At 41.8% G+C, this 61,545-nt stretch overlaps 1 protein-coding gene across 1 annotated transcript; it reads left to right on the top strand.

Moving 5' to 3' along the window:
- The first annotated feature begins 8,434 nt into the window (after positions 1-8,434).
- On the top strand, positions 8,435-42,345 carry LOC139376560 (probable E3 ubiquitin-protein ligase HECTD2). Its single transcript, XM_071119295.1, has 21 exons — positions 8,435-9,173; positions 10,703-10,820; positions 11,759-11,903; positions 12,143-12,245; positions 12,757-12,846; positions 12,934-12,998; positions 13,164-13,209; positions 14,370-14,479; positions 14,796-14,944; positions 16,337-16,460; positions 17,834-17,930; positions 19,854-19,961; positions 20,233-20,365; positions 20,809-20,897; positions 25,847-26,005; positions 29,317-29,391; positions 29,517-29,604; positions 29,755-29,861; positions 35,320-35,435; positions 40,587-40,730; positions 40,902-42,345. Exons 1-21 carry the CDS (start codon positions 9,081-9,083, stop codon positions 41,020-41,022), a joined length of 2,280 nt encoding a protein of 759 aa, XP_070975396.1. The 5' UTR covers positions 8,435-9,080; the 3' UTR covers positions 41,023-42,345.
- Positions 42,346-61,545: the final 19,200 nt, after the last annotated feature.

Below are 61,545 nucleotides of genomic sequence, written 5' to 3'. Positions count from 1 at the left end.
GTAAATAATACATATCCCAACATGGTATCTCGATTTTGGGACATGTAAATGATAATGTTATAAATTTTGTATTAGAAAGTGTATTGCGCAAAAATATTCAAGGAAAATTTAAATCTGCAGTGTACATTGTTAACATGATGAACAAAAATTATATTTATTGTTACGAGTGGCCAAAAATTATGATATGAAAGCCACGCCCCTAATAGGCCACACCTCCTGAAAATAACCAATGGATTACATTAATTAAGACCCAGCTGCTGTATTAATCCAACTGATCGTTAAAAGAAACACATGCAGGTTAAATTAATCCATGTTTGGGTAATCCAAACAACCCAACTTGTAACCCAGCATGTGTTCTGTCCAATATTTACCTGGCGCTGGGTTACCAAATTACCCAAATTGTGTTGTTTTTAGCCCAGCATTCGTTTGTGTGTAGCATTAATTGAGAGTGAAGGCTGTGCATTGTAGTCCCCACCTATTCCCACAGTGCTGAAGACAACAGTTCAATTGTGATGATACTTTTTTCAAATATAATGAAGGGGTCATCATTTGTCCTTCACTTTAATGCGCTGGGCTGTAATATTAGTGGGAAGTCCACGTAAAATCCATTATAGAAATTTAAAAAATGTGCTTGTGCCCTTTCACTCTTCATACTATTGTCACTAACAGGATTGAGGCCAGTCTGTGAAACTTTGTCTCAATCACCCTTTGTTCAGGAACAAGGCAGAAAAACGGAAAGGGCATAAATGAAGGAATTGGGTCCGGGCCATACCACTGGTCAAAGAGTTCTGTTCTGCCTCCCTTTCAGCTGCTCTCAGCGGTGTGAGAGCCAGCCAAGGAAAATAAAAGCTTTGTGCCTGGGCCCTCACCACACACACACACACACACACACACACACACACACACACACACACACACACACACACACACACACACACACACACACACACACACACATACACACACATGAATGTGTACACACACAGACACACACGGAAGGACAGACACACACACTCTTTAATTTCACAAATTTATGTGCGGTTTCCCATCCTAAGTCAGACATAGTAAAAGCCTTCGAAAGTAAGCCATCCACATGAGGGTGTGTAAGGGTGTGCTGAACTCAAAAAGTAATTGATTACGTCAAATAGCTGATAATCGGATTGCCTTGTAGTTAAGGCTGTAGGCAATCACTCTTTCCAATTATGAGCTGAACCTATGAAAATATTATCATTAACCTAAGAATCCAGTGCTAAGTCACCTGACTACTGCAACTGTAAATCAGCAAAACCTTCAGAGTGAATTCAGACGAATAGATCTCATTACGAAACCATGATGGCATCCCAGCCGGGAGGGCTAAAATTAGCATTCAGCCAGCATCGCTTAGTCACAGAATGTCATTTCTTTCAAAGCCATCCACGCTCAGCCATGACATCACTCACTGTTTGGGAACAACTCCCAAAATGTAGCCTATTGAAGAGGGCGGTACCTTAAAACTTGGTTAGACCTGCTATACTTCAGCCTAGAAGACCTGGTACAACACGCCACCACCAGAGAGGATGCTAGTGACAGATATACATGTACCGTCCGATATGGTGACAACATTCCCCACAGGGTCAGCCTGTAAAGTTGATCCTTCCCATTATTAACACTGGTGGCGCATAAGTGACACTGTGACTATTATGTGTCATGTTAATGGTATGTGAAATCAGGTGACTTGGATCAATGTACCCCATGCACAGGTTCAGTAGACATGTTCCCATTTTTTTTTGCTTTAAGTAATGGATACAGTACAGATATAACTACAGGCTGGCTAAAGCTAGACCATATTGATCAAATGTACCAGAAGTACAGTAGTTAGTGTGGTACCCCTCTGTACTGTAAGGGAAACAGCACAGAGAGTACAGCACAGAGTTCAAATAAAACAGACAATTATGTTGAAACATAGAGCTGCCAAATGCAGGTGGAGATTACCACACACCTCTTGGAGGCGAAGAGAATGATTCATACATCATGTGATGTTCCAAAGCCGTTGCTAAGCATCAAGGATGTGCATCAAGGATGTGGGATAGAAAGCAGGACAGAGAGGCACTCAAACCAAGCTGAAGAAGTGATACCTTTCAATTACTTTCTGGTATCCCTATAATAACTAATCATAGACAGCTCACCTATCAGAGTTGAACTTGATATGCATATCCATATCCTGTATTGTGTTTTACAGTAGCTATGGTTATGTAACGTCAGGTCAGGTCCTAACTGGAAAACTATGACCCAGATTTTTTCCTGGTCCGTCCACACTTTTGTAAAAACCTCTCGCCATAGTTACAGTAAACACTGTTCAAATCAATTTTGCCTTCAAGACTTTCATGCACAATTCAAACCACAGATTCATATTAACACAGGAAATTATAATCTGCGATAAACAGACTTCTTGTTGCTATGAGACTACACATCCAGCTTCAGTTCTCCATTTTTGGACATGACAAGTTATTTATAAACTCAAATCAAATCAAAATTGTATTGGTCACATACAGATGTTTAGCAGATGTTATTGCGGGTGTAGCGAAATGTTTGTATTTCTAGCTCCAACAGTGCAGTAATATCTAACAATTAATATCTAATAATTTCACAACAATACACACAATACACACAAATCTAAAGTAAAGGAATGGAATTATGAATATATAAATATTTGAACGAGCAATGTCGAAGCGGCATCAACTAAAATACAGTAGAATATAACAGACTACAGTATATACATATGAGATGAGTAATGCAAAATATGTAAACATGATTAAAGTGACTAGTGTTCCATTATTAAAGTGGCCAGTGATTTGAAGTCTATGTACAGTATATAGGGCAGCAGCCAATAAAATGGCACCAGAGAAGAAGGCAGATATTTTGTGACCTGGGTGGGAAATTCTATGTCTTCTATTTCTTTGTTTTTGGCCGAGTGTGGTTTGTTTTCTGTTTAGTTGCTGCTGCCTTACAGAACTGTGCGCTTTCGTTTTTTTTTGTTGTCTTTGTTATTTTGTTTGGTGTCATCAATAAAAATACGATGTACGCCTACCACGCTGTGCCTTGGTCTCCTTCTACCACCGAGAGCCGTTACAGATATACTGCTTTCACGGAAACAGGTTCAGATACCCGTGATTTGCGTGAAGAGGAGGCGGAGAAACGGGGGACAGAGGGCGGGCTGCTTTCTGAGAATTTGTAGGTGATCGAATAAACCCCCACTTCCTTCCATTCTGCTAGCAAATGTGCAATCTTTGGAGAATAAAATCGATGACCTACATGCAAGATTAAACAAAACTGTAATATCTTATGCTTAACAGAGTCGTGGCTGAACGATGACACTATCAACATACAAGCGGTCTGGTTATACGCTGTACCAGCAGGAAAGAACAGCGATGTCTGGTAAGACGAGGGGCGGCAGACTATGTATTTTTGTAAATAACAGCTGGTGTACACTATCTAAGGAAGTCTCGAGCTATTGCTCGCCTGATGTATCTCATGGTAAGCTGTAGACCACACTATCTACCTAGAGAATTTTCATCTGTATTTTTCTTAGCTGTTTTACATACCACCACAGTCAGAGGCTGGCACTAAGACAGCATTGAATGAGCTGTATTCCGCCATAAGCAAACAAGTAAACGCTCAGAGGTGGCACTCCGAGTAGCCGGGGACTTTAATGCAGGGAAACTTAAATCTGTTTTACCAAATTTCTATCAGCATGTTAAATGTGCAACCAGAGGGGAAAAAACTCTGGACTCCACACACAGAGATGCATACAAAGCTCTCCCTCGCCCTCCATTTGGCAAATCTGACCATAATTCTATTCTCCTGATTCCTGCCTACAAGCAAAAATTAAAGCAGGGGAGCACCAGTGACTAGATCAATAAAAAAGTGGTCAAATGAAGCAGATGCTAAGCTACAGGACTGTTTTGCTAGCACAGACTGGAATATGTTCCGGGATTCCTCCGATGGCATTGAGGAGTACACCACATCAGTCATTGGCTTCATCAATAAGTGCATCGATAACGTCGTCCCCACAGTGACCGTACGTACATATCCCAACCAGAAGCATTGGATCACAGGCAACATCTGCACTGAGCTAAAGGCCAGAGCTGCCGCTTTCAAGGAGCAGGACTCTTCTAAGAAATCCTGCTATGCCCTCCGACGAACCATCAAACAGGCAAAGCATCAATACAGGACTAACATCGAATCATACTACACTGGCTCTGATGCTCCTCGGATGTGGCAGGAAACCATTACAGACTACAAAGGGAAGCATTTCCTGACGGGCCACCCTCAAGTGGTAAGGGTAGGTAACAACACATCCGCCATGCTGATCCTCAACACAGGGGCCCCTCAGAGGTGCGTGCTCAGTCCACTCCTATACTCCCTGTTCACTCATGACTGCACATCCAGGCCCGATTCCAACACCATCATTAAGTTTGCCGATGACATAACAGTATCAACAGCCTGATCACCGACACTGACGAGACAGCCTATAGGGAGGAGGTCAGTGACCTGGCCATGTGTTGCCAGGACAACAACCTCTCCCTCAACGTGATCAAGACAAAGGAGAAGATTGTGGACTAGAGGAAAAAGAGGACCGAGCACACCCCCATTCTCACCGACAGGGCTGCAGTGGAGCAGGTTGAGAGCTTCAAGTTCCTTGGTGTCCACATCACCAACAAACTAACATGATCCAAGCACACACACGACACAAGATAGTCGTGAAGAGGGCACGACAACACCTTTTCCCCTTCACGAGACTGAAAACATTTGGCATGGGTCCTCAGATTCTCAAAAGGTTCTACAACTGCACCATCGAGAGCATCCTGGTTGTATCACTGCCTGGTATGGCAACTGCTCGGCCTCCGACCGCAGGCACTACAGAGGGTAGTGTGGACGGCTCAGTACATCACTGGGCCCAAGCTTCCTGCTATCCAGAACATTTATACCAGGCGGTGTCAGAGGAAGGCCCAAAAAATTGTTAAAGACTCCAGCCCTGCTCGTCATAGACTGTTCTCTCTGCTACCACATGGCAAGTGGTACCGGAGCGCCAAGTCTAGGTCCAAGAGGCTTCTAAACAGCTTCTAAACAGCTTCTACCCCCAAGCCATTAGACTCCTGAACACCTAATCAAATGACTACCCAGACTACAGTATTTGCATTGCCCCCACCTCTTTTACACCGCTGCTACTCTGTTGTTATCATCTATGCAAAGTCACTTTAAGAAATCTACCTATATGTACATATTACTTCAACTAACCGGTGACACAGCACATTGACTCTGTACTGGTACCCCCCTGTATATCGTCTCGCTATTGTTATTTTACTGGTGCTCTTTAATTACTTGTTACTTTTATTTCTTATTCCTATCCATATTTTTTGTTAGCGGCTCGTGAGTAAGCATTTCACTGTATTTGGTGCATGTGACTAATAACATTATATTTGATTGCTATTTAACAGTCTGATGGCCTTGAGATAGAAGCTGTTTTACAGTCTCGCGGTCCCAGCTTTGATGCACCTTTACTGACCTCTCCTTCTGGATGATAACGGGTTGAACAGGCAGTGGCATGGGTAGTTGTTGATGATCTTGATGATCTTTTTAGCCAATCTCTTGGCTGGACAGTAATTGCATTTCCCTGCCTATGGAGCTCTTACAATGAGAAGAAACATCTGCAGGAGTCAGTTCTGTGAATAGGGGGGTGCTCCCTCTGCTGTTTCCTGAAACTATAAGGGCCTTGGTCGGAGTGAGAGAGGAGGCTTGAAAATGCTTATTTGGAATGTGGAGAACAAAAGCTATGTTGACATTTGAACATGCTCTATTTTCTTTGTCCTGGAAATTGGTTTGACTTTTGTGCATTGATAGCACATTCCTTACCCGATGTGGATTTCAGTCTCAGGCCAACTCAATGACTCAGGGCAGAGGTAATGGTAAAACCATTCAACCACATAGAGGTTTCTTTGGTGTTGTCACTAATATGAGTTGTCATATTTCCTGTACACCTCATAAAGTGTGTACAGTATGCAGAAGTTTAGGGAATACAGATTGACAGTGCTTCAGATGACCAGTCTCAGTGTGGCTTGTGGTGAGTTGCAGGCGTCTTTCCCACAATGACTCTGAATAGTCAGCGCCTCACAAAAGCCAACCTCGTCAATGCTGCTGCTAAGACTTCATTCAAATTACAGCTCTGCCAAGAAAATCGCAGGACATGCCGACTTAGTCCATAGTCAATGGCGGCATGTGCATTTAGCCCCATTAAAACAGGCTCTAAACAAAAGTATGTTCCCTAACATGGCCCTCCAGTCCCCACCTCTCGGGTGTCTCTGTGGAATGCACCAATAAAGCCTGTCTTGTTAATTCAAATGTAATGATCCAGTTTCAGGGTCTGACTACCTAAGAGCCAAGTTTTTCAAACATGGTAATCTGAGGCCATAAACATATCAAGCCGTAAAGTACCGTGTTAGGACCCTACAGATAGGCTTAAGTCATGGTGACAGTCGGGTGTCATTCCACAGGGATTTGTATCGCGCTGAGAAAAGGTGCCAGTGTCATCCGAGCCATGTTCCCCTGCATGGGGCCAGAGCCGCAGCGCCAGCAAGCACCAAGGGTCTTGGCTGTGTACACACACGGTCATGTTACGGTTGGAAATGTCTGACTTACTGGATACTGACAGGTGGGCAGTAATGTGTATTGGTCAGGGTGGAACGTGGATAGGTGCACACATGGAGCACTCTGTACAGTTTACAGAATCTGCCTGAACATCACTTAGGTATGCTAACGTATCAGTCGAGGCAATGCGGGAACATCATGCGTGATTCACATCTTTACGAGGAACATGCAATATGTTATCACCTCTTTATTACTGATGTGTGAGTCAGCCTTGGTGTAGGTTTGCTTGAATAAATATGCAAAACAAACATTATAAGCTTAAAATATTAGATGTGATTGTAATGATTATATAACAGCTACTGTAACCTGAAGCATGTGTGTTCTTCACCCCAAATGATGACATTTGACAACAATTGGATAAGATGGATAAAGTGAGCTTATGTCCTTTACCTAGTATTCAAACAATGACTCCTTTGTTTGTAATGACTGAGTGACATAGATTTCCTAGATTTATTTCCTAGATTTCACAGACGGAAATCTGGTCTTGCAGTTCCATGTGTAATGTTATGGAAGAACAGCCAGATGTTCCCTTCTGTATTTCAGCAGCCAGTTAACTGAGAGTGAATGATCCATCTCTTGTCTGGACAATGATTGCATTTCCCTGCCTACGGAGCTCTTACAGTGAGAAGGTACATCTGGAAGAGTCCGTTGTAAATACAAAGCCATCCAGGAAACCAAATACAGTGCGAGGAGAAACTAGATGTGACGCTTCTGCTCGACCTTGTCGTCCTTACAGAAGAACTGTTCAAGGAATAGAATGAGATCATGTATAGCACTGCAACATAGAAAAATACCCTAGTTCAAATACAATAGGCCTGGAACGATTTGAAAACAGATCCATTCTACCACCTACTGGTTGAGTCCGACACTTACACCATAGCATGTGTGGCATGTGGCACTACAGTGCGATTGTATCCTGTACATTTGTGATATGTTATTTGACTGATCAACTATCTTCATTAGGAATTATAAACACATTTCTGTCTCTTCCACTATGTCATTCAGCATCCCAAAGAGAATTAGAAACGATAGCCCCCCCCCAAAATCATATAGTAAATCAAATTGGCCTCTGTGTGGATAAACTAGTGCAATTTGCACCAGTAATGTAATCAATAATATTCTAGCATGGTCCTCCTCAGATAGCAGCAGTTGATTGCTTTGTCCAGTGTCCATGATCTTCACCACCAAGTGGTGCTGATCACTAGTCCAGTGGTTGTATTCAGGCTCTGGCTCCACTCTGGCTGTGTTGGAAAACACTCCACAATCATCTCAAACATGTGGCTTTAACATGTGGATAGGGGGAATAGCTATAGCATATAGGACTCTGACTCAGTGCCCAGTGATGAAGCTGTGAGGATCCCACTCTGTCAGCTAGAAGTTCCATAATGGCAATTTGTTTGCATCAGTAACAATCACCCCAATCTACAGTGATGAAGAGGCTGTAATTATCCTCCTCATTACTCATCTGACAGATTATTTAAAGCTTAGTTCATGCTCATGATGTGCCTGGCTCTCATCTGAAGTTTGTGTTGGCACTAATGACAGAGTTGTGGTAAAGGGTGGAGAAGGCTCCTCTGCTCTGGTTATCTTACCAGTGAAACTTACCAGTAGCCTGCTGAGATGCTGAAAGTGTCTATCTTCACAATCAACTTTGTAGTACTGTATTATGATTAGAAAAGGCAAAAGCGGGGCCAAGTCACCACGTGTAACAACACCGTTATAATAACGTGTTGAGTTTATAAAGTAGGCCAGTAGGGCAGGGTAGTAAACCTAGTCTATATCGTATCACTTGGATTCCTTGAATAGGCCTACAGAGAAACTCAAATGTGGTCTATCAGTAGCCTACTGTACATAGTAATAAATTAATCGCTCGAGCCGTTTCCTCGAAGTTTAAACAGACCCTGGCTGGGAGAAGTAAATCAGTCAGCACTACCGTGCAGTGCACACAGCAAACCCGCGCACTTACGTAAGGACATCCATGGTATCCAAGCTCGTAACTATGAACCTCCTCTTAAACAACATGGCGCATGTGTACAGCTGCGCTGCAAATATAGACGATACATCCAGTTAGGTGGGAAATGAGTCATTTATGCTCACCTAGCACCTAAAATAGACTTCGGCGACACGATCGGATGCAGACGCTCGCGCCTGTTTACTTTGACTAACAGCATCAGTCTCTGCGCGCTTTGACAACTTTGCGCGAGCTCACCTGTTTACCATGAAGACGAGAGAGCCTTTCAGGTCCTGAACCGTTACTTCGTTTCAGATCGAATGTTTTGTTACTGCGGGTACCGTGTATGCGGGTACTGTGAGTTCTTTTAACGTGTTTTAGTTAAGAAAAAAGCACAAAAAAGCTATGTGACTGCGACCTTAACCAGACTTCAACGGATGAAGAAATGCTACTCAACATTATGAGAGAAAACAACACACAACTGCACCAGGGGGAAAGGGAGAGAGATAGACTCCCTCCAATTTCAAATCATTCCTCTGTGAGTATAATTTTTTAAATTATTAAATATGACAAATACATATTTTCATGTTCAATTAACGAAGACATAAAATAAAAATTAAAAAGTAAAAAAATATCTAAAAAAATAATGTGGGATCAATGTCATACTAATTATGTCATCATGTAAAAATACAATAAAACGTTTAGAAAAAGGTTTGGATTGAGAAAAATGTGTTTTTCCAATGCATAATAGTAACGTACTAACGCATTTCAATGATCTCAGAGCTTGTCCTTTTGGGGAAATGTGTTAACGTTAAAACTGAGGGTGGAACTTTTGGACAGCTCTTCCTACCCTATTATGCTATAAAACAGCATCGCAACTCTGTGAGTAATGAGTGCTAATAATATGCAGTGTTGGGGAAGCTACTCCGAAAATATAGTTCACCAAGCTACCAATTACTTTACACTGAAAGAAGTTAAGCTATACCAAGCAGTAAAATTAGATTTAAAAAAACAGATACAAATTTACCATCTGGAACAACGGGACTGTGAAGCAACACAACCATAGGCACAGAAACATGCGTACACACGCGATAATGTACACACTATACACACGTACGCATGGATTTTGTGTTGTAGATAACGTTATGTGGCGGTGGTGGAGTATGGGGCCTGAGGGTACACAGTGTGTGAATGTTTTGACAATTGTATAACTGCCTTCATTTTGTTGAACCCCAGGAAGAGAAGCTGCTGCCTTGGCACCAGCTAATGGGGATCCATAATAAATACATATTCAAATACCAAAGCTACCCCGAAAATATAGTTTACTTAATTCAAGTTACTATCAATCAATCAATCAATCAATCAAAATGATTTATTAAGCCCTTTTTACATCAGCCGATGTCACAACGTGCTATACAGAAACCCAGCCTAAAACCCCAAACAGCAAGCAAATGCAGATGTAGCGCTATGAAAAAGTAGTTCACTACATCCAAACTACTTCGTGAAAAATTATCCTATCATAAAAATCTGAAATGTCATCGACTACAAATTGCACGAACAGATCACCCTGGAGTGAACAGAATGTGTAATTTAGCTTATTAAATTTCAATTGAGAATTAGCCAGGTCTGATGTCGAAAAATAAACTCAATTAGGCAATATTTTCTTTCCATTTAAAAAAGTTGGATGTAATTCCAGTAGTCAGCTACAACACTACATGGCTAAATAAATAATTAACTACCAAGATTTGAATTTAGTTCAACTACCACCAAGCTACTGCAAAATGTTGTTACATTACTAACTGAACTACATGTAGTTCATTAATCCCCAACACATTATCACTAAAACAAAGCCCACATATTATACTGTACATTTTGTTCATGTATTCCACTTTTATTTCTGTAGCCTAAGTGCCTAAGTACTTGCTGTGAATGAACAGTATTCTATGCTGTCATAGTTCTCATCTATACTATTATAATTATGATTAAATCCAGGACTTAATGTCAATATTTGAACATCCAAGACTCCATGATGTCTATAATATGAATTCTGTTTTTTTTTTGTCATAGGGTACTGATCGTGGACCAAAGCTGCCATATCCTTCCCTCAATTTAATCTCAAACCACAAAAAGGAGGCTGGTAGCCACAGCTTCTCCTCCCAGTTTATTCTTCCTGGCATACGGCATGGTAGGTCCCGTCATGGTAACCCTAATGAACACATTACTTCATTCAAGAGTCCGTCTGGAGATTGTGAAGCTCATGCTGAACCAACATCAAAGTGCAGACATGAAGAACTTACTCCAGTTTGATCCCAATGGCATATCCAACGTGAGCTATCAGTATGGCTACCTAGCACATTTCTGATGTTCTTACCTTCAGGAACAGGGTGTCTAACAAAGCTGATTCGATGAACAGATATCGTCTCTGGCATCAATCATCTCTAATTGATAAACAGTACTGTCCTGGGATAGACTGCACCTTGGCTGAGTATGAACAAAGTGTTCAAGAGGAACACATTGAGACTTAGAGACATCACTGAGAATTTTACAAGGAAATAGTTTTCACAGCGCTCACAAAAGAACGGCTTGTTGCAATTTCAAAGTGACCCAAGCAGGCTGCTTTGAAATAATGAACAATACACCAGGCAGATGTGTTGTCATGGCTTCATATTCTTGAGGTCAAAGATGTTGGAAGAGACTTGAAAATCATTGATTGATGCAGATGAGAGAGACAAAGGGCCATTCAGAGCTGCTCATCCTTTAGAGGGAGAACTTGTTCTGGGTAAAATGAGCACTACTGTTGTGTTTTCAAAATACAAGATGTTAATATGTTGTTGTCACTTGTAAGTATGGAGAGTTCATTGACCCATGCAAAAAAAAATGTTATGCAGGTTTCATCTAATGGCTTAAAAAGTCCAAGGTTGCAAGTCTGTCCATCTTGTTATATCACCGTTAACTGCGATAGTTAAACTATAATATTGTGGATTAGAGTACCTGTCTTAAACACCTTATACTCTGGTACCTGGGCTCTCATTGCCAGTAAGTAGGGTTGATAATATGAATTACCGCCTTCGTTTTAGTTAGGAATTGGTTATGTGGTTACATGTGTTGTTATTCCCCCTGCAGGCAGAGATCTTCCCCCCATCTGTCCTGATGTCAGACAAAAGCATCAACATCGCATCACCATTGACATTCTGTCTCCTGAGGTCAGGGCTCGCTTTGCCTCCGATCCTGTCATCCCCATCCGCACCAAGACAGCCAAAGAGTTTCAGTAAGCACACACACACACACACACACACACACACACACACACACACACACACACACACACACACACACACACACACACACACACACACACACACACACACACACACACACACACACACACACACACACACACACACACACACACACACACACACACACACACACACACCTGTGTCATCATTATCATCAATATTATACTCCAACAGAAACATCTGTTAATGTTCATCTAACTTTCACTAGGGAGGACATTGAGAGGGCCACGGTCTCCGGCGATTGGAAACACGTCCATGACTTCTACTTGACCACATTCGACTCCTTTTTGGAACTGAATGCTGCCTTTAAGGTGGGGGATCCCTATGTGTGTGCCATATCCAATCCTGCGGTTCCATATTTGTATCGTCAGTCAAGCCAGTGCTAGTTATACAGCATGTTCTTAAATGACTTATTAAACTATATCAATTCATTTGACTGGATAAGTGCGATGGTAAAATTGCTAAAGCAACAGTGATCATTTTGAAATATGACTGATCAATGCAAATAAAAGGTGACCATTGTTTTGGTGTTTAAAGTCGGTGAATAGAGTCTTTCTGGGAGCCAGGAAAAGGGGAATTTGGAGAGTTGTTTTTGAGTCTGTAAATGAATGAATGAAGTCATTCAGAAGGTTGTATAAAAAAAAAGAGCACATGTGTGTGGTTTTCATAGAGAGTATTAATCATGAGAGCAGAACCTATAAGAAAGCGTATGATCATATATGGCAAGGAACAGTTGGGTAAATGTTTAGCACATGTGATGGTCGACTTAACTAGCTCATGTGTTAGTCCTAATCTAAATGTGTTCTTCATTTCTCTTTTCAGAAAGAGGCAAACGCTCCGTTCAACACGATTGAAGACTCAGGAATCAATACCAAATTCGTCAATGCTGTCTATGACGCGTTATTGCTCACTGTATGTAGAATGATAGAGCAACGCATAACCATGTTCATGCTGAAATGAAAACCTTTCACTGACGTTGATCCAACATTGATTCAACAGCCTCCTGATACCCAGAGAGCAGTGCTGAAGGGGATCATTAACAGCTTGTTAAGAGAATGGAAGGGGTGAGTGGCACTCTCATACATTAGTGCTCTTATATTTCTCACTCAAATCAAGCAATTCCTTTCTACATAGTAAAGCTCTATACTTTGTGACTTGAATATTAATGGAAACGTTACATGCTGGATGAGAACTTAAATGAACTTCACATTATCTGTTTTGTTTTGCAGTCGACGGACGAAGGATGACCTGAGAGCGTATTTCATTCTAGTTCAGGTGACCTCATGCATTATCTACATGTACATACTGCTGGTAGAAATGACATACAGATTTGGCCAAGGAGCTCTTTTGACCGCTAATACTTAATTCCACGCTATATATAGCAAACCATTTCATTACGTAACAAGAGAACATGGTGTACTTTCCAGTAACAACGGCAATTTCCCTGTTAGAAGTGAGACAGTTTCTGCACGCAAATGTGTGCGTTAAGCACACGCACGCATGTCCTTACAAAATCTCTTTTTGTTTTGGGGCCTTCGTATGTTAAACACAGCAGCCCTCCGTCTAAAGGCGAATCGGAAACACAGGAAACTCTCGATCTGCTACCTCGCCACATGGCCCATTGACTCCAGTCATAGCCCGGGCAGTTAGTCAGGCTCTGGATATAATGAGAGCAGAGTGTTTACTTCACACATGAGCAACAGACTAGAGGCAGGCTTGGCACTGGCCAAATATGGACACGACCATTAGACACAGAGTCTGGTGAAGACTTGGGGGGCAGACTGGGAAATGGCTGAATAGAACTGGAAGGGTTTCTGTCTGCTAAAAAGTGAGACTTTGGTTGGAGACTTCTGGTTTCTATCCCATTCATAGTTTTTATTGTTTCATATGCTTTACGGGGTTTATGGGGCAGTAAATTAAAAAGCACGTCTTCTATCCCTTTCTTACCAACAACTTTTTGTGGCTATTGAGCCTCTACAGTTCTCTATTTCATCCACATTTTGTGTATGATGACATACGTTTGTCTTTGCGCTGTTGATAGGCTCTCTGACCTATATTTCGGTGGCGGATCCTGTGAAATTGAAAGGCACAAGGCAATTATTGGGTTTGTATCCCAATTGGCACCCTATTTCCTATATAGTGCACTACTTTTGACCAGGGCCCCATTTGGGAAGCAGCCTTAGTAGACGTGTCTGTCTGACTTGGTTGATGTCAGTCAGCCCCTGGTAATACCAGTGTTATTACTTTCTCTCTCTCTCTCGCGCTCTCTGCCAAGGGAACGGATGAGGTCATGTTTGGAGTGGAAAAGTCTGGTTTGCTCTGTAATGTCAGTCTTTATTAAAAGCCAGACTTCTTATGCTGCTGCTCCAAATGAAAAGCTATATTTCCTTTTTGAAATGCACTGCCACTGCTGAGAAAGCTCCTCTTTGTTGCAGAATCCTCAGTGCACCAGCCCAGCCACATATGTCATCTATGCACACTTACTGAGGCAAATAGCCGCGCTGGCTGAAGCAGACCATAATTTCCTGATGCACTGGTTTAAGAAGTAAGAGTCTGAATTGTTCCTCTGTGTTATGCAGTCCAATGCTTTTTCAAGCCAGTATAGTTGCTATCCACAAAGTGAACACAGTCCTAAGAAAGAAACCGTTGTTGTTATTCTTTATCCAGGAAATTTAAATCAATTATGTTAAAAATATGTTTTCGAAATTGCTTTAGTAACAGTTGGTAGGTATTGAGCAGTCATACTGTAGCTTTCAAACAAAGATGATCTATTTTCCATTATATCATTCTGATGATGGTGATCATGATAATGCCTCAATTTTTTTTATGATGATTATCTAACTCGTGTCCTCCTCTCCCAGGCTGTCCCAGAAGCGATTCAAACAGCTAGTGGAGCGGCTCCACTTCTTCATCTCCACCCGTTTGTTCCCAGCCAAGCCTGAGGAGCTGCCCCCCATGGCCAAGTGCTACTGGTGGATCCCCTCCGCCACCAAGGTCCTCTCCCTCCTCAGTGAGTAGGACATCTTCAATAATGGATTGAACTATACTTTCAACAGACATTGAATTCTCCTGACCGTATACACTGTGCATTCGGAAAGTATTCAGACCCCTTGACTTTTTTCACATTTTGTTACATTACAGCCTTATTCCAAAATTGATTAAATATTTTTTCCCCTCATCAATCTACACACAATACCCCATAATGACAAAGTGAAAACAGGTTTTTAGACATTTTTGCACAATTATTAAAAATAAAACACAGAAATACCTTTACATAACTATTCAGACCCTTTGCTATGAGACTCGAAATTGAGCTCAGGTGCCATGAGGTCGAAGGAATTGTCCATAGAGCTCCGAGACAGTATTCTGTCGAGGTACAGAACTGGGGAAGGGTACCAAAATATTTCTGCAGCATTGAAGGTCCCCAAGAACACGGTGGCCTCCATAATTTTTAAATAGAAGAAGTTTGGAACCACCAAGACTCTACCGAGAGCTGGCCGCTCGGCCAAACTGAGCAATCAGGGAAGAAGGGCCTTGGTCAGGGAGGTGACCAAGGACCCGATGGTCACTCTGACAGAGCTCTAGAGTTCCTCTCTGGAGATGGGAGAACCTTCCAGAAGGACATCCATCTCTGCAGTACTCCACCAATCAGGCCTTTATGGTTGTGTGGCCAGACGGAAGCCACACCTCAGTAAAAGGCACATGACAGCCCTTTTGGAGTTTGCCAAAATGCACCTAAAAGACTCTCAGAACATGAGAAACAAGGTTCTCTGGTCTGATGAAACCATGATTGAACTCTTTGGCCTTAAAGCCAAAGGTCATGTTTGGAGGAAACCTTGCACCATCCCTACGATGAAGCATGGTGGTGGCAGCATCATGCTGGGAGACTAGTCAGGATAGAGGGAAAGATGAATGGAGCAAAGTACAGAGAGATCCTTGATGAAAACCTGCTCTAGAGTGCTCAGAACCTCAGACTGGGGCGAAGGTTCACTTTCCAACAGCAAAACGACCCTAAGCACACAGACAAGACAACGCTAGAGTGGCTTCGGGATGCTGAATGTCCTTGAGTTGCCCACCCAGAGCCCGGACTTGAACCAGATGTGATAAATGTGCTAAAATGTCTAAACCTGTTTCTGCTTTGTTATTGTGGTGTATTGTGTGTAGATTGATGAGAAAAAAAGCAACCATATAAACATTTTAAGATAAGGCTGTAGCGTAACAAAATGTGGATAAAGTCAAGCGGTCTGAATACTTTCCGAATGCACTGTATGTCTGGATCTCCTATCCATATTTGTCTTGGGTACACATAGTTTGAGGGTCAGGAGGTGTCAAGGTTCAAGCAAACATCTGTCTCCAAGAGACCTCGATACATTTGTATTTTTCTACGTTTTCTTCATTGTAGATGCAGCCAATAGCATTTCTTGCACTCCCTTCATGCCTTTTGTTGACTTCTACAACCTCACACTGGACCACACTGACTTCATGGAGGATTATCACACATGGCAGACTCATGGAAACTCTACCAGGTGAGGCAGGACAAAAGCAGAGCAAAACTTATGTTGACCAGTACTGTTCAATTCTGCCCACAACCCTTGTTGTTATGGTACCTGTGTTTCCCTGTAAATAAATGGAACTCCCTCTTGTGCCAGCTTTCAGCTTTAGAACAGCAGCTTTATTGTTTATACACTATATATACAAAAGTATGTGGACATCCCTTCAAATTAGTGGATTTGGCTATTTCACGAACACCCGTTGCTGACAGAAGTATGAAATCGAGCACACAGCCATGCAATCTCCATAGTCAAACATTGTCAGTAGAATGGCCTCTCTGAAGAGTTCAGTGACTTTCAACGTGGCACCGTCATAGGATGCCACCTTTCCAACAAGTTAGTCAGTCAAATTTCTGCCCTGCTAGAGTTGCCCCGGTCAACTGTAAGTGCTGTTATTGTGAAGTGGAAACATCTAGGTCAACAACGGCTCAGCTGCGAAGTGGTAGGATTCACCAGCTCACAGAACGGGACCGCCGAGTGCTGAAGAAAGTAAGGCGTAAAAATTGTCTGCCCTTACACAAGCCTAAGATCACCATGCGGAATGCCAGGCGTCGGCTGGAGTGGAGTAAAGCTCGCAGCCATTGGACTCAGTGGAAACGAGTTCTCTAGTGTGAGGAATTACGATTCACCATCTGGCAGTCCGATTAACTAATCTGGGTTTGGCAGATGCCAAATGCATACTGCCAACTGTAAAGTTTGGTGGAGGAAGAATAATGGTCTGGGGCAGTTTTTTATGGTTCTAGACAATTCTGTGCTTCCAACTTTGTGGCAACAGTTTGGGGAAGGCCCTTTCCTGTTTCTGCATGGGAATTACCCCATGCACAAAGTGAGGTCCATATAGAAATGGTTTGTCGAGATCGGTGTAGAAGAACTTGATTGGCTTACACAGAGCCCTGACCTCAACCCGGTTGAACACCTTTGCAATGAATTGGAGCGCTGGCTGTGAGACAGGCCTAATCGCCCAACATCAGTGCCCGACCTCACTTATGCTCTTGTGACTGAATGGAAGCCGATCCCCGCAGCAATGTTCCAACATCTAGTGAAATTCCTTCCCAGAAGAGTGGAGGCTGTTATAGCAGCAAAAGGGGGGACCAACTCCATATTAATGCCCAGGATTTTGGAATGAGATGTTCGACGAGCAGGTGTCCACATACTTTCAGTCTTGTTGTGTATATTTAATTTACAGTTAAACCCAGACATATCATAATATCCAGCTATGATACGATCTCCAATGAGCATCATACACCAAGAGAACACAATCCCTGATTAAACCAAAACATTCTTTCTGTGTGATAAATTGTGAAAACCAAACATCCCCGTTCCTCCTACCTGTTCTTCCCCACCCGCAGGTTTACATTCTGCCAGTTCCCCTTCATTCTATCCACGGTGGTGAAGAAAGCAATCATCCAGAAGGACTCGGAGCAGCAGATGATCAGCATGGCCAGGGTGAGACAGAGGTCACTGCTCACATTGTCATCCATCTATGACAGTGTCATTGTATAGCACAGACTGTGCCTCACAGTCTCAGACACACATATATATATATATATATATATATATATATATATATATATATACACAGTGCCAGTCAAAGGTTTGTACACCTACTCATTCCAGGGTTTTTCTTTATTTTTATTATTTTCTACATTTTAGAATAATAGTGAAGACAGCAACACTATGAAATAACACATATGGAATCATGTGGTAACCAAAAAAGTGTTAAACAAATTAAAATATATTTGAGATTCTTCAAAGTAGCCACCCTTTGCCTTGATGACAGCTTTGACATTCTCTCAACCAGCTTCATGAGGTAGTCACCTGGAATGCATTTCAATTAACAGGTGTGTCTTGTTTAAAGTTAATTTATGGAATTTTGGAGTAAGAGTCCAGAGTGTGGGAACAAACAGACTGTCCCATGGTTGAGTAAACAAGCAAGTTCATAGTCAGCAAAGCATGCCAGAGTCATGAGGCAAATAGCATTAAGGTAGTCACCTGAAATGCATTTCAATTAACAGGTGTGCCTTGTTAAAGGAATTTCTTTCCTTCTTAATGCATTTGAGCCAATCAATTGTATGACAAGGTAGGGTTGTGATACAGAAGATAGCCCTATTTGGTAAAAGACTGTCCAGATTATGTTAAGAACAGCTCAAATAAGCAAACAGAAATGACAGTCCATCATTACTTTAAGACATGAAGGTCAGTCAGTCCAGCGCTATGATGAAACTGGCTCTCATGAGGCCCACCAAGGGAAAGGAAGACCCAGAGTTATCTCTGCTGCAGAGTTATCAGCCTCAGAAATTGCAGCCCAAATAAATGCTTCACAAAATTCATGTAACAGACACATCTCAACATCAACTGTTCAGAGGAGACTGCGTGAATCAGGCTTTCATGGTCGCATTGCTGCAAAGAAACCACTACTAATGGACACCTATAAGAAGAAGAGATTTGCTTGGGCCAAGAAACACGAGCAATAGACATTAGGACGGTGGAAATCTGTCCTTTGATCTGATGAGTCCAAATTTGAGTTTTTGGTTCCAAACGCCGTGTCCCTGTGAGATGCAGAGTAGGTGAATGGATGATCTCTGCATGTGTGGTTCCCACCGTGAAGCATGAAGGAGGAGGTGTGATGGTGTGATTTATTTAGAATTCAAGGCACACTTAGCCATCATTCTACAGCGATACGCCATCCAATCTGGTTTGCGATTAGTTCGACACCTCCAGGCTATGTAAAAGGGCTATTTGACCAAGAAGGAGAGTGATGAAGTGTTGCATCAGATGACCTGGCCTCCACAATCACCCATGCTCAGAGTGAAGGAAAAGCAGCCAACAAGTGCTCAGCATATGTGGGAACTCCTTCAAGACTGTTGGAAAAGCATTCCAGGTGAAGCTGGTTGAGAGAATGCCAATAAAATAGGATTGGATTTGATGTGAAGAGTGTGCAAAGCTGTCATCAAGGCAAAGGGTGGCTCTCAAATCTAAAATATATTTTGATTTGTTTAACACTTTTTGGTTACTACATGATTCCATATGTGTTATTTCATAGTTTTGATGTCTTCACTATTATTCTACAATGTAGAAAATAATGCAAATAAAGAAAACTTGAATGAGTAGGTGTGTCCACTGGTACTGTTTATTATTATTAGTATTATTAGTATTTGACATAATTGAAGTATGTTGGACCGAGAGTATTTCCCGGTCAAGTCTTCAAATCAGGAATAACCCTGAACTATAAGTATACAATATTTACAGTGTGTATCAGCCTGAAAACATACACTCTCCCACTCTGACAGCAAAGCAGTGGTCCAATGCTAACAGCATGTACTGTGGGAGCAACTGCAAATAAAGAATGCGACTTGTTATTTATTGCAGCAAAGCCTAGTGGACAAAGTGTCTCGCAGACAGCGAGTTGACATGAGCCTGCTGTTTCTCAACATCAAAGTCAGGCGGCTGCAGCTGGTCAGTGACTCACTGGATGAGGTAATACCATCTCCCATCTATATCTAGGCACAGTACACACATACACACAAGCATTACTTAAGAAGACAGCCCAGCCCTGGTAGAGTAGCTTGATAGCTATTTCTGTTCATTCAAGAGCCAATTAATTTGAAGCAGTTATTCCACTGCTTTCAATGCAGTGCATTTCAAAACTGAAACGTCCAAGATATGTATAAGTTCAGACATGCAGCATTCCTAGGTCTGATGAGTTCAAGAGAGTTGGCCACAGCTTAACTTGTTCTCTTGCTTTTAGCTTGCTAGAAACCGAGCAGACTTGAAGAAGAAGCTGAAAGTGACGTTTGTGGGGGAGGCTGGTTTAGACATGGGCGGTCTGACCAAGGAGTGGTTTCTCCTTCTCATCCGACAGATCTTCCATACAGACTACGGTGAGACATATGGGACAAAAAGATCAGGCATATGTGTTGCCCTGAGCCATAAAGATACAGATGTTACAGCTGTTTTGCTTGCAACAAGAATCTTTTTCTCCATAGATAACAGTAGAATATTATGGGAGTTACTTCACATTTAGCCCTAGCTGTCTATATCTCATCCTAAAGTTTCAACAAGTACCAAGACTAAGAATGTTGACATAGCCATAAATGAAGAACAAAACTCAAATGTATGATGTTCATATACCACTGCAATAATAGATAACCATTCAATTACAGTAACTCCCATTTAGTCAGGGACCTAGCAGTCCAAAAAGGAAATTCCCATGTACTCTATTCTGACCATTTGTTATCTTTCTTTGACTGGAGGCCTGTGTTCTATGTCATGTCTGGGCCAGAGTTGTGTTTAAGCAGAGTTTATTTGTGTCTCCTCTCTGAAGGCATGTTTACTTTCTTCAAGGATTCCCACTGTCACTGGTTCAGCAGCTGGAAGTGTGACAACTACTCCGAGTTCCGATTGGTCGGAGCCGTATCCTTTTGTACCATACCGTGATTTATGGTACTGTGTAGCCTGTGGTGAACTGTAAACAGATTCTCAACGTACAGCAGCAGTCCTCATGTTGTACCCTTTAAACTGGCGTTTGAATCAGGTCACATAGTTAGCTGACTAAAACTCCTGGCGTTACTCTTAAGGGGATCTTTGCACATTTATCATATGTGGTTCTCCACTCTCCCTACGCCATGTTAATTGCTGCTTTGCAGATGATAGCTTTAAGTTTTAGAACTATAATTTTGTGGGGATTTGTTTAGAATTTTGTTATCTTCTAAACACTGGATCCAATCAGAGGAGACTGTAATGCTTTTCTATTTGACACATTGCAATCTGATGTAATCTTATAGAATAACTAAAGTATGCAGAATATTACTGTGTTAAGTTAACGGGTCATTCCACAAGTAGAGTGCCTTTTATATCCTTTTGACATTATGCGTGTACATTTTGATAAAACACTCAATTTAACAGTTGGATCCAATACATTTACGCTCTAACTAAAGTAAACTATGTTAAACAATTCCAATAGTAGTGAGTTTTCATGAAGTTATTTCCGAGGAAAATCCCTAATTTTGGCATGTCCCACATGATTGTCCGACTTATTTTAACCAGGGGTTGGAAGCAAAATTATTTTCCAATCATTTTTTTCTGAACAGTACCATTATTCGTGCACCATTATTAGTGCACCATTATTAGTGCACCATTATTCGTGCACCATTATTCGTGCACCATTATTAGTGCACCATTTTTAGTGCACCATTAGCACGTTTTTGGTTCCATTCCACTGTTTCGACCAGCAAAATACAGTTCTGAACTGGTTCGAACCAAAAAAAGTAACCGTTTTTTTATAGTTCCTTTCTGTTCCTTTTAAAACCTTTTGAAATCTATTTTCTTTTAACATTAAATGACTTCACCAATCACTGCGAATATAACAGCTTTCTATGGCGGGGGCAAGCTATAGTTATTTATATGAATTGGACAGACAAGTGTAGGGCGCGAGATGAGACTGACATTTTGCGGGTGGAGAGAGGGTGGAGGAGGAAGCTTGGCTTGAAATGCATCTTCTTCTGACATGCATTATCTGAATTAGGCCCACAAAATTATACCTACGGATGAGCTGCTTCTATGAAGGAACTTTGAATGTCTCTGAACTTCCGAGAGTTAGCTTAACGCTGGACCAGAGCTGGCTAGATTGAGATTCCACCCTTTTTTCACCCACTCAAAAGACAACCAAAAGTGTGTTGAATTCCCAGTGTGTTATCCCTCTGCTGGAGGCCAAGAACAGAAGGGGTCGGGAGACACTGTGGCCACGTCCGACGATACCCCCGGACAGGGCCAACCAAGTAGGATATAACCCCACCCACTTTGCCAAAGCACAGCCCCCACACCACTAGAGGGATATCTTCAAACCACCAACTTACTACCCTGAGACAAGGCCGAGTATAGTATAGATCTCCCCCACGGCACAAACCCGAGGGGGGCGCCAACCCGGACAGGAAGATCACGTCAGTGACTCAACCCACTCAAGTGACGCACCCCTCCTAGGGACAGCATGGACGAGCACCAGTCAGCCAGTGATTCAGCCCCCTTAAATAGGGTTAGAGGCAGAGAATCCCAAGTTAATAGGCTTTTTACCGTATTGTAAAAGTGATATGGAATTGTGTTTGGTTGTCAACTCAACCAAATATCAACTTTCGAAGGAGATATATCTTCTGCATGGATAGCTCCATCTGTGCCACTGAGTCTGGTTTTAATTCCAGTCTGTCTACAAATTAAGTTTTATTTTGGATTCACGTCTTCATTTCAACCAAAAAGCGAAGTTAAAGAATAAGACTAAATCAAATAAAAGCAAACTTTAAATACAGTTTAATTTGATTTAATCATATTCGTTAACTTTTTTGTTTGAGATTGAGACGTGAATCCAACATTTATTATTAACTTGTAGATTCCATTTGAAAGGCCAAAATAGCATCATTGATGTATGATTAAGTAGGGTTCCATTTCATTTGCACTGTTGAACCTACAGTACTCTTTGGAATGACTTCAATAGCAACAGTGAATCTATTAAGTAGAGATTTCTCCCAATTTTTTGTCATGATAGTACAGTACATTGGTAATAGCCAGTGACAAATATCAAAGCTAAGCAGCACTGGGCTTGGTTAAAACTCTGGATTGGAGACCAAATGAATAGATGTAGATATATCAAATCTCCAGTAAAATGTTTCAAATGTACAAATTCAACATATTTTATAACATATTTTATAAGGTTTGTCTATGTTGAAAATTGGTTATGATGACATAATCCTATGGTAATTTGACCATCAAAACAACAGTTTACTACGTTGATGACTTTCTTTGAATCCAATATTTTTTCCAAGTAGGTTCCACATCACAATACATTGACAAATGACAATGAAACAACGTTAATTTAACCACTTTGTTCCCAGTGGGTAGTTACAGTGCTTCGGAAAGTATTCAGACCCCTTCCCCTTTTCCACATTTTGTTACGTTACTGCCTTATTCTAAAATAGATTAAATAAAAACATTTCTTCATTAATCTACATACAATAACCCATAGTGACAAAGCAAAAACAGGTTTTTAGAAATTTTGCAAATGTATTAAAAATAAAAACCTGAAATACCTTGTTTACATAACTGTTCAGACCCTTTGCTATGAGACTTGCAGTTCAGCTCAGGTGCATCCTGTTTCCATTGATCATCCCTACAACTTGATTTGAGTCCACCTGTGGTAAATTCATTGGATATGATATGGAAAGACACACACCTGTCTATATAAGGTCCACAGTTGAAAGTGCATGTCAGAGCAAAAACCAAGCCATGAGGTCGAAGGAATTGTCCATAGAGCTCCGAGACAGGGTTGTGTTGAGGCACAGATCTAGGGAAGGGTACCAAAACATGTCCGCAGCATTGAAGGTCTCCAAGAATACAGTGGCCTCCATCATTCTTAAATGGAGAAGTTTGGAACCACAAGACTCTTCCTAGAGTTGGCCGCCCGGCGATACTGAGCAATCAGGGGAGAAGGGCCTTGGTCAGGGAGGTGACCAAGAACCCGATGGTCACTCTGACAGAGCTCTAGAGTTCTTCTGTGGAGATGGTTGTCCTTCTGGAAGGTTCTCCCATCTCTGCAGCACTCCACCAATCAGGCCTTTATGGTAGAGTGGCCAGGTGGAAGCCACTCCTCAATAACAGGCACATGACAGCCCTTTTGGAGTTTGCCAAAATGCACCTAAAGGACTCTCAGACCATGAGAAACAAGATTCTCAGGTCGGATGAAACCAAGATTGAACTCTTGGGCCTGAAAGCAAAGCGTCACTTTTGGAGGAAACCTTGCACCATCCCTACGGTGAAGCATGGTGGTGGCAGCATCATGCTGTGGGGATGTTTTTCAGCGGCAGGGACTGGGAGACTAGTCAGGATCGAGGGAAAGATGAATGGAGCAAAGTACAGAGAGGCCCTTGATGAACGCATGCTCCAGTGCGCTCGGGACCTCAGACTGGGGCGAATGTTCACCTTCCAACAGGACAACGACCCTAAGCTCACAGTCAAGACAGCTCATGAGTTGCTTCGGGACAAGTCTCTGAATGTCCTTGAGTGGCCCAGCCAGAGCCCGGACTTGAACCCGATTGAACATCTCTGGAGAGACCTAAAAATAGCTGTGCATTAATGCTCCCCATCCAACCTTACATGGCTTGAAAGGATCTGTAGAGAAGAATGGGAGAAACTCCCCAAATACAGCTGTGCCAAGCTTGTAGCATCATACCCAAGAAGACTCAAAGGCTGTATTCGCTGCTTCAACAAAGTACTGGGTAAAGGTTCTGAATACTATGTAAATGTGATATTTCAGTTTTAAATTTGTAATATATTTGCAAAAATATATATATAAAAAAAACTGTTTTTGCTTTGTCATTATGGGGTATTGTGTGTAGATTCATGAGGGGGAAAACAACAATTTAATACATTTTAGAGTAAGGCTGTAACGTAACAAAATGTGGAAAAAGTCAAAGGGTCTGAATTCTTTCCAAATGCACTGTATGTTATGTGGGTGGACTGAGAGTCTGAGTCAGTCCACCCACATACACTCGCACCCCTTCCACCTCACCAGTCTGTCTGCCACTCGGTTAGAATTACAGCACACTGAAGTGGCTATGTGTCTCTATCTGAAGCGAACACAACAGGGAGGGCAGGGTGACAAAAAAAATCCCATGTCACAACGGTGCGAGAGAGAAAGAGAGAGATGTAATAGAAACAGAAGGTTTTGTTGTGTCCTATTTTGTGATCTGCAAGTCTGTTCTGGAGCGGACTGCGTTTCATCCTCCGCCTGTCAGTTCTCATGGAATTTTCCCCAAGCCTGCGCCAATGTAACTTTAAGCATTTTTCCAAACTCTATTTAGCAAGCTAGGGAGCTCGTAGAGAGAGGGCTCTGCAGCTCAACCTCTCCCACAGAAGTTCCATATGGACGACACGTGGAGGGAGATCTGCCAGAAGCAGCTGGTAGCACTTTAGGAGTTCAGGCTCCCTACAATTTCATTCTAAATGCGTAATACACCTGCTGTTTATATTCCCTGTTCAGATCTGCTACAAGCCAATATAAAGTACATGGCAAAATGCAGTGATAATAGAGTAATGATTGGGATCATTAGCACATGCTGTGGGGTCTTTGAAGCAGGTATAACATGGTGTCATTGTTGCAAAGTATGAAGAGCTCAGAAGCTGAATACTTTAACAATGAAGTGAAAAGGTTTTCACCAGAATGCTATGCTACATTAAATTAATATAACTAGACACATTTTGAATCTGTTCTAGTGGTTTATATGATTATAACCGTGAGTTATTTTGGTGTTGAAGATACTTGCTTTCAATTGTAAAGGATCTGTACTTTGTTACACACTTAACTGTATATGTGTCAGCTCATGGGCCTGGCCGTGTACAACAGCATCACCCTGGACATCCGCTTCCCTCCCTGTGTCTACAAGAAGCTTCTGACCCCGCCCGTGGTGCCGTGTGACCCCGATACCCCCGTTGGCATGGCGACCCTCACCCTGGACGACCTGCAGCAGGTCATGCCTGTATGTACACGACACAAGCTGTGACTCAGCTCTCTTAGTTACCCTCTCTCACTGGCATTCTTTCCCAATCACACTGCACTCTTCTCGTAAGGATCACAAGTACAATAATATTGCTTGCAGTGGTAATAAACCATGGGAAAGTAACATTTGTTTACTTGCAAAGTACTGCGCTTTTCAATAATAATAATGTATATAATCAAATGAATGGATGTGATGCTTATGAGAGTACTGGACTGTTTTAGAAAGCTGTACATGGTCTCTGAAGGGTTTAGTGTTGATCTGTATATGAATATGGTCCACTGGGCAAACACTGGTTGAATCAATGTTGTTTCTACGTCATTTCAATGAAGTGACGTTGAACCAACGTGGAATAGACGTTGAATTGACGTCTGTGCCTAGTGGGTGATGTATGGTTGCTAGACTAAGATGTTATATAGACTGTGTTAGTTAAAAAGACTGTTAGAATTAACTGCAATATGCCATTGTTCCTACTTATAGCTAAATGTACAGGAACACATGCAATACGCATAAATAATGTACTTGTAATGATGTGAGTCATAGTACGTACATTGCACTATTGATGCCTGTGGTCTAAAGAATAAGAAATAATCAACCAGGCTCACATTCCATACAGTCCCAGAGTCTCACCCTGCCACCAGTCTTGTTATAACAGTATGGCTGCAGCCAAGGTGATGTGAGACTGAGCTGCAGCCAGGTCTCAGAGGTGCCGTTACAGCCATCATCACCTCACACCCTGGTAAAAGCTGCCCATAGATGTCACACACAGGAGCCCAACACTGCTGATGACGATCTCCTGGTGATGGCAGCTTTTAAAATTTTTTTGTTATTGAACAGGAAGATTCAAGGATACCAGGCTAGCAGTAGTTTGTTAGCTGTCTAGGAAGAGAGATGGAGAGGAGCAATACAGTTCACGTGGCATGACATGCTTTTCTTTATATTTTTTGATGAACTCCCAAATGAATATTCTGCAATTGCCATCAAATGTATGCTTTGTTGTTATAAGATTTCCTTATATAATCCTGTAGTTCCTCATAATATGTTGATTTTTCATTTGCTAGTCAGTGATTGAAGCCTTGACGTTTTCCAATATTCACCAGCAGAGGGGTGTCAAGCCCAACTTTTGCACATCGCCACTTGCATGTTTGATGTCCACAAACTCAAAAGAACAAGCCAAATCTATATTAAATCATATAAAATGTTGTATGCACATACAACACATTACTGTCACTAAGACTAGTATTTACCTGCTTTTGGTGTAATTGTACAGCTTTTTATGCGGTATGCATCTCATTTCGCTGCGTTTTGTCGAGTCAGCCTTGCTGAGGCCAGATGTTGGTTTTTACTGGGCAGCTGGCCTTCTCTTTGCTTACATAACGGCCTCTGGGCGTTTATTTGCTCCCCGTTGAATACTTTTTCCTAAATTGGTGGAGGATAGGGAAAAAGCTACTGCAAGTTCTTTAAAAAGACATGCTAATAGTGCCCGGCACTGACGTCAAACACATGCAATTGTTCTTCAAATGATTTTTGCATTGTAAAATGTACTTCATTTTATGAGGTATGGATTGGAAAGCATAATGTCATGTAAAATACATTCAGCATACAATGGTTATTTTGTTTCCTCAGTACGTTTTCTAGATTGTGTAGTGGCAAAGGCTTTACATGATTCTCTTGTTGTTTTGTCTTACAATTCCATTACTGTAATTCAGTAAAGTCAGTCATTAGATATCAATAATAGAATGAAGTCAGATTTTCCTCCATGAAACATTCTATGAACATAGTGTACTGTGCTGCATAGGGCAGACGTTCCCACCGTAGCAACTTTCAAATGGCAATTTGTTTTCCTCTCAGGTTTTTTTCTATTAGTCCTTCACATTTTTAGAAGAAGACATATACTTCATATAGACTAGTTGCAATCTACAGTAGCAGTCAGAAGTTTGGACAAACCTACTCATTCAAGGGTTTTTCTTCATTTTTACTATTTTCTACATTGTAGAATAATAGTGAAGACATCAAAACTATGAAATAACACATATGGAATCGTGTAGTAACCAAAGAAGTGTTAAACAAATCAAAATAGATTTTAGATTCTTCAAAATAGCCACCCGTTGCCTTGAAGACAGCTTTGCACACTCTTGGCATTCTCTCAACCAGCTTCACCTGGAATGCTTTTCCAACAGTTTTGATGGAGTTCCCACATATGCTGAGCACTTGTTGGCTGATTTTCCTTCACTCTGCGGTCCAACTCATTCCAAACCATCTCAATTGGGTTGAGGTCAGGTGATGCAGCACTCCATCACTCGCCTTAGTGGTCAAATAGCCCTTACACAGCCTGGAGGTGTATTGTGTAATTATCCTGTTGAAGAACAAATTATAGTCCCACTAAGCACAAACTAGATGGGATGGCGTATTGCTGCAGAATGCTGTGGTAGCCATGTTGGTTAAGTGTGCCTTGTATTCTAAATAAATCACAGACAGTGTCACCAGCAAAGCACCCCACACCATCACACCTCCTATTCCATGCCTCACAGTGGGAAACACCTACTCTGCGTCTCATTTGGACTCAGATTTACACAGACCTAATGTCTATTGCTTGTGTTTCTTGGCCCAAGCAAGTCTCTTCTTTTTATTGGTGTCCTTTAGTAGTGGTTTATTTGCAACAATTCAACCATGAAGGCCTGATTCATGCAGTCTCCTCAGAACAGTTGATGTTGAGATGTGTCTGTTACGTGAACTCTGTGAAGCATTTATTTGGGCTGCAATTTCTAAGGCTGGTAACTCTAATGAACTTATCCTTTGCAGCAGAGGTAACTCTGGGTCTTCCTTTCCTGTGGTGTTCCTCATGCGAGCCAGTTTCATCATAGCACTTGATGGTTTTTGCGACTGCACTTGAAGAAACGTTCTTGAAATTAAATGTTCCGGATTGACTGACCTTCATGTCTTAAAGTAATGATGGACTGTCGTTTCTCTTTGCTTATTTGAGCCATGTTTTTGCCATAATTTGGACTTTGGTATTTTACCAAATAGGGCTATCTTCTGTATACCAACCCTACCTTGTCACAACACAACTGATTGGCTCAAAAAAATCTACACATTAACTTTTAACAATACTTTTTTTGGTTACTACATGATTCCATATGTGCTATTTCATAGTTTTGATGTCTTCACTATTATTCTACAATGTAGAAAATAGTAAAAATAAAGAGAAACTCTGGAATGAGTAGGTTCGTCCAAACTTTTGACTGGTGCTGTATATAAAAAGCATTGCTTATAGATTTAGTCTTGTGTTTCAGGATCTTGCTCATGGGCTGGCAGAACTTCTCAGCTATGAAGGCAATGTGGAGGAGGACTTCTGCACAACTTTTCAGGTTGGGAAAACACATAAATTCTTGTTCACAATAACACTTGTGAAACATAATATCTTTGACTTCACCATAATCAATACTGTTGCAGCACAAGGGAAGCGCTCCACTAAATGTGATGACCATTTTAGGTGTCGCAGGAAGAACTAGGTGTGATCAAGTCCTACAATCTGAAACCAGGAGGAGATAAGATTCCTGTCACCAACCAGAACAGGAAGGGTAAGTGAGGAGTAGACAGACTGCCAAAGACCAGAGAAAAGACAACTGTCCTGCAGGAGCATGTGATATCTAACAGTGCCTTTCAGACTATGTGGCATTTGCTTGTTCTCTCATAGTTGAATGATTGTTTGATTATTCTTGTCTTTGCAGAGTATGTCCAGCTGTACGTAGATTTCCTGCTGAATAAGTCCATTTACAGGCAGTTTGCTGCCTTCTTCTATGGCTTCCACAGTGTGTGTGCCTCCGACGCCTTGTTGGTAAGAATATCAAGACTTTTACTATCAAAGTGAATTAATACATTAATTCTAATTGGTGTGAACAGCTGTAGAAAACCATTATGAATTCCAACTGTCATTGTAGGTTTTAGGAATTAAGTATATCACTATCACTGAGAATTCAGTGGACATCATTTCAGTGCCAGCTGGTCCTGTTTGAAGTGTCAGGAGCCATGAGTTTAGTCAACTCCTATAGAATGTTTTCTGATTAGGCAGCATCGTGATCGTGAGGCCCGGAGAGGCAACGAGGAGTGCAGGATTGGAAGCTCAACTGTGAGTGCGTGCATGTGTGTGAGTGAGTCTACTGTTCCTCGCTGCCTGTTCACAGAGGCTCCCCACCCCCTCTCTTGGCACAGGCCTCCTAACGGGGGTGTGTGTGTGTGTGTGTGTGTGCATGTTGTGTGTGTGTGTGTGTGTGTGTGTGTGTGTGTGTGTGTGTGTGTGTGTGTGTGTGTGTGTGTGTGTGTGTGTGTGTGTGCTCTGTCTCCACTTAGTGACCAGGGCTCTTTGGGCCAAAAGGGGGAGGCTCATATGAGTGGCCTATTTAAAGAGTACGTAGGGAACCACAGTGGCAGGGTTGACGTCCACCATGAATATCAATCAGACAGACCACAAATTTGCTGTATTCATGCAGAACCAGCCCAGCTTTAGGGTTAGATTTGCATGGTTTAACATGGGAGGATCTGGATCACTCTGGTCGTTGTCAGTTGGTTTCCCAATAGTTCCTTAACTGTTGCTAGACTCTGTGAACCCTGTGAGTATCCTCACTGATCTGCTGACAGAAACCTATCAGCATACTGTGTAACTGTTTCTAGGCCGTCATTGAAAATAAGAATGTGTTCTTAACTTACTTGCCTAGTTAAATAAAGGTAAAATAAAAATTAAATAAAAACTAGCAAGGAGTGAAATACAGGTAACTGCCAAAATAAAGGAAACACCGACATAAGGTGTCTTAATAGGGCGTTGGGCCACCACGAGCCAGAACAGCTTCAATGCACCTTGGAATAGATTCTACAAGTGTTTGGAACTCTATTGGAAGGATGAGACACCATTCTTCCATGAGAAACGTTGTCTCAGGCGCCACTCCAGAATCTCCCATAAGTGTTCAATTGGGATGAGATCTGGTGACTGAGACGGCCATGGCATATGACTCAGCAAAAAAATAAACTTTTTCAGGACCCTGTCTTTTAAAAATAATTAGTAGAAATCCAAATAACTTCACAGATATTCATTATAAAGGGTTTAAACACTGTTTCCCATGCTGCTTGTTCAATGAACCATAAACAATTAATGAACGGTCGTTAAGACACTAACAGTTTACAGACGGTAGGCAATTAGGTCACAGTTATGAAAACTTAGGACACTAAAGAGGACTTTCTACTGACTGAAAAACACCAAAAGAAAGATGCCCAGGGTCCCTGCTCATCTGCATGCTGCAAGGAGGCATGAGGACTGCAGATGTGGCCAGGGAAATAAATTGCAATGGCCGTACTGTGAGACGCCTAAGACAGCGCTATAGGGAGACAGGACGGAAAGCTGATTGTCCTCGCAGTGGCAGACCACGTGTAACAACACCTGCACAGGATCGGTACATCCAAACATCACACCTGCGGGACAGGTACAGGATGGCAACAACAACTGCCCAAGTTACACCGGGAACGCATAATCCCTCCATCAGTGCTCAGACAGTCCGTAATAGGCTGAGAGAAGTTGGACTGAGGGCTTGTAGGCCTGTTGTAAGGCAGGTCCTCACCAGAAATCACCGGCAACAACGTCGATCTGTGGGCACAAACCCACCATCGCTGGACCAGACAGGACTGGCAAAGAAGTGCTCTTCACTAATGAGTCGCGGTTTTGTCTCACCAGGGGTGATTCGTGGTTGGATTCGTGTTTATGGTCGAAGGAATGAGTGTTACACCGAGGCCTGTACTCTGGAGCGGGATCGATTTGAAGGTGGAGGGTCCGTCATGGTCTGGGGCGGTGTGTCACAGCATCATCGGGCTGAGCTTGTTGTCATTGCAGGCAATCTCAACGCTGTGCGTTAAAGGGAAGACATCGTCCTCCCTCATGCGGTACCCTTCCTGCAGGCTCATCCTGACATGACCTTCCAGCATGACAATGCCACAAGCCATACTGCTCATTCTGTGTGTGATTTCCTGCAAGACAGGAATGTCAGTGTTCTGCCATGGCCAGCGAAGAGCCCGGATCTGAATCTCATTGAGCACATCTGGGATCTGTTGGATCGGAGGGTGAGGGCTAGGGCCATTTCTCCCAGAAATGTCCGGCAACTTTGCATGTGCCTTGGTGGAATAGTTGGGTAACATCTCACAGCAAGAACTGGCAAATCTGGTGCAGTTCATGAGGAGGAGATGCACTGCAGTACTTAATGCAGCTGGTGGCCACACCAGATACTGACTGTATCTTGTATCTTTTTGACCCCCGCTTTGTTCAGGGACACATTATTCCATTTCTGTTAGTCACATGTCTGTGGAACTTGTTCAGTTTATGTCTCAATTATTGAATCTTGTTATGTTCATACAAATATTTACACATGTTAAGTTTGCTGAAAATAAATGATAGGATGTCTCTTTTTTTACCTTGTTTATATATTTTACCCCTTTTTCTCCCTAATTTTGTGGTATCCAATTGTCTCATCGCTGGACCTCCCGCACGGACTCGGGAGAAGCAATGGACGAGAGCCATGCGTCCTCCGAAACACGACCCAACCAAGCTGCACTGCTTTTGTATCCCTCATTTACTCAAGTGTTTCCATTATTTTGGCAGTTACCTGTACTATATCAACCATCCTTAATAGGCAAACCATGGTCCATATCTGGACCCAGAACAGCGTCATTGTGGACCGAAGGTGACATATGCACAATTAAGACATGCCAAAATGTTAAGAATTGCAGGAAATAAGTTTTAAAACAAACATTTTCTTTCCGCACGCACTATGGTAAAATGTGTAGAATTACAGGAAATTAGCTTTTAAAATTGCAACATTTTCTCTCCACCAACAAGAGGTGTGTGAACAGTTTGTCGTGGACAGTGCCTGTGTTGGGGTAGGGGTTTATTACTACACTGATAAATGGCAATGTGCATCTGGACCTTTGCCACCTAGGAAATGTGTGTGAATTGACCCTTTCTAATAGTATTTCAGTACCCCTGGACTACACCAAGTAATCAATCAATTAAAATTGACAAGATTAAAATAGACTGGGGTACTGCAATTAACTGTGTGTAGTGAACTGTCAGATGAGCTGACAGCAGTGAGCTCAGGGATGTGTCTGGACAAGGATTCTGCTGTACCAGCAAAAACAAATATTTGACTCTTCAATTATCTGTTTGGTGTACGTGTCAGTGAATGCCAGAGTTGGTATTTACTGTACTCCACAACCTACCCGACCCCACCACAAACCACAGTTAAACATGAATTAGCCTAACTGCTTTTCCCTTTGCAGGAAATGTAGCATGCTGATTCATCCTTTTTTATATACTGTAGATAGAAAAGAAACGCAAAAGTAGAAATCTAGTATGCATGTACCAGCAATACCATTTTCAACAGGATCAACCCCTACAAAAATATCCATAAATTATAATCATTTCCTGTTGCTGCTGGATTATTTCCCTGCTGCAGCAAACTGGGTCAAATTAATATCCTACATTTGTATTAGTCCACTCAGTTCTTGCAAATCAGGAGATTTTCCCTCTTTGCTTTCCAAGGCAGTGCATGCACCTATAAACAAGGCTCCTTCTATACATGTATGTTCATGCTGGTCAATGCTAGTGTGACAGTGGGATAGAAACATGTAATGTACATGTAGGGAAAGTCAGCTATAGCCCCCCCCACATAGCCCCACGCCAGCCAAAGCAATCGTCTTTCAAACCAGCTCATTGTGACAGTTACGCAACAGTTGTCTACGCTCTCATTGGTTATGCAACTCTGCTTTGACAGTTATACCAGCTGCCTGGTGGGGTGAGGGAGGAGGGGGTGTGGCAGACAGGGTTTGAACCGACCCAGATTCTTCAGTAACTCTATATCCCAGCTGGAACTTACCTTTGGCTTGGCTTGCTCTAACTCGTCACCGGGTTGTATTTCTGTTTGCACTCCTCGGACACGGTGAAACTCTGTGAGGGGGTTGTGCAGACCGTGCACTGCCTGACACAGACGTCTGGGTGTGTTTTGATAAGGTGGAGTCACAGATATGAAGAGTGCATGGGAGTGAATGTGGTCAAGGACCGAGTGATACAGAGAAAATATGCAACTATGTCAAATAGGGTTTGCAAAATGAGGCCAAATGTCAAGTTAGCAACAGATTGGATACTGTATCTGATAAATACAGTTAAGACAGTGTGTGACACAATGATCCATGCATATGGCACGCTGATCATGCACCCCATGGCCTTACTATGACACTGTACCATAGTCATTGATTGCTCTGTTTAAGTGCACATTTTGTGCAGCACTAGTGCAATGAACAGGGATTCATGATTGACTACCATGGTCGTAACTAATTGTCTTGTGTCATGCAGTAGGTTAGTTTTAAAGGGCAACTCCACTTCCTGATTTAGCCTTTTTGTCTTTTTCATTAAGAAATGCTAGCAATTAGCTTCAGCCGGCTGGTGTGCGACTGTGGCAAAGTTGTTTTGACTTTGGATAGCCTAGCTCTGGGGCTAGTTAGGGACCGTCAACACAATGTAAATGAGACAATATTTTCATGTTGCACACCTTTTAGTTTTCTCATGAAATGCTTTCAATATTTGTATTTGAATTTCTACAATGTATAATTGGTTTGAGGTTTTTAAGTCATTGAAATTTGGAGCTATTAGAATTTTTACATATTGTCCAATGTACATTGTGTAATTTTACAGATAGTCGCTAACAAGCCCTACAGGGATATCCAATGTCAACCCAAATTTACCACAAGCATTACAATTGGGTTGCTTACAGCTGTAGTCCGAATTGATGATTACTTGTGTGCTGCCAGCTGTGTTTATGTGGGTAGGATTGAAACAAACTCAAATTTACGCTGGGATGCAGTAATGACTACAAGTCTCACAAAACTGTGGCTGACCAAAATTATCCTATTTCCACTTTGTAGTCAATTTTGACAGTAGAATAAATATTTCTGACACATATTGTTGCCACGTAGGCTGTTTTCTAAATGAGAAGTTGCTCTTTAATGGACAAAATTCCATCCCGTTGGGCACATACTAGTTGAATCAATGTTGTTTCCACGTCATTTCAATTCAATTATGTTGAACCAATGTGAAATAGACATTGAATTGACGTCTGTGCCTAGCAGGATGGTAGTGATTGGTTGTCTTGTGAAATCCTGTAGTTTCACTGGAATCCCAGGTGTCCTGTATTTTCATATCCTGTAGTTTTACTTGTCATACTACCATGATATTGATTCCTTGTCTTGTCACTTTGTTTTAGTTGCTGAGGCCAGAGGAGGTGGAGATCCTGGTGTGTGGTAGTCCCAACCTGGACATGAGCTCTCTGCAGAAGGCAGCCCAGTATGAGGGCTACAGCAAGACTGACCCCACCATCAGGTACTGTAAACCCATCATCATATCATTCATTTTCCCATCATTTTGTAAAAAGGCCTGATATTAAAGCCATTATCCTGAGTTTCTAAATGACCATTGAACAGTAGGAAATATCCCAGATGGTGCATTTAACGCAGGGATGAGCCCTGACCTCAACCTCATCGAACACCTTTGGGATGAATTGGAGCACCGACCGCGAGCTAGGCCTTCCATTCAGCCACAAGAGCATTAGCGAGGTCGGGCACGGATGTTGGGCGATTAGGCCTAGCTCGCAGTCGGCGTTCCAATTTCATCCTAAAGATGTTCAATGGGGTTGAAGTCAGGTCTCTGTGCAGGTCAGTCAAGTTCTTCCACATTGATCTCAACAAACCATTGCTATATGGACCTCGCTTTGTGCTCGGGGGCATTGTCATGCTGAAACAGGAAAGGGCCTTCCCCAAACTGTTGGCACAAAGTTGGAAGCACAGAATCGTCTAGAATGTCATTGTATGCTGTAGCATTAAGATTTCCCTTCACTGGAACTTAAGGGCCTAGCACAGACCATGAAAAACAGCCCCAGACCATTTTCCTCCTCCACCAAACTTTACAGTGGGCACTATGCATTCGGGCAGGTAGCGTTTTCTTGGCATCTGCCAAAACCAGATTTGTCCATCGGACTGCCAGATGGTGATTCATCACTCCAGAAAATGTGTTTCCACTGCTCCAGAGTCCAATGGCGGTGAGCTTTACACCACTCCAGCTGACGCTTGGCATTGCGCATGGTGACCTTAGGCTTGTGTGTGGTTGCTCGGCCATGGAAACTCATTTCATGATGCTCCCGACTAACAGTTATTGTGCTGACGTTGCTTCCAGAGGCAGTTTGGAACTCTCTAGTGAGTGTTGCAACTGAGGACAGACGATTTTTACGCGCTACAGCCTTCAGCACCCGGTGGTCCCGTTCTGTGAGCTTGTGTGGTCTACCACTTTGTGGCTGAGCCGTTGTTGCTCCTAGACGTTTCCACTTCACAATAACAGCACTTACAGTTGACCGGGGCAGCTCTAGCAGTGCAGAAATTTGACAAACTGACTTGTTGGAAAGGTGGCATCCTATGACGGTGCCATGTTGAAAGTCACTGAGCTCTTCTGTAAAGCCTTTCTAATGTTTTTTTTTAATGGAGATTGCATGGCTGTGTGCTCGATTTTATACACCTGTCAGCAACGGTGTTATTGAAATAGCCGAATCCACTTGTTTGAAGGGGTGTCCACATACTTTTGTATATATAGGGTATACACTGCATTCTGAAAGTATTCAGACCCCTTGACTTTTCCCACATTTTATTACGTTACAACCTTATTCTAAAATTGATTCAATATTTAGTTTTTCTCATCAATCTATACATAATACCCCATAATGACAAAGCGAAAACAGATTTTTTGCCATTTTTGCAAATATATTCAACATTTAATAACACAAATACCTTCTTTACATAGGTATTCAGATTCTTTGCTATGAGATTCGAAATTGAGCTCCGGTGCATCCTGTTTCCATTGATCATGTTTCTACAACTTGATTGGAGTCCACGTGTGGTAAATTCAAATGATTGGACATGATTTGGAAAGGGAAACACCTACCCACTTGGGAGCCAGGCCCACCCACTGGGAACCAGGCCCAGCCAATCCGAATGAATTTTTCCACACAAAGGGCCTTTATTGCAGACAGAAATACTCCTCAGTTTCATCAGCTGTCTGGGTGACTGGTCTCAGATGATCCCGCAGGTGAAAAAGACGAATCTGGAAGCCATTGGCTGGCTTGGTAACACGTGGTCTGCGGTTGTGAGGCCAGTTAGACATACTGCCAAGTTCTCTAAAAAGACATTAGAGGTGGCTTATGGTATATCATTTCTTATTTAATTTTCTGGCAACAGCTCTGGTGGACATTCCTGCAGTCAGCATGCCAATTGCATGCTCACTCAAAACTTGAGACATCTGTGGCATTGTTTTGTGTGACAACTGCACATTTTAGAGTCCCATTTTTTGTCCCCAGCACAAGGTGCACCTGTGTAATGATCATGCTGTTTAATCAGCTTACTGATATACCACACCTGCCAGGTGGATGGATTATCATGGCAAAGGAGAAATACTCACTAACAGGGATTAAACAAATTTGTGCACAAAATTAGAGAGAAAAAGCTTTTTGTGTGTATGGAACTTTTCTGAGATATTTTTTTAAGCTCATGTAACATGATGCTAACACTTCACATGTTGTGTTCACATGTTGTGTTTATATATATATATATATATATATATATATAAATATATATATATATATATATATATACAGTTGAAGTCGGAAGTTTACATACACAAATTTTTCAACCACTCCACACATTTCTTGTTAACAAACTATAGTTTTGGCAAGTCGGTTAGGACATCTACTTTGTGCATGACACAAGTCATTTTTCCAACAATTGTTTACAGACAGATTATTTCACTTTTAATTCACTGTATCACAATTCCAGTGGGTCTGAAGTTTACATACACTAAGTTGACTGTGCCTTTAAACAGCTTGGAAAATTCCAGAAAATGATGTAATGGCTTTAGAAGCTTCTGATAGGCTTATTGACATAATTTGAGTCCATTGGAGGTGTACCCGTGGATCTATTTCAAGTCCTACCTTCAAACTCAGTGCCTCTTTGCTTGAAATAATGGGAAAATCAAAAGAAATCAGCCAAGACCTCTGAAAAATAATTGTAGACCTCCGCAAGTCTGGTTCATCCTTGGGAGCAATTTCCAAACGCCTGAAGGTACCATGTTCATCTGCACAAACAATAGTACGCAAGTATAAACACCGTAGGACCACGCAGCTGTCATACCTCTCAGGAAGGAGACACGTTCTGTCTCCTAGAGATGAACGTACTTTGGTGTGAAAAGTTCAACTCAATCCCAAAACAACAGCAAAGGACCTTGTGAAGATGCTGGAGGAAACGGGTACAAAAGTATCTATATCCACAGTAAAACGAGTCATATATTGACATAACCTGAAAGGCCGCTCAGCAAGGAAGAAGCCACTGCTCCAAAACCGCCATTAAAAAAGCCAGACTACGGTTTGCAACTGGGGGACTGGTGGGGATGGGGTCTCAGATGGTTAAGGGGCAGCTCTTGGGGGACTGGTGGGGATGGGGTCTCAGATGGTTAAGGGGCAGCTCTTGGGGAACTGTGGGGGGTGGAGATCTTGGAGGGCTGGTGGCCTGGCGATTGGGAGCTTGGGCCGGTGGTTGATGGATTGCTGTTTCGGGTCCCCATTTTTGACCTTGTGGGAGATCTGTCGACGTGCCCGTGAGCAGGGCATTGACCGTCATCATGAAGTGCTTTGAGAGACTAGTCAAGGACCATATCACCTCCACCCTATCCGACACCCTAGACCCACTCCAATTTGCTTACCGCCCAAATAGGTCCACAGACGATGCAATCTCAACCACACTGCACACTGCCCTAACCCATCTGGACAAGAGGAATACCTATGTGAGAATGCTGTTCATCGACTACAGCTCGGCATTCAACACCATAGTACCCTCCAAGCTCGTCATCAAGCTCGAGACCCTGGGTCTCGACCCCGCCCTGTGCAACTGGGTACTGGACTTCCTGACGGGCCGCCCCCAGGTGGTGAGGGTAGGCAACAACATCTCCACCCCGCTGATCCTCAACACTGGGGCCCCACAAGGGTGCGTTCTGAGCCCTCTCCTGTACTCCCTGTTCACCCAGGACTGCGTGGCCACGCACGCCTCCAACTCAATCATCAAGTTTGCGGACGACACAACAGTGGTAGGCTTGATTACCAACAACGACGAGACGGCCTACAGGGAGGAGGTGAGGGCCCTCGGAGTGTGGTGTCAGGAAAATAACCTCACACTCAACGTCAACAAAACTAAGGAGATGATTGTGGACTTCAGGAAACAGCAGAGGGAACACCCCCCTATCCACATCGATGGAACAGTAGTGGAGAGGGTAGCAAGTTTTAAGTTCCTCGGCATACACATCACAGACAAACTGAATTGGTCCACTCACACAGACAGCATCGTGAAGAAGGCGCAGCAACGCCTCTTCAACCTCAGGAGGCTGAAGAAATTTGGCTTGTCACCAAAAGCACTCACAAACTTCTACAGATGCACAATCGAGAGCATCCTGGCGGGCTGTATCACCGCCTGGTACTGCAACTGCTCCGCCCACAACCGTAAGGCTCTCCAGAGGGTAGTGAGGTCTGCACAACGCATCACCGGGGGCAAACTACCTGCCCTCCAGGACACCTACACCACCCGATGTCACAGGAAGGCCATAAAGATCATCAAGGACATCAACCACCCGAGCCACTGCCTGTTCACCCCGCTATCATCCAGAAGGCGAGATCAGTACAGGTGCATCAAAGTTGGGACCGAGAGACTGAAAAACAGCTTCTATCTCAAGGCCATCAGACTGTTAAACAGCCACCACTAACATTGAGTGGCTGCTGCCAACACACTGACACTGACACTGACTCAACTCCAGCCACTTTAATAATGGAATTGATGGGAAATGATGTAAATATATCACTAGCCACTTTAAACAATGCTACCTTATATAATGTTACTTACCCTACATTATTCATCTCATATGCATACGTATACACTGTACTCTATATCATCGACTGCATCCTTATGTAATACATGTATCACTAGCCACTTTAACTATGCCACTTTGTTTACATTCTCATCTCGTATGTATATACTGTACTCGATACCATCTACTGTATCTTGCCTATGCTGCTCTGTACCATCACTCATTCATATATCCTTATGTACATATTCTTATCCCCTTACACTGTGTATATACAGTCGTTTTGGAATTGTTAGTTAGATTACTTGTTGGTTATTACTGCATTGTCGGAACTAGAGGCTCAAGCATTTCGCTACACTCGCATTAACATCTGCTAACCATGTGTATGTGACAAATAAAATTTGATTTGATTTGACCCTGGTTGCTTCTGTGTGTCGATCTGGATGATCTGTTAGATGACTAATGTGATGTAGTTGTTGAGCGGCTTCACTGCAAGTATTTTGGATCTTTTTTTAAATATACAATGAAAAAAACTTTCTGAAGGTAATGCATCTAATGAGTTAAATTGTCTGTCTCTGTGGTCAGGGCATTCTGGGACGTGGTGCTGGCCTTCCCTCTGGAGCTCCAGAAGAAGCTGCTCCATTTCTCAACAGGAAGTGACCGTGTCCCCGTGGGAGGAATGGCCGACCTCAACTTCAAGATCTCCAAGATTGATGCATCCACCGACTGGTTAGATACTTCAGATGTCCTCACTGTGTTCTTTCTTATTAATTGTAAACATTTTGAAATATACTGAAAGCAGACCTCCTTTCATCAGTTGCTATTGTCACATTTGATTTGTATAGAACAGCAACTTTGAACAAACGTGAATTCATCATTTTACCTTTTCTTCCTCTCCAGGTTGCCTATATCTCACACATGTTTCAACCAGATCTGCCTGCCAACATACAAAAATAAAAAAGAACTGAAGCAGAAGTTAACTATTGCCATTTCAAATGCAGAAGGGTTTGGACTGGAGTGAACTCTGATCTACAAACCACAATGGTGGAACTGTCATTTATCTTGTTTTGTGGTCAGTAGGGTGTGTACATTTGGATATGTTCAGACATGCTATTGGTATACCAGTAAGCTCTCCGCTTCAAATGTTCTTAGCAATTAACTTAACCAATCTGTTTGTATAGAAATATGAGTGAAACGTTATATTACAGGTAAAGCTTTCAGAGCACTTGTTTGTGCGCTCAATACCTTTGCCTTTTGGAAATCGAAATGGACATGGAAAAGGTTCTGCCCAGTCCAGTAACAATGAAGTAGTTTATTAAAGTAAGGGGTTGAATGTAGGTTAGATCCGGGCTGTTTTGGACTGTGATAAAATATCTAGACAGTCTGTCAGTACTGAGGTGTAGGTTCTTAGTGACAGAGCCCATCTCTCTTCCTGAACTGAGTACCTGTACTCTCTGTCTTTGACGAAAGCCTTTTCAGGCTTAAGATTGAACTCATTCTGAGACTGTTGGTAAATTATGAACACAGAGATTGTCTCCTTGGTATTTATACTAATATATTTTGTCAGAGGTCTCAGTGGTTTTAAAACATTTGGAAGAAGTTCCTGTTATTTGTGAGCAGACTTTTTAGACCAACCTTTCAGGATGTTTTAATGTAGAGCCTGAAAGGGAATCAAGCTTCAGTAGGGTTTAATCATGTTACAGTAGTTGTGCTGGTTTATGACCATTGTTAATGTGAGAACTTTGGGTATACCTCTCCCCCCCCCCCCCCCCCAATTGTCGGTGATGCCTCTCGATACAGATTACGTCTAATGGATACGCTTGGTACATTTGGCATATTGTATGAAATGGTTACGAAACACTAATATGATCATGATTGATATCAAGGCAAATAAGAGTTATATGGACCTCACACACCTGCAGGTTAGAATGATGAAACGGGTGTATGATCGGGAACTATGTCATTTAATGCGGTTGTAAAGTGATCTCTATTGTAAAGTGACACCTCTTGTGTTGTAGTAGTCAACTCACTCTCAGGATGTCCACATTTCATGTACTGTACGACTCTTCTGAAATGATGATCATGATAAGAAAAACAAGGTATTTGTTAACGCAGTGGAAAGGTAAACTGCTTTATTATTTAAAAATTGATAGTGCATGGGTGACGGAGAGAATTGAAATGGTGCAGTTTGAGGCCATGGAGCGGAAAGTGATGCGGGTGCTGGAGATGTGGGTCTGGGCAGGGGTGAAGTTGTGGATTTTTGTATGATGTTGTCATTTGTATGTGTATGTTTTGTATTGTTTATCAAATAAAATATTTTTCAAAAGTTATTTATCTAAACACATTCGTTATGTAAGTGTCACTCCTGTTTCATTTAGCTTCATAGTAACCAAGGTTACCAGGCTTAGAAGATCTTGCCTTAGATTTAGGCCTCCCTCATCACACTCTCCTCAGAGAATGGACACTTACAGAACCGAAAGACTACCTGTGCTTCTGTCACAGGAGCAAGCTGTTATTTTGATTTATGGGCCCATGTCAGCTGTTTATAGTTCTCCCCAAGAGTGAGAAAGTGAAGTTGAAATGCATACCACCAACTGTGATGTAATGGAAGTTGTTTAAAATATCAGCTTTGTCTTATAGACTAGACTGGACTATGCTAACATCGTAAACAAATATGGGACACTCAAATTAGTTTGATATTTTATGTTTGATATGGTTAGTGCTGATGTTGCTGATGTTGTACCCACGGTGACTATTAAAACCTCCCCTAACCAGAAACCGTGGATTGATGGCAGCATTCCTGCAAAACTGAAAGCGCAAACCACCGCTTTTAATCATGGCAAGGCGACTGGAAACATGACCGAATACAAATGGTGTAGTTATTCCCTCCGGAAGGCAATCAAACAAGCAAAGTGTCAGTATAGAGACAAAGTAGAGTCGCAATTCAACGGCTCAAACGCGAGATGTATGTGGCAGGGTCTACAGTCAATCACGGATTACGGATTCCTTTTCTGTGGCCAACTTGAGTAAAACATCTAAACGTGTTAACCCTCACAAGGCTGCCCGGCAGAGATGGCAACCCTAGCCATGTCCTCAGAGCATGCGCAAACCAGCTGGCTGGTGTGTTTACGGACATATTCAATCAATCCCTATCCCGGGCTGCTGTCCCCACATGCTTCAAGATGGCCACCATTGTTCCTGTTCCCAAGAAAGCTAAGGTAACTGAACTAAATGACTATTGCCCCGTAGCACTCACTTCTGTCACCATGAAGTGCTTTGAGAGACTAGTCAAGGATCATATCACCTTCACTCTACCTGATACCCTAGACCCACTCCAATTTGCTTACCGCCCCAATAGGTCCACAGACGATGCAATCGCAATCACACAGCATACTGCCCTATCCCATCTGATCAAGAGGAATACAGTGCCTTGCGAAAGTATTCGGCCCCCTTGAACTTTGCGACCTTTTGCCACATTTCAGGCTTCAAACATAAAGATATAAAACTGTATTTTTTTGTGAAGAATCAACAACAAGTGGGACACAATCATGAAGTGGAACGACATTTATTGGATATTTCAAACTTTTTTAACAAATCAAAAACTGAAAAATTGGGCGTGCAAAATTATTCAGACCCCTTAAGTTAATACTTTGTAGCGCCACCTTTTGCTGCGATTACAGCTGTAAGTCGCTTGGAGTATGTCTCTATCAGTTTTGCACATCGAGAGACTGACATTTTTCCCATTCCTCCTTGCAAAACAGCTCGAGCTCAGTGAGGTTGGATGGAGAGCATTTGTGAACAGCAGTTTTCAGTTCTTTCCACAGATTCTCGATTGGATTCAGGTCTGGACTTTGACTTGGCCATTCTAACACCTGGATATGTTTATTTTTGAACCATTCCATTGTAGATTTTGATTTATGTTTTGGATCATTGTCTTGTTGGAAGACAAATCTCCGTCCCAGTCTCAGGTCTTTTGCAGACTCCATCAGGTTTTCTTCCAGAATGGTCCTGTATTTGGCTCCATCCATCTTCCCATCAATTTTAACCATCTTCCCTGTCCCTGCTGAAGAAAAGCAGGCCCAAACCATGATGCTGCCACCACCATGTTTGACAGTGGGGATGGTGTGTTCAGCTGTGTTGCTTTTACGCAATACATAACGTTTTGCATTGTTGCCAAAAAGTTCAATTTTGGTTTCATCTGACCAGAGCACCTTCTTCCACATGTTTGGTGTGTCTCCCAGGTGGCTTGTGGCAAACTTTAAACAGCACTTTTTATGGATATCTTTAAGAAATGGCTTTCTTCTTGCCACTCTTCCATAAAGGCCAGATTTGTGCAATATACGACTGATTGTTGTCCTATGGACAGAGTCTCCCACCTCAGCTGTAGATCTCTGCAGTTCATCCAGAGTGATCATGGGCCTCTTGGCTGCATCTCTGATCAGTCTTCTCCTTGTATGAGCTGAAAGTTTAGAGGGACGGCCAGGTCTTGGTAGATTTGCAGTGGTCTGATACTCATTCCATTTCAATATTATCGCTTGCACAGTGCTCCTTGGGAAGTTTAAAGCTTGGGAAATATTTTTGTATCCAAATCCGGCTTTAAACTTCTTCACAACAGTATCTCGGACCTGCCTGGTGTGTTCCTTGTTCTTCATGATGCTCTCTGCGCTTTTAACGGACCTCTGAGACTATCACAGTAAAGGTGCATTTATACGGAGACTTGATTACACACAGGTGGATTGTATTTATCATCATTAGTCATTTAGGTCAACATTGGATCATTCAGAGATCCTCACTGAACTTCTGGAGAGAGTTTGCTGCACTGAAAGTAAAGGGGCTGAATAATTTTGCACGCCCAATTTTTCAGTTTTTGATTTGTTAAAAAAGTTTGAAATATCCAATAAATGCAGTTCCACTTCATGATTGTGTCCCACTTGTTGTTGATTCTTCACAAAAAAATACAGTTTTATATCTTTATGTTTGAAGCCTGAAATGTGGCAAAAGGTCGCAAAGTTCAAGGGGGCCGAATACTTTCGCAAGGCACTGTATGTAAGAATGCTGTTCATTGACTACAGCTCAGCATTCAACACCATAGTCCAAATTCATCGTTAAGCTGGAGGCCCTGGGTCTCAACCCCAACCTGTACAATTGGGTCCTGGACTTTCTGACGGTCCGCCCCCAAGTGGTGAAGGTAGGAAACAACATCTCCACCCCGCTGATCCTCAACACTGGGGCCCCACAAGGGTGCGTTCTCAGCCCTCTCCTGTACTCCCTGCTCACACATGACTGCACGGCCAGGCATGACTCCTACACCATCATTAAGTTTGCAGATGACACAACAGTGGTAGGCCTGCTCACTGACAACGACAAGACAGCCTATAGGGAGGAGGTCAGAGACCTGGTCGTGTGGTGCCAGGACAACAACCTCTCCCTCAACGTGATCAAGACAGTGGAGATGATTGTGGACTACAGGAAAAAGAGGACCGGGCCCCCATTCTCATCGACGGGGCTGTAGTGGAGCAGGTTGAGAGCTTCAAGTTCTTTGGTGTCCACATCACCAACAAACTAACATGGTCCAAGCACACCTAGACAGTCCTGAAGAGGGCACGACAAAACCTACTCCCTCTCAGGAGACTGAATACATTTGGCATGGGTCCTCAGATCCTCAAAAGGTTCTACAGCTGCACCATGGAGAGCATCCTGGCTGGTTGCATCACTGCCTGGTATGGCAACTGCTCGGCCTCCGACCGCAAGGCACTACAGAGGGTAGTGGGAACGGCCCAGTACATCACTGGTTCCAAGTTTCCTGCCATTCAGGACCTCTATACCAGGCGGTGTCAGAGGAAGGCCCAAAAATTGTCAAAGACTCCAGCCATGCTCGTCATAGACTGTTCTCTCTGCTACCGCATGGCAAGTGGTATCGAAGTCTAGGTCCAAGAGGCTTCTAAACAGCTTCTACCCCCAAGTCATAAGACTCCTGAACATCTAATCAAATGGCTACCCAGACGATTTGCATTGCCCCCCCCCCCCCCCTTTTACACCGCTGCTACTCTCTGTTGTTACCATCTATGCAAAGTCACTTTAATAACTCTACCTACATGTACTACTAACCAGTGCCCTCGCACATTGACTCTGTACTGGTACCCCCATGTACAGTATATAGACTCATTATTTTACTGCTGCTCTTTAATTACTTGTTACTTTTATTTACTATTCTTATCCATATTTCTTTTAACTGCATTGTTGGTTAGGGGCTCTAAGTAAGCATTTCACTGTAAGGTGAATACCAGTTCTTTTCAGCGCATGTGATTTATACAATTGGATTTGATTTGATCTTCAACGTCACCGACGGCCACTGGCACGCATGTTTTTTCATGGGACCTCTTGTGTGCATGCTCTTGTGTGTAATTTAAAAAAACACACACCATTTATGGGTATAATAGGAAATACCATAGGCATCTCCTGAGTTTCAAGTTTATGGAAGCTATCAATTTATCCTACCATTTCTACGGGTCTGCTGCCAGTTATGATTATTTTTACATGTGCATTTTCGTGTAGCAGTTTAATTTCAATAATACTGTTTTTGTTTCTCAAGGTCAGTGTCACGTGTTTAATCATAAACAATCTGAAGTAAAATTGTAAAAGTTCAAATTCAACTAAGGGAAGAGCACCAGCCTCACATGGACACATTGATACACTTTGAACCATTGGCTGTAAGTAAAATAATAGGCCTAAAGCCGACAAATAAAAACAGTAGATACAATCCTGATGAAAATTACGGTTCTTTCAATCGCATTCATCTATACTCCGCGTGTCTGCCTCACTTACCATCTGTCTTGACTGGAGCTATTGCTAGTGAAGTTCAGCATTATATCAACTAGCTTATTCCGGGCCCTCAGAGTTTCCTACGCCACTGAGCTCGGGACAGACAGGTGTTTCCACTGGATATATGGGATCATCAGATCATGATATTTTAATCTATCACACCGAGGATTGGTGATATCGAAGCGGGAGTGTTGGAAAAAACGTTAAAATACAGAGGAACTATCATGCACAGTGAATGTTTTAAAAAACGGACTTGGTTGACTTACTGGTTGAGGTGAAGAAAAAAACAGAGAAACTCAGCTTATTAGTGGTGTGTTAAGACAGTCAGAAATCAGACATTGACAGATGGGCACTTTCCTACATATGCATGCATTCTGGAGAGAGACGCACCATATCTTTGCTACACACCCCTCCCCTTCTTCTTGATGCAACATTTTAAATGAACCTCGAGACACATTATCTTCACAAATATTTTAGACGCTTTTCATTGACAGCCGCAACTCAATCCGACCTATTGCCAGGCGCACTACCCAAATTGCGGTCTTCCCAAATAGGCATAGGCTACATTACACACTTGTAATTTGAAACAATCGATAGCTATTTAAAATAAAATCGTATTTAAGTATTTTGAATGATTTCATTTAAACAGGAGTAATTATATAATTTGGGCGAAACATTAGGGCAAACTTTAGGGCAATCCAGCATCATAACAGTGCACTGTGCGCTCGCCAACTTTCCTTTCCAATTCACAAGAGGCTCTGAAACCAGAGATCTGAATATAATGACAAGATGTTCATGTCTCCGCCCTAAAAATGGGAGTCTTTGTCCCAAAGGTGGGAAGGCAGGCGACAAGTTTAGGTCTGTATATTATTCCAGTTGAAACGCAGTGGGTATTTGGGGTTTATTCTGGACAGATTTTGGCGAGAGTGAGCCCTTTCGCTTCGCCTCTTCCTCTCTGCTGAAACTATGTCACCTGTCATCTGAGCAGTGCAGAGATGTCATTTTGTTTTCTGTACTCCCATAGAGTCCTGGCTGAACACTGACCCAGCCTAGGGCCATCACAATAGGACGGAAATTATGAATGCTTCCACTTTTCAATCCATAAATTACATGCCTTTAGTGCAATGTAAACATTTCAGGGTCAAAAAAGTGTTTATACTGATTCTTGGTGGCACAATTATTTTGAATACTCTAGTATTGCTCAAGCATTAATATGTCAGTTATCCACAGTCTCTAAATGAAAAATGTTCTGAATGCTGTTTGGTACGGTGCATGGTGTTCTTTCAGTGAGACAGATTCCATCACAGTAATCCTAACCATTCTGATGAAAATACTTAACAAAAAAGGTGGAATTAAGTCTACATAGTTGTGGAATATGAATCAATAAGTAATGGACATTTTACGACATATTGTTAACATACTGTATTTGGCATTGATGCGTCCTTGAAGGATAATGAGGTCACTTTGTCAGGTGATGTTTGCATGATCAGGCGTTATCATTTGACATTTGGTGGTTTCACCTGCCAGCTGAGTCATCCGTTCTTCTGGGCATGACAGGGCACAAATCAGTTTGTCACGGTTAAACAGATCAAAAGTAAAATGAATAGCCGTGATGAGATATTATTTGACGCGTTCACATCTGCAGTATTTAAACAGGGCAGCTTCTTTCCTCAGTAAGTCAATCCATCCTAGGGTATCCAACACCTGCACTAATCCTGTAGGATATGCGTAGGCTTTACACGTTCTTATTTTCTTCACAGAGACCTGCCCCACATAGATGGTGAGGTCTGGCTACAGGCTATGGCTGCTAACAGAGACTGGCTGTGTCCATCAACGCCTTACTTCCTCCTTTCCTTGTTAGTCAAATCAAAGGAAATGGTACTTGTCACATGCACTGAATACAACAGACCGTCAGACGCGTACTCACGAGCACTTTCCCAACAATGCAGAGGTAAAAAGTAAGAACAAAAAATGTGTAACACAATAAAATAACAATAACGAGTCTATATACAAGGAATACCAGGTCAATGTGCGTGGGTACAAGGTAGATAAGTTAATTGAGGTAAAAGTGACTAGGCAATCAGGATTGGATAATAAACAGAGTAGCAGCAGCATAATGTGAAGCATGTGAAAAAGCTGATGTTGGTGGTCTGCTTGAAACATGTAGGTATTTCATACTGGGTCAGGGAGAGCTTGAAAATGTCAGTGAAGATACTTGCCAGCTGGTCAGCGCATGCTATGAGTACATGTCCTGGTAATCCGTCTGGCCCTGCGGCCTTGTGAACGTTAACCTGTTTAAAGTCGTTACTAACATCGACTACGGAGAACATGATTGCAGAGTCGTCCAGAGCAGCTGGTGGTCTCATGCGTGGTTCAGTGTTGCTAGCCTCGAAGCGTGGATAAAAAGCATTTAGCTCGCCTGGTAGGCTCACGTCACTGGGCAGTTCACGGCTGGGTTTCCCTTTGTAATCCGTGATAATTTGTAAGCCCTGCCACATCTGACGAGCATCAGAGCCAGTGTAGTAGGATTCAATCTTAGTCCTGTATTAACCATTTGTTTCCTCAGTTCCTTTTAAAACGCATCTGAGTAGAGGTTCCAAGGTCTCCCACTCAGACCTCCTCAAATGGCATTTGATAGGAAATGAAAAGGGACAACAGGGATAGAGGAAGCAAGGATTTAACAGCTAGTACATTTTCTGGCAGACTAGAGTGAACTGATGTGCAGTGGCTTGCCCTGGTTCTGTCTTCCTCATCCATCCAATCAGTTGGTTCGGGAGGCAATGCACCCACCCTGCTCAGTCCTATTCAGATCTCAGACCACGCAGAGCACTGGAGGGGGGTGAGAGAGAGGGGGAGGTCTCTTCTGTAAGGGAAATTAAACAGAGCTGCACATAGCTCATGGCTTCATCTACTCATCTCTGTGGCTAGAAGTGGCTGTTAGGGTTGAGAGAATAGGTCAGGCTATTGTACTAAGGATGTTGTTGTCCTCATGAAAATAAAAATCACTTGGAAGCACACAACAGTGTTCAGGTTTATTTTGTTACTTTGAACTGTTCTCTCGATCCGGCACATGGCATGTGGATGTGAGCACATGACACCTAAAGAACATATGATTGTTCTGAGCTTTTTTTAGTTGACTTGTTTCCATCAGCCTTATCTGATGTGACAATGGCGCAGTGCGTGTTGCTTATCATGAGCGCTGGTGCCTGAAGTCTGTTCTGTCTTTTCAAGGAAAATATGCTTTCTGCACACTGAACACTTGTTGCTCCAGCACAATGTGCACTTATTTAATTTGTGAAATATAGATGCAATTCTGAAAAGGTTATGCTATTGCACCAAGACTTGAAATGGTAACGAAGGCATACTGTGGGATACCTGTAGGTTGGTCCTATACATAGGGTTAGGGCTTTTATCTGACCACATGACCTAACCAGGAAAGACTCTGGGCCCTAACTATATAGCCCATAACTAGGACGTAGAGGTTTTAGTATCACTTTCTATGAAGCCCATATGCATTATACAGCATTATACTCATAATGCATAATGATAGAGTAATAATGCAATATAAGTATATTTATAGAGACGCGTAAAAACTCATATAGACTCTTAAATCCATTTACAAATACTCCTAATGCATTATAAGTATAATCATAATCACGTGTAATATACAGCAACATAGTGCTTCATAATTGCTGGTCACTTGTTGCTCAAGGATCACACAGTATTATAATGACCATCAATGTGATGCATTTCAAACATTTTTGTCAATGAGCAGCACATCATTGTTACTGCATTTGGGCTCCCGAGTGGCGCAGTGGTGCACTGCATCTCAGTGCAAGAGGTGTCACTACAGTCCCTGGTTCAAATCCAGTCTGTATCACATCCAGCTGTAATTGGGAGTCCTGTGCACAATTGGCCCAGTGTCGTCTGGGTTTGTCCGGGGTAGGCCGTCATTGTAAATATAATAAATAAGAAAAAAATTCATTGTAAATAAGAATTTGTTCTTCTCAAGTACACTAGTTAAATAAAGGTTTAAAAAAATCACAATCTTTGGCTTATAAGCCACTATAAAATTGCTTTAGGGGATACCTGTTTTGATTGCTTCAGGTAACTGTCTAAGGCAGACAGTTATAATACACCAGAGGTAGGCAACTAGATCATTTTTGTCGGAGTGGATGGTCGGGGGCCCGGAACAGAATTATAATAATTTGTACACTGCAAATTGACCACAACTCAGCCCCAAAATAATTTATATTTGATTAAAAAAAACGATTTTAATCAAATCGAAGTTTATTGGTTGCGTACACAGTTTATCAGATGTTATAGCAGGTACAGCAAAATGGTTGTATTACTTGCTCCTAACAGTGCAGCAAAAAAGTACACAAGTAATAATCAAAAACTAGAAACAAAAATACACTGTATCAGTAATCCAAGTGTGATCTATGGGTATATACACCAAAGATTTATACAGTACTAAGTATGATATGTGAAGCAGCATACAGTGCCTTGCGAAAGTATTCGGCCCCCTTGAACTTTGCGACCTTTTGCCACATTTCAGGCTTCAAACATAAAGATATAAAACTGTATTCTTTTGTGAAGAATCAACAACAAGTGGGACACAATCATGAAGTGGAATGACATTTATTGGATATTTCAAACTTTTTTAACAAATCAAAAACTGAAAAATTGGGCGTGCAAAATTATTCAGCCCCCTTAAGTTAATACTTTGTAGCGCCACCTTTTGCTGCGATTACAGCTGAAAGTCGCTTGGGGTATGTCTCTATCAGGTTTGCACATTGAGAGACTGAAATTCTTTCCCATTCCTCCTTGCAAAACAGCTCGAGCTCAGTGAGATGCTGCATTTGTGAACAGCAGTTTTCAGTTCTTTCCACAGATTCTCGATTGGATTCAGGTCTGGACTTTGACTTGCCCATTCTAACACCTGGATATGTTTATTTTTGAACCATTCCATTGTAGATTTTGCTTTATGTTTTGGATCATTGTCTTGTTGGAAGACAAATCTCCGTCCCAGTCTCAGGTCTTTTGCAGACTCCATCAGGTTTTCTTCCAGAATGGTCCTGTATTTGGCTCCATCCATCTTCCCATCAATTTTAACCATCTTCCCTGTCCCTGCTGAAGAAAAGCAGGCCCAAACCATGATGCTGCCACCACCATGTTTGACAGTGGGGATGGTGTGTTCAGCTGTGTTGCTTTTACGCAATACATAACATTTTGCATTGTTGCCAAAAAGTTCTATTTTGGTTTCATCTGACCAGAGCACCTTCTTCCACATGTTTGGTGTGTCTCCCAGGTGGCTTGTGGCAAACTTTAAACAACACTTTTTATGGATATCTTTAAGAAATGGCTTTCTTCTTGCCACTCTTCCATAAAAGCCAGATTTGTGCAATATACGACTGATTGTTGTCCTATGGACAGAGTCTTCCACCTCAGCTGTAGATCTATGCAGTTCATCCAGAGTGATCATGGGCCTCTTGGCTGCATCTCTGATCAGTCTTCTCCTTGTATGAGCTGAAAGTTTAGAGGGACGGCCAGGTCTTGGTAGATTTGCAGTGGTCTGATACTCCTTCCATTTCAATATTATCGCTTGCACAGTGCTCCTTGGGATGTTTAAAGCTTGGGAAATCTTTTTGTATCCAAATCCGGCTTTAAACTTCTTCACTACAGTATCTCGGACCTGCCTGGTGTGTTCCTTGTTCTTCATGATGCTCTCTGCGCTTTTAACGGACCTCTGAGACTATCACAGTGCAGGTGCATTTATACGGAGACTTGATTACACACAGGTGGATTGTATTTATCATCATTAGTCATTTAGGTCAACATTGGATCATTCAGAGATCCTCACTGAACTTCTGGAGAGAGTTTGCTGCACTGAAAGTAAAGGGGCTGAATAATTTTGCACGCCCAATTTTTCAGATTTTGATTTGTTAAAAAAGTTTGAAATATCCAATAAATGTCATTCCACTTCATGATTGTGTCCCACTTGTTGATTCTTCACAAAAAAATACAGTTTTATATCTTTATGTTTGAAGCATGAAATGTGTCAAAAGGTCGCAAAGTTCAAGGGGGCCGAATACTTTCGCAAGGCACTGTATATAATGCAGCGAGCTATACCGAGAATCCAGTGTATAAATAAACACTGTAACAAAATGCAATGTAGGCTACAGCAGTCGATATATTAGAATGAGCTATGTGAAGAATATAGTATATGAATACACAGTGTGAAAAATGGCATAAAAGAAACGGTTCAGTGTATGACATCTCTATATGCATGAGACAGCAGTGTTGGCTGTGTGTGTGTGACAATCATTTAATACCTTGATTACATTGAGGAATTATCACATATGTCTCTTTTTTTTTATTTGTGGGAAAATATTTGCTAAACTAAACACATCTTTTTGCTGAATTTCGTTTTTCACTAAAAGCTTTGGGGGCAAAACAAAATCACTCGGCAGACTTTCAAGGTGGATTGTGGCGCCATCGAGGTAATCGTACCACAAAACTCTTAAAAGAACACCTGAGAGTAGTTGAATGGGAATACTGGCTTGCAAGAAATCACAGATACAAAAAATATAATGTGCATGAGTGTCAGTGACTTTGCACACATAGTGTAAGCTAAGGCCTTTCCCAATGAAAGTGAGAAAGCTCTGAGGAATTTCATCCTTACATCAAATCAAGCTTAATTTATATTGCACATTTCAGACATCAATGCATTGCAATGCCCTTCAAAGAAAAAAAAGGAGCAACAATGGCTCAGCCACAAAGTGGTAGGCCACACAAGCTCACGGAATGGGACCGCCAAGTGCTGAGGCGCGTAAAAATCATCTGTCCTCAACACTCACTACCAAGTTCCAAACTGCCTCTGGAAGCAACGTCAGCACAATAACTGTTCATTGGGAGCTTCATGAAATGGATTTCCATGGCCAAGCAGCCGCACACAAGCCTAAGATCACCATGCGCAATGCCAAGCGTCGGCTGGAGTGGTGTAAAGCTCGCTGCCATTGGACTCTGGAGCAGTGGAAACGCGTTCTCTGGACTGATGAATCAATCTTCACCATCTGGCAGTCCGATGGACAAATCTGGGTTTGGTGGATGCCAGGGGAACTCTACCTGCCCGAGTGCATAGTGCCAACTGTAAAGTTTGGTGGAGGAGGAATAATGGTCTGGGGCTGTTTGTCATTGTTCGGGCTAGGCCCCTTACTTCCAGTGAAGGGAAATCTAGACTATTCTGTGCTTCCAACTTTGTGGCAACAGTTTGGGGAAGGCCCTTTCCTGTTTCAGCATGACAATGCCCCCGTGCACAAAGCGAGGTCCATACAGAAATGGTTTGTCGAGATCGATGTGGAATAACTTGACTGGCCTGCACAGAGCCCTGACCTCAACCCCATTGAACATCTTTAGGATGAATTGGAATGCCGACTGCGAGCTAGGCCTAATCGCCCAACATACGTGTCTGCCCTCACTAATGCTCTTGTGGCTGAAAGGAAGCAAGTCCCGGTAGCAATGTTCCAACATCTAGTGGAAAGCCTTCCCAGAAGAGTGGAGGCTATCATCGCAGCAAGGGGGACCAACTCCACATTAATGCCCATGATTTTGGAATGAGATGTTCGACGAGCAGGCGTCCACACACTTTGGATCATGCCCGTGCACTTTGGATCATGATCATGCCCGTGAATGAAAATGTGCGGCCAGATTCTCCCCCTGTGCTTTGGGCTCCAATAAAAAGTACCTCAGTCTTGTCTTGAATTAGCTGGAGGAAGTTGTGAGACATCCAGTATTAAAATCACTAACACAGTCTAATAATTTATCTGTGGAGCAAACATTTTCTCCATGACACAGAAAATCAATGCCGTCTGGTTGGTTGGTGGAAATCATAATCAGATAAACAACTTTTTAATCTTACACCCCAATGGCCTTGAGACTTTTTTATAGCAAGTTGTTATGGAAACCATATTTGAAAACAGTTGTGGCCCAGTTTCAGCCTCCTGGCATGAAAATATAGCTCTATGGCCAAGCACACCAGTGGTCTGAGTCTATTCTCTCTGCTACTGCACGGCAAGCGGTACCAATCCACCAAGTCTGGAACCAACAGGACCATGAACAGCTTCTACGCCCGAGCTATACGACTGCTAAACAAGACTACTAAATAGCTAATCAAATATCTACACGGACTATCTGCATTGACCCTTTTTTGCACTAACTCTCTTGCATTGACTCTATGCACACACACTGAACTCTACTCACACATACTTACCCTGACACCCCAACACACACATTCACACACATAACATGCACACACATGCATCTTGACGCAACACTCACTCACTCACTCACTCACTCACTCACTCACTCACTCACTCACTCACTCACTCACTCACTCACTCACTCACTCACTCACTCACTCACTCACTCACTCACACACACACACACACACACACACACACACACACACACACACACACACACACACACACACACACACACACACACACACACACACACACACACACACACACACACACACACACACACACACACACACACACACACACACACAGCTGCTAGTCACTTTTCCCCTACCTATATGTACAGTACATAGATACCTCAATTACCTCGTACCCCTGCACATCGACTCAGTACCGGTACTCCCTCTGTATAGCCATGTTATTTTCTACTCCCTATAGATAGCCATCTAATTTTTACTCTTTATTTGTATTTCTTTTTCACTGTGTCACTATTTCCATATATATATATATTTTTTTTAATCTTTAATCTATTTTTTAATCTTTAACTCTGCATTGTTGGAAAGGGCCCCTAAGTAAACATTTCACTTTTATTCTAAACCTGTTGTCTATGAAGCATGTGACAAATACAGTTTTTTTCGATTGCTAAACGACAGTGGACACAACTGGAGTCACATGTGCAAAACTCTAACTACAGTCTGCACAGCAGCAGTTCATGTGGACCAAACACTAGTTCGTTTTTCATTGCTTGAACACAGTTTTCAAAACTCTACACACTTATCCCATGACTTTAACCACAACCTGCACAACACTGTGGATTTACAGCACTTTGTTCAAATGCTAACACACTGCTGTCAAAACTGTGAACCACACATTCAAAACGGAATAGATTTCAGCCTTGTGCCTTTCAAACACTGCTGATTGCAATTTCAGCTGAAAGGCTAAGCAGGTGTCTTGTTTTAGACTTGTTAGTGAACACACACACATATTACAGTATATATAGGTAGAGCTCAGAAAGACTCATTTTGGAAATGGAACAAGGAAGATGGGTTCGTGGAGGGAGAAGGGTGGCAGGGAGAGGGCGGATGCGTGGAGGAAGACAAAGAAGACAAAGAGCTGTTATTTCAGATGAAATAAGGGCTACACTTATAGACCATGTCGTGAACCATGGTCTCTCATTGAGAGAGGCAGGGTTGAGGGTGCAACCCAATCTGCAAAGATCCACAGTGGCATCTGTAATGCGAATTTTCCATCATGCAAACAGGTGAGAGTTACATCCTTAAGGTAAATGAAAACATTACAGGAATCTATTTTGTATTGCAATTATAGAATATTTACACAGATATATATTACAGTAAGTTTGACTGTAAAATATATTATTTTACAACAGGACCCATAGGCTGCCCCCAACAGGGGGAAGAGGAAAAATATTTTCAGATGCGCAGGAAAATGCTATTGTTGACATGGTTGTTGTCAACAATGCAATAAAACTGCGGGAGATTCAAGATAGAGTGCTGGCTGATAATGATATATTTGAAAATGTTAATTCTGTCAGCACAACAACTATTGCTCGAGTCCTAAAGAAACACCAAGTTACAATGAAACAGTTATACACTGTACCGTTCGAGAGAAACAGTGAACGGGTAAAAGAGCAAAGATACCAATATGTCCAGGTAAGACGTCTGAGGTTACGTACACAGCTATACAAAATATTTACAGTAAAAAAAAACACTAGCATTTCTACAGTAAAACTGTGCACTTACTGTTTTTCAGAGAGTAATGGAGGTGGAAGCACTGGAAAGACCACATTCATTTGTATTTATCGATGAAGCTGGATTTAACCTTGCCAAAACACGGCGCAGAGGAAGGAATGTTATAGGTCAAAGGGCCACTGTGGAGGTTCCAGGCCAAAGGGGGGGAAATATCACCATGTGTGCTGCAATGGCCAATGATGGTTTGCTTCTCAACACACCACTCATTGGCCCATACAACACAGAAAGGCTTATAGCTTTCCTAGAACAGCTCTATGCTCAGCTAGTGCCAGCAGAATAGGGGGAGCCAATAAGAAACCCCCAAGTTTTTGTCATAGTTTGCGATAACGTTGCTTTTCACCACTCTGCAGCTGTCACAGATTGGTTTGCAGCACATCACAGATTTATGGTTTTGTACCTGCCTGCATATTCACCCTTCCTCAACCCAATAGAGGAGTTTTTCTCTGCCTGGAGGTGGAAAGTGTTTGGTCACCACCCACATGACCAAATGTCTCTTTTGGAAGCCATGCGTGCCGGATGTGAGGACACGAGTCCAGAGGACTGCCAGGGATGGATAAGGCACTCCAGAAGGTTCTTCCCGAGGTGCATGGCAAGAGAAAACGTTAGATGTGATGTTGAAGAAAACCTGTGGCCTGATGCTAGAGAGAGGCAGGATTAGCCCCTCAATTATTTGTTCGAATTACAGTATGTACTTTTAGTTTCTACCCTTTTTTTCTCATTACTGTAATTCCGTAAATTACTACAGACTATTGAAGCAAACTGCTAATTTTCATTTACCTTAAAGAATTGTTATGTTCTAAAAAAAATTATAAATCATGTGAAAGAATGTCACTCTTTTATTTGAAGAAAATATTACTTTGTATGAAGTCACTGAAATTGTTCAAACTGTAAAGATGAAAAGTTTGTATTTTCTGTATTGGTGTTTGATGCTGGTGTTTTTACTCTCAGTGTGTTCTGAGTGACAGTGTGTGTTATCTCAGTGAGGGTTGTGCATAGTGTTTGGCTGCACTGAGCGTGTTTTGAGCCATGTGTTAAGAGTTGTGTTGCTTGGAATGAGTTTTGCAGGTGATGTGAACTGTTTAGCTCAGGTGACTGTTGGTAGTGCAGACTGTATTTAGAGTTTTGCACATGTGACTCCAGTTGTGCCCACTGTCGTTTAGCAATCTAAAAAAACTGTAACATGAAAACAGGGCTGTCAATCATTTTGAACCCTATCTTTTTGTGATTTGTTTTATTACTTGTTAAACAGAATCTCTTTCACCGAGCAATTGTATTAAAATAAAACAATTTAATTTTAATTTTTAAGCATACAATACACAGTTGAAGTCGGAAGTTTACATACACTTAGGTTGGAGTTATTAAAACTCATTTTTCAACCACTCCACGCATTTCTTGTTAACAAACTACAGTTTTGGCAAGTCGGTTAGGACATCTACTTTGTGCAGGACACAAGTAATTTTTCCAACAATTGTTTATAGACAGATTGTTTCACTTTTAATTCACTGTATCACAATTCCAGTGGGTCAGAATGTACATACACTAAGTAGACTGTGCCTTTAAACAGCTCGGAAAATTCCAAAAAACGTTGTCTTGGCTTTAAAAGCTTCTGATAGGCTAATTGACATAATTTGAGTCAATTGGAGGTCTAGCTGTGGATGTATTTCATGTAGTACCTTCAAACTCAGTGCCTCTTTGCTTGAAATCATGGGAAAATCAAAAGAAATCAGCCAAGACCTCAGAAAAATAATTGTAGACCTCCTCAAGTCTGGTTCATCATTGGGAGCAATTTTCAAATGCCTGAAGGTATCACGTTCATCTTTACAAACAATAGTACACAAGTATAATGGGACCACACAGCCGTCATACCACTCAGGAAGGCGGTGTGAAAAGTTGAAATCAACCCCGGAACAACAGTAAAGGACCTTGTGAAGATGCTGGAGGAAACAGGTACAAAAGTATCTATATCCACAGTAAAACGAGTCATATATTGACAACCTGAAAGGCCACCCGGCAAGCAAGAAGCCACTGCTCCAAAATCACTATTAAAAAAGCCAGACTACGGTTTGCAACTGCACATGGGGACAAAGATCGTATTTTTTGGAAAAATTTCCTCTGGTCTGATGAAACAAAAATAGAACTGTTTGGCCATAATGAGCATCATTATGTTTGGAGGAAAAAGGGGGAGGCTTGCAAGCCGAAGAACACCATCCCAACCGTGAAGCACGGGGGTGGCAGCATCATGTTGTGGGGGTGCTTTGGGACTGGTGCACTTCACAAAATAGATGGCATCATGAGGGAGGAAAATTGTAGATATATTGAAGCAACATCTCTAGACATCAGTCAGGAAGTTAAAGCTTGGTCGCAAATGGGTCTTCCAAATGGACAATGACCCCAAGCATACTTCCAAAGTTGTGCCAAAATGGCTTAAGGACAACAAAGTCAAGGTATTGGATTGGCCACCACAAAGCACTGACCTCAATCCTATAGAAAATTTGTGGGCAGAACTGAAAAGGTGTGTGTGAGCAAGGAGACCTACAAACCTGACTCAGTTACACCAGCTCTGTCAGGAGGAATGGGCCAAAATTCTCCCAACTTATTGTGGGAAGCTTGTGGAAGGCTACCCGAAACGTTTGACCCAAGTTAAACAATTTAAAGGCAATGCTAATCAAATACTAATTGAGTGTATGTAAACTTCTGACCCACCTGGAATGTGATGAAAAAAATAAAGCTGAAATAAATCATTCTCTCTACTATTATTCTGACATTTCACACTCTTAAAATAAAGTGGTGATCCTAACTGACCTAAGACAGGGAATTTTTTACTAGGATTAAATGTCGGGAATTGTGAAAAACTGAGTTTAAATGTATTTGCCTAAGGTGTATGTAAACTTCCGACTTCAACTGTAGCTCAGAATTTGTATTACTTATTTTATACAGTATGTTTTGCTCCTCTTTATCAAGGCTGCCAATTATTATGAACCTGACTGTACATGGTTAGTTTTAATGCTTCCATACTAATGTATGAGTGAGTCAACAGATTATAAAGTAAATTGCCCCATCCCACTTCCCTTGACAGTGGTCAAGGGGTAGTGACAAAGGGTACTGTAGAATTAACATATTATGCTTATTGAAAAGAAGAGTCACGCACAAAAGTCAAGGCCACAACATTCCAATGATGCACCACTCAGGACAAAACGTTTCCATTCTCTTTTGGGACTATTAATGTTTATACAATGTGCAGGAGTGCCAAATTGCCAATTGTAAGATTTTGTGGAAATGTATGTTATGTTATACGTTATGTTATGTTATATTATGTTTTGTTATATTATTTTTTATTTTTGTTATGTTTTGTTATGTTATGTTTTGTTATATTATGTTATGTTATGGTTTGTTATATTAGGTTATGTTATATTATTTTTTGTTATGTCATGTTTTATTATGTTATATTATGTTATGGTTTGTTATATTATGTTTTGTTATATAATTTTTGTTTTGTTATGTTATATTATGTTTCGTTATATTATTTTTGTTTTGTTATGTTATGTTTTGTTATGTTATGTTATATTATGTTATGGTTTGTTATGTTATGTTATATTATGTTATGGTTTGTTATGTTATGTTATATTATGTTATGGTTTGTTATGTTTTGTTATGTTATATTATGTTATGGTTTGTTATGTTATGTTATATTATGTTTCGTTATATTATTTTTGTTTTGTTATGTTATGTTTTGTTATGTTATATTATGTTATGTTATGTTTTGTTATGTTATATTATGTTATGGTTTGTTATGTTATGTTATATTATGTTATGGTTTGTTATGTTATGTTATATTATGTTATGGTTTGTTATGTTTTGTTATGTTATATTATGTTATGGTTTGTTATGTTATGTTATATTATGTTATGGTTTGTTATGTTATGTTATATTATGTTATGGTTTGTTATGTTTTGTTATGTTATATTATGTTATGGTTTGTTATGTTATGTTATATTATGTTATGGTTTGTTATGTTATGTTATATTATGTTATGGTTTGTTATGTTTTGTTATGTTATATTATGTTATGGTTTGTTATGTTATGTTATATAATTGTATAGTAACAGCTTATGGTGTATTATTTCTCTCTGCCTCAGGCATTTCATCACTTTACCTAAAGCAATCAAAGATGACTTTACAGTGTCTTATAAGTATGCTGTAATAAAGATTTTGATTTAGTAACAGTGATGTGCTGCTCAATGACAAAAACAATGTGATTGTAATTATGATTACACTTATAATGCATTAGGAGTATTGGTTATTGATGGAATTATGAGTCTATATATGAGTCTATAACTATGCTTATACTGCATTACTACTCTATCACAGTGCATTATGAGCACAACTATAATACTCTATTATGCATTATGCATATAGTTTCATAGAAGGGTGACCAAGGTTTTTTCTGGGCAGGTCACGGGGCCATGGAAAATTCAGGGACCTTCCTATATAGCAAACTCCATTCAACCCTGTCTGGCTCTATCTTTAGAGTGGACATTGAGCACATTCACATTTACCCTTCTTTCTGGCACATGAAAGCCCTCTAAAAAATCTACCTGATTTATGGCCTGACAGCATGTGTCTGGCCATTACTCTGTGTATCCGATCCCCTGGAGTCAAATGTACTGTAGATTGTGCACGGTCTCAACTC

This window comes from Oncorhynchus clarkii, chromosome 20, assembly GCF_045791955.1.
Source record: "Oncorhynchus clarkii lewisi isolate Uvic-CL-2024 chromosome 20, UVic_Ocla_1.0, whole genome shotgun sequence".
NCBI classification, from domain to species: domain Eukaryota; kingdom Metazoa; phylum Chordata; class Actinopteri; order Salmoniformes; family Salmonidae; genus Oncorhynchus; species Oncorhynchus clarkii.
The sequence above is the reverse complement of the archived record's forward strand: the minus strand, read 5'-3'. Positions and strand labels throughout refer to the sequence as shown.

Bases quoted from the DNA above. Each gene is read 5' to 3' on its own strand.
- LOC139376560 (XM_071119295.1), top strand. From the start codon at position 9,081: ATGCTACTCAACATTATGAGAGAAAACAACACACAACTGCACCAGGGG. The intron at 10,821-11,758 runs GTAGGTCCCGTC...TTCCCCCTGCAG, and splicing joins TCTTCCTGGCATACGGCATG to GCAGAGATCTTCCCCCCATC. The intron at 29,392-29,516 runs GTTGGGAAAACA...TGACCATTTTAG, and splicing joins ACTTCTGCACAACTTTTCAG to GTGTCGCAGGAAGAACTAGG.